The 72089-nt window shown below is 45.7% G+C and overlaps 1 long non-coding RNA gene across 1 annotated transcript; it reads right to left on the reverse strand.

The window, feature by feature from the left end:
* Window positions 1-9872: 9872 nt before the first annotated feature.
* Window positions 9873-50907, reverse strand: LOC128582122 (uncharacterized). The gene is made up of 6 exons (XR_008378993.1): window positions 50864-50907; window positions 42446-42578; window positions 41815-41895; window positions 16608-16684; window positions 15664-15786; window positions 9873-14004 (listed from the first exon to the last, which is right to left on the reverse strand). It is a non-coding gene; the product is annotated as an uncharacterized LOC128582122 (long non-coding RNA).
* Between the last annotated feature and the right edge of the window lie 21182 nt (window positions 50908-72089).

The raw sequence follows: 72089 nt of genomic DNA on the forward strand, positions 1-72089 counted from the left end.
AGATTATGGATATCTATAATATTAGAAGCCACAGTTTAATCATAAAACACTTCCTCTGTAACTTTTACTTTTCAGAAGAAAGAGGGGGGCACGTTGTGTCATTGTTTTCAAATGTTTCTAGACTAACTGCACCAGGGTTTTCATTAGTTTTCTGTGAAAATCTTAGTCTGATTTCCTTCCTCACCCACTGCCTGCAGCACCTTTGTCTGAAAGAAAATTCCTATTGATTTTCATTGTTTTATATCTTTTAGGTATAGATGGTCACCTGATTAATTAGCTATTAATTAGCTATAAAGCCACATTAGAAAATATAAAATGGATGCCCATTGCATCTTGCATGTAAGGTATTATTCATTCCATCCAGCACAATTGTATTATTTGCAGGAGCTTTTGTGCTGAGTATTTCTGGCAAGGTGTTGCTTAGCAATGTATTTGGTGGCAATATGGACAATGTAAAATTATGCTGAATGCTGTTTCCTAAAATTTTCCTTTTGGCTAAAAGGAAGGAAGGAAGGAGTGTAATGAAGTAAGCCATTCCTGACTGGGAAGAGTAGGTGTCCAGCCTCCTGCCCTGAGAGTGGCAAACCCATCAGCTGACCACTTGGCCAGAGGCTTAGGCCATGTTCTGTGTCCTCCACCTCCACAGGCCATGGGAGCGTCTCCCCATCATATAGTGCAGTTGAACTGTGGCTGAATGGAGGATGACGGTTGTGCTCGAGAGAATCCAGAAATATTTACTGAGTACCTGCCATTTGCCAAGACTTTGCCAAGAGTCTACGAGGAAGGAGTTCCACGAGGAAAAGTCTGACACGTGTTCCCATTTCTGGAGGACCCACGGGGTTTGAGGAGGCCACAGACACAGCAGAGGTTGGAGGTTTCGCAGGGGCGGCTCATCAGGCTTTGGGATCTTCGGGCAACAGCCTGAGCTCCCTGCTGACCATATAACCCACAAGTGGGCTGAAGTGCCATGGGGCAGGGAGGAGCGTCCGAGACAGCTCTGCTGGGTCCATAGCTACTGTGACCAGAAGGCTTTTCCTTTTGAAAACCACCAGACAGACCCAGAAGGGTAGGGCCACAGAAGCAGAAAGATGCTGTTTTGCTGTCATTGAAGGAAGAAGGGAACAACTGGGCACCAGCAAACAGTGCACCTGGGGCAGCCACCCTGCAGGGCGTCCCTCCCTTCTCCTGTGCCAGGAGGGGTCTCCTGGAAGGCCACCATGCCTTCCGGAAGACCCTTCAGGAGTTTTTCTAAGGGAAGCCTTATTTTAAAGGCAACATGCACATTGTCCCTCACTGACCCTCTGGGGAACATGGTGTCTGCCGGCCGCCTGTTGGGATGCAGCTCAGAAAGGACCTGACGGTCAATAACAATCAATAGTGTCACGCATGGTGATGTATGGGGAGGAATCACATCTCTTGCCTGAAAATCCATTTTGATAGAAGGGCAACATGGAGTTGTTTACGACATGGAGATGATGGGCACGCGCTCTGCCTTCTTCCTGACGCAGTGGGAGAGGCCCACGTGGGCTCGTGGCGAGCCCTGATCACCCCAGATGCTGGGTGCCATGTCCATGTCAACACCCCATAAAGGGCCTGCCGTGTTCCGGTGGGAGCGCAGACCCCTGTGTGGAGACTCTTTTGACCACAACTCTTTTGACGGGAGAGTTCAGGTCACATCTGAGTAAACCCAGTTTTCATGATCTATCCAGTCTGCCCAATGAGGAGACTCGCCATCTGGTTATCTGCCCAGTTCCCTTTAAGTTAAATGTCATAGTTCACAAAAGCATCAAAAACGCAGCTTACTGGTGCACTTGGCAGGAGAAAGCCTAGAGATGTGTGTGTTTTAATACAAAACTAGCACAAAGGCACCATTTTGTTAGATTGGCTGAGTAGCTAGGATTGTAGAATTTCTGTTCTTGCACTTAAATGACATGTGTGTAAATATGACAACAGTGAGCTGTGGTTTTATATTTTTCCACAAATGCAATGCATGCAGTCCTCCCAGCCTAGAGGGGAGCACGTCCTGCACCAGTGATCTGGCTTCTCCGCCTCCCAATCCCTTGAACTGCTTCTGTACAATGCTGGTTGAGTGATTGACAAAACCATTCTTATTGAACAGTTGATAAAGCTTTAAGAGTTGTAGTTTACAAAGTGCCTCAAAAACATCTGCTCCTGTCTTAAGACGTATGGGACTAGACCCTTCAGACTTTTGGGGCAGAGAGGTTAAGTGACTTGTCCTAGGTCACGCAGTGGGCAGTGCAATAGAGACACACAGCTCCATTGTAATTCTCCCGTTCACACCACACTACCTGCTTCCTGCTTCTGCCCAAATGTGTTTGGTCTTAGGACTTCAGAGCTCTGCATGCCATATGAGTTTTAGAACTCGTTGTTTTTTTTTTTTTTTTTTATGAGATGTCTTTCCAAATTACAAAATTCGAGTTTAAAATAAATTGCTATCTAGATTCAGATTCCTACTGGTCTTTCATGGCGCGCCCAGCACCCACCCAGATCCCCATGCGGGAACTGGGGCCCCAGCATCAGGGCACCTCCATCTCTGGTTCTGTGAGCAGGGAGGTGGCATGTTGCCTTGCCCAGCTCCAGGGCCCCAGGCTGCTCTGACAGACTATGGAGGCAATGTGCAAACAAATTCAGGATGAGCCTGGCTGGTGGAATAGAATCTTCCAAACACACAATCTTTGGTGGCCATTCATGCACATGGACATGAGCTGTGTGATAAAATACACCCACCATCCTTGCGACAGCCCATGGGCGTGCGATGTTTCTGAAGTTCGCGTTGCTTCTGTAGCTCTGCTGCCTTCACCCCACACAGCCAAACAAGGGGTGGCTTAGATCTGGTTCCCTCTGGAGAAATTCCCTCTGGAGAAACACCAGCCACCTTTCTCTACGTGACCTCTGCATCCCAGACATGGACCCTCCGCCACCTGTGTTGGCCACACCCACAGCTGCTTCCTGTCCTGCAGGGGCCAAATAGGATGGGCCAGGCCAATCCCAACTCTGAGACAAAGGCTGCGCTGCCAGCATGCCTTGCCTGGAGGTCTCAGTCTACTCTAGCGGGAAGACACCTGCTCAACAAGCTAACGCCTAGCATCAAGGAGCTCTGATAACTCCAAGGAGGGAAGCAGCCCACATCTGCAAGGGAAAAAGCTGAGTGGCAGCCTCAGTGACAGGGAGCCCAGGCTTCCTCTACACAGCCCGTATGGTCTCCTCTCTTCCCTACCACTCTCCCATGGCGCATGGTAGGGTGCCAGCTGCAAAGCCCCCTTCCACTGGCTCTCTTACTGCAAGGCAGCCTGTGACACTGATTCCAGCATGTCCGGCTTTAGTGAGAAAAGATCACTGAAACAGCAGGTGTCTGTCACTGTCAGCAAACAGTGATGTTCGAATGGCGGGTCGCACTTTCCAGAGCACTTAGGAAACATTGACAAATCAAAAATTTTTTGAAGGCTTTGAACTTCTTTATGAAAACTCATTTTAGACTTAACAGCTTATTCAATAGTGGAGAAAGGTAACAGCCCTAGCACAATCATTTGTTGGGTCAATACAATTAAATTAACATGCATTTGAAATTGCAAAACCTGGGAGATAGAAAAATCATACAAGTTCTCCTTGTTTTTAGAAAAAGAAAATCATTTCTTGCATTAATGAAAGAAACCTTGGTAAGTGGTAGATACCAGTTTGTATGCAGGGCAAGGGACAGCAGCAATGCCCCAGTGGGTTCCCTTTCAGAATTACAATAACCAAACCAAGCTCTCCTTCCTTTTTTACAGGGACAGAAGACCCAGGGGGATTATACTAGTAAGTTGCAAATAACTCCGGGCAGGGTGGAACCCTGTTCCCGTGCACCCCTGATTGTGTAACGTGGGCTGCAGCGCATACAAGGACGTATTCATGCTGCTGTGATCATCGTATTCTGTTGTCAGACACATTAAAAACAAAGTCCATTAAAAACACTTCCAGATCAAAAAGGGAATGAAAGTTTGTGGACAGTTTGTAAGGCTTCTGATTTTCACATTTCCATTCCTCTCTGCTCAGGATGAACTGTGAGAGGGGATTTCAGGGAGGGTAGCTCTTCCTCTTATGTACTTTTGCTTTCAGGGAAAAAGGCCCCTTCAATCTTCCAACTATTTTCAAAACCAAGTTTTTATATTTTGTGCTGGTAGTAGGCAATGAGAGGGTTTGAGAGAAGGAGGCTTGAGCCTTGGTGTAAGAAGGGCCCCTGTGACGCCCCATCCTGGGGTTGTCCTGAGTCAGAGGACCGTCATATTGATGGATGGCCGTGCTCTTTCCAGGGAAGGAGGCCTTCTTAAAGCAGAGAAGCCAGGCAGGGTGGAGTGGAGTTAGTGGAGACACAGCACACCCAGCTGGGGTCCCTCCATCCCAGGCAGGTTCGGCAGGAGTTTGTCTTTGCAGGTGCAGTGATACTGGTTGAGGAGACCAGTGCACAGGCCCTCACTTCACTCAGCAGTTTGTACCTCCAGCTTCCCAACAGGAGCCACCACGGGTAAGCTAAACTGAAGTAGGGATTTCAGAATTTCTACCATCTCTCTCCAGGGCCTTAAGTAATGGAGGGCATGGCTGCAAATGGGTGAAGCCACAGGCAAAATCCAGGCCCTGCTTTCACTTCTTTATCAGCCTCACCACCTTCAGGGCACTCAGGAGTCTTCCACCAGCCTAGGGACTCACGGGGACTGCCTGGAAATGACTACCTCTTCAGGGCTGAGGTCCCAAGTCACCCCACATGCTGTTTAGCTTTAAAAATCATGAGAAAAGGAGCTGTATTTCTGTGATCAAATGAAACCAATTCTTATTGAAAAGTCAAAAAGGAAACTATGTAAGGATTCTGACTATTTCGTACACAAGGATTCTGATTATTTCCTACACAAGGATTCTATTCCCTATGCAAGGATTCTGACTATTTCCTACACAACGATTCTGATGATTTCTTACACAGGATTCTGACTACTTCCTTTCCTTTTGTGTGTTTGTGGTCTCCTGGGGAGGGAAGATACTAGAATTGAAAGTAAGCTGGAATTAAATCCAAAAGTTTGAATTCCAGCTTCCTTGGTGGCAACTGTATGATCTTGGGTAAATCCACAAACATTCTTAATAAAATTTCCTAATTTATTAAAAAAATGAACCCTAAAACATATAAAAATGAAATGATAGCCAATATGATAAGTCAAGAAAAAGAATTAAAAGTCACAAATATGGGGGGGGGGAGAAACTATCCTATGTGCAGACAATATGATTGTGTAGAAAAATCCACAAAATCAACACAAAAATCTTCTAGAACAAATAGGTATAAGGTAAAAGTGCCACACACAAAAATAAGTCATACATCTACATACCAGCAAATCGGTAACTAAAGGCAAATTTTAAAAAGTACAATAGCTTCAAAAACTAAAATATTTAAGTGTAAATACAAGAAAATATCTAAGGGGTTTGTTGATGAAAACTACACAATACTGATACAGAAACCAAAGGCAATCCAAATAAATGGAGATGTACACCATATTCATAATTGGAAGACTCAATATAGTTACCATTTCAATGATCCCCAAACTGCTCTCTAGACTTTACATACTTCCAGTTAAACTCCAGCAGAACATTTTGTAGATATTGACAAGTTAACTGTAAAATGTCTATGCAAAGGCAAAGGGATTAGAATAGCCCCCAAAAAAAATTCTGAAAAAGGAAAACAAAAAAGGGCTTATACTACACAATTATAAGACTTTGTACAAATCTACAGTAATCAAGCCAGGCGTAGTTGCACACACCTGTAATTCTAGCACTCTGGGAGTCTGAGGCAGGTGGACTGCTTGAGCTCAGGTGTTTGAAACCAGCTTGAGCAAGATTGAGACTTGTCTCTACTAAAAATAGAAAAAACTGGGCAGTGCCTGTGGCTCAAAGGAGTAGGGCGCTGGCCCCATATGCTGGTTCAAACCCAGCCCAGGCCAGAAACTGAAAAAAAAAAAAAAAAAAGAAAGAAAAGAAAAGAAAAAACCAGCTGGGCATTTTGGCAGGCACCTGTAGTCCCAGCTACTCAGGAGGTTAAGGCAGGAGGATCTCTTGAGTCCAAGAGTTTGTGGTTGCTGTGAGCTATGATGATGCTACAGAACTCTACTGAGGGTGACAGAATGAGACTGTCTCAAGAAAATAAATAAATGAAACTACAGTAATCAAAACAGTGTGATTAATACTGGTGAAACAAACACATTGGTCAATGGAATAGAGTCCAGAAGTAGATGTCAATTAATTTTGACCAACATGCAAAGGCAATTCAATCATAAAGGATAATCTTTTCACTAGACATTCACATACAAAGCTATTAGTTTTAAGCTATATCTCAGACTTTACACAAAAACTAACTTAAAATATATCACAAATCTAAATTTAAAGCTTAAACCCAAACATTTTTTAGAAGAAAACATAGGCTACTAAAAGATTTTCATGTGGGATTCCAAAAATCAGAATTAAAAGACAAGCTATATATTGGGAAACATATTTGCAAATATCTGAAAAATGAATTCTATTCAAAATATACAAAGAACTTGCAAAACTCGATGATAAAGGGGAAAAAAAACAATTCAATTAAAAAATTAGGCAGACGAGTCAGATGTTTCACTAAAGAAGATTTACTAATGGGAAGTAAACCCATGGAAAGATGGTCACCATCATTAGTCAGGAGGGAAATGAGACTCTAAAGCACAACTACACAGCTATTAGAATGGCAGAAAAACAAAGAAACACAAGCACACAGAAACTTGGACAGTGCCAGAGCTGGCGTAATTCAAACCACCTAGAACTCCATCGATGGTTTCAATGCAAAGTGGCAGACATGCCCTGGAAAAGCTTGGCAGTTTCTTATAAAGTGAAACACAAACTTGCCATTTAAGTTATCCATCCAGTTCCTAGATGTTTACCCAAGAGAAGTGAAAACATACACTCACACAAACTCCAGCCCACAACATGTACGGCAGATTTTTTCTTAATACCCAAAGCTATAAGCAACACAATTACCCTTCAGTGGGTAAGGGGAAACTACTCAGCAGTGTCATGAGATTAACTGTCAACACAGCCAACACCAAAGCACCTCCAAGGCATTGTGCCAGGTCACAGAGGAGACTGTCCGTTCAGACACATTGTCTGATTCTATCAATGTGATGTTCCCACAAAAGGGTGAACTATAAGACAGAGGTCAGACCACTGGTTGCCACAGGGCAGGGATGTGAGTGGAGGGTGGAATCACGATGGGGCAGCAGGAGGGAAGTCTGGGAGGTGACGGACGGTTGTGGATCCTGACTGTGTTAGTGGTCACATAAATCTGCACACAGGTTAAAATCATGGATGTATACACCAAAATTCCAGAACAAGCTAATTCTGCTGTGAGTTCATTTCAGTGCTTTTTAAATTAAAAATAAAAAAAAGTAATACACTTCACCCATCTTACTCCTGGATTTGCTCTATAAATATTTTAAAGCCCAAATAAGTGGAAAGTGTTATAAAAGTAAGTCCCATAGTCTTATATTGGATTTTCAACTTCCACTTTCAAGGTGTCCAAGAAATAACTCAGCGGCTCAGCCCTTCTTCCTCATAGTTAGAAATACAGTTTCTCCGGCTCGAGTCCCCTGTCACCTTGTGTGGCTGGCTCCATCAAAAACAGAGATCCCCTCCAGAAAATTCTACCTTCATGTTACTTGTTCCCATTGGACTCCTGTTCACCTAACAGGGTAGTGAGACATTGTTATAGGCTGAACCAGGTCCCCTCAAAATCCCTATGCTGAAGTCCTAACTCCCCGTATCCCAGAACGTTAGTGTATTTGGAGAGAGGGTGATTGTGGAGGTAATTAAGGTAGACCGAGGTCATGAGAATCGGCCCCAATTCAACATGGCTGATGTTTTTACAAAAAGAGTAAAAACTCTTTTTGTCTGTATATGTCTGTATTTGGACACAGACATATATACAGAGGAAAGGCCCTGGGAAAATGCAGCCATCCACAGGTCCAGGACAGAGGCCTCAGGAGAGGCCAGCCCTGCCAACACCTTCATCTCAGGCTGCAGCCTCCAGAACCGGGAGACAGTGAATTCCTGTTGTCACTCCAGGTCAGTGGTGCTTTGTCATGGCAGCCCAAGCGGACAGATACCTGCCAGGCACCTGGGCCAGGGAAATCGCCCCTCATGATTTCATATCGTAGCTACAGGCACAGAAGGGGTTAAGAGAAACATTGTAAAATCAGATCAGGTCTCCACCGTCTTCTTAAAAGTTGTATCTCTAGATTTTACACGAACTTTTAATTTTAGATGACACCTTTGACTAGAAGTGACAGTGGAGCAGATCATTTGTGTAATTACAGCAACAATCACCAAGGAAAGAAAGCTGCTCTCCAAAGAACAGAAAACTCGGCACGGATTTGATGGTGACAAGGCTGTGGCTTGAGTCGCAGGAGCCTCCCCGGCTCCTAATGACCACGCTGCCTTGCAAAACAGGAGGCCATTTAGTCCTCGTTTTAGGCAATGGATGCTGTAAATTCTTAGGGAAAAGCAGAATTGGCTTCAAAAACACGTCTTTTCAAGGACTAGTAACGAACAAACAAAAGAATGATAGCTCCAGCACAAAGGTATCAGATAAATAAAACTCAGACAGTAAATAACACCAAATCGCAGCTCAAGTGCCTGTGTGAGCTGTGTGTTTTAAGTGATCAGGGCCTGCTTTGGCTCTCCCCCCTCAGATCTGATATCCAAGGCATATTAGTGACTAGAAGGCAGGCTAATTAAGCTGACAATCTGTCCATGCGGTAGAGGCATGAAAAAAAGCCTCAAAATGACTCGGTTTAGAAAACACAGGAGTGGAGATGTTTTCCAGTTTCCACAGCACATGGTAACCTGAAGCGTGGTTCTGTGAAGGAGCAGGAAGCAAGCTGGGGCTGATTCACCAGCAGGCAGACAGTCTGAGGCAGAATTTCTCTATTTCTGCAAACCAAATAAAGACCTGCCTCCACCTTGCACCACTCTGGAGGGAGGGGACACTTGTCTGCTGTGGATTTTTGAGGTTCAGATAACACCACCGAAAGTTTTAGGAAAAAGATTTCCACTGAGTAGCTGAGGTTTGAGAACAAATGGCATGTTTTTGTTGCTTCCAGGAAGGTCACAGCTAATTAGTCTCAGTAAGTAAAGCTCGTCCTTCACAGCTACTTGGCCTTATGAAGAATTGCCAGTATTCCCACACTACTGATAGGAACATCTTGTGGTCTCTTTACCTGTGACTTGGCCTTGTCACTAGGGAACCAGCCAAATGCACCTCTCGTTAGAATAATGGTTTTATGGAGGGAAAAAAAATTCAACAGGTGGAAATAACCAGGGGTCTCTTTGCCAGGTTTTGGTGGTTATTACCTAAATTTGGTTTCCAATGGGAAGGTTTGGAATTTAAATCTTTCTTGCATACTCTGAATGATGCTGCTAGAACCATGATCCTGAAAGAATCAGTGGGTTGTTAACTTAGGAAGATGGTACGGGTGTCGGGATGTTTCAAAGATGGGCAATTCTTCCTGGCCCCAGAGGCAGGAAAGGTCACCGGGGCCTATGGATTGCCCTTTTCTGCAGGATCACATTGGGAAGGAAGGCAAGGGTCCACCAGTGCCCAGTGCCTGGAGGTGCTCTTTCTCCTTATGCTGTTGATTTTAAACTCCTTGTGTTTTTCCAGATTTATTATGTCTTGAATGGAAATTAAAAACACCTTTTTTTGGTTTCTAGAAATATATCTTTGGCTCAAAAAAAGTTGAGTACCTGGAAGGTGATGACAAGTGATCTCTGGCATCGGAAACGGATGTTCCCTGTTACTGAAAGAGGTGCTGCTGAGTGTGGAGGTTGCTTTCACTGTGAGTCTCATTTCCCCTTGGCAGAGATGATTCTTTTAAGGCAAAATATTCATTTAAAGTGCACACATTTTGGTAGGAAGTAGATAACCAGTTGAAGAGTTCCAGGCTTGCATTTGGGTGTCGAGTGGGGAGACTGAGGCACCATGTCATCAAGGCCGTGTCTTCATGCGTCAAGAGAAACCACAGTTACTCTCCAGACTGCACTTCCAGGTAGAAGGTGTTCAGACAAAGAAGCACATTTCCCCAGTGGTGTATTGGAGGGTTGACGGAACACAGCCACGTTAAAAGAGGAGAAAGACCCCAGATTGGAATTCCAGCCACCACTGAGCGCCCGACTGCAAATGCACTTGCTGTGTGTGTGTGTGTCCATGCATGTGCACTGTGCTTCCCTGGTTTTCTGTCTGGACTGCAACAGGTCACAAAAGGAAGCTCAGCTCTGTGGGGGGAAAAGGCTGCCCAAAGGGTGTCACTTTGTGTGTGTGGCTGGTTCATCCAGGACTCCAGCAGCAGGAGAACTGCCAGATTGAGAACTGCGCTCGGACCAAAGTGAACAAAAGGTGGGTCTGAGTATTATAACAGAAAGGCCAAAAACAAGCAAGGTGTCACAGGACTAGTTAAAGTTAAATATTAGTTAAACAGTATGTAATCATTCATAAGGTGATTATTCATTCAATAATGAATTTTTTTAGAGGATTGCTCTTGAAAGGAAAGACCCTGACAGATTGAAGAATCGCGAAGTCCGGTCTTTAAGAAAGGGAGCAGATGACAAGCAGCAAGCGGGAGACAGTCTGTCTGACCCCATGTGGCAAAGTCCTCGAGACATTAATAAGAGATGAGATCACAAAACATCTGGAGAAATAAGCCGGTCAGCGTGGTTCAGAAAGGCAGGGGCTGCCTAGGAGTCACAGAGAATTGTGCTGGGAGATAAGGCAGAAGGCAGAGCTTGCCCAGGACGCGGCCCTGTTCTGATCAGCTCGAGTCACCCACCCTGATTCTGACTGATGTTTAGTACAGGTGCAACGAGCAAAATGACTTTAGAGGAGTCAAGGGTGGTGTTTGAAGGCAGTTTTCTGAGTTGGAGGAAGCCAGCGTACTGAATTTCTCTTATCCAGATGAACCAATGATGGGGAGGTGGGACTGGCCCAGTGCTTGGCATCTCCGAAACACAGAAAGATCCAAGCTTTCACAAAACATGAATAACAATTGCCATTAGTGAGAGCTATTCTCATTTCAGGTGACTGACACCCATGTCAAATGACTTATGCAAAATATGGATTTATTAGTTCTCCTGGCAGAGAAGGAAGACAGGATTAGTTTACAGATTGAAAAAACTGTAGCAAGCAGGGACCCCAGGACCAGAACAAGGGAGTCTGGGCCTCCAGGATTCCTCTCTCTCCCCCTTTCTTTCTCTCTCTGTCTCGTCACATCTGTTTTCCATTTCTTCTTCTGTGTCCATTTGACTTTGTTCTGTAGACAGACAGACTCCACATGGCAGGAGAGCTGGCCAAGAACAGCCTTGAATGTGCAGCCTCAGAGTTCAGCCGAGAGACAGGTTCTCCTGCCCATCAGCTGCCACAGGGCCTGGGCCGGGCCCCGCTGGGTCTCACATTCACTGTTCAGACCATTGCTTTACTCAGAGGGTGGGGGCTGGGGGTGGTGTTCCCAGGAGAGCAGCCCCCAGAGAGAGGCAGGGTGGGCTGGATGCTGAGTCTACAGGAAACAATACAAGTTCACCGTCACACTCAAACCTGCATCTGTCTCCACGAATTCTGAAGGTTCGGCGAAGCTTCTGAAGAGGGCTGGGGTCATAAACACTCCAACCGTCACTGTATACTGCTCTCAGCATAAAGCAATTTCTTGCTATGATGACTTTGGGTTGACTTTCCTGGCTAAGAGAAAGTCACTGCAATGTTTTTGCTGTCATTTACAGCTGTGCTGGCATCTTAGGAGCAAAGTCCTCTGCTTCACAGAGAGCGGGTTCCTTTCCGCGGTAGGAAGGCTTCACCCCGTGTCTTCCAGCTTGCTGCTGCGGACACGGCGCGCCCTGCATGACAGACACCGAGCCTGCCCCTCCTCTGCAACTGGCACGTGCCTTCTCCTGGGCCCCGCGAGGTGGTCACAGCTTTTTGGACTGACCGACCACACCACGGGCTGAGGGTCGGTGGGGACTTTGTGTAAGCAAGCAGAGGATGTCGTTAGCTAAGAGCTCAGTAGAGGGTCAGTAGGAAATTTCAACTGCAAATGTAGCTGGATCTTCTGAAGGCTCTTCCTGCTTTTCCTTGCCCCCCCAGTATGCACTCTCTCCTCTAGAAGGAACTTTTAGCACCTTAAACTAGCCATACTAGTCTCCCACTTAAAACCCTCCACTGACTTTCTATCATCATTTAAAAAACACAAATGCTTTCCCAAGTCTCTGCTGTCTCGTCTGCTGGCCCCGGGGAGCCAGGGGCCTCTTACGCTCCATCCTCCGTTCTTTACTCACTGGGTGCTCTTGCTTATGTTTCTGCAAAGCTGGTTCTTCATCCTCATTTGATTTTAGCTTCAAAGTCACATCTAGAGAGGGATCTTCTTTGACCCTCCAAGCTAAAGTAGGCCCCTAAACTAAATTTTCATCACAGAGTTTCATCCTGCTGTTGCTCCTCTGCCTTGCAGACCAGGTGGAAGGGACTTTTCTCACTCGCCACGGACCCCTGGTGCCCATAGCCCCCGCACACAGGGGGCCTCTCTATTCAGCAGGGGAAACACAGGGTGGGGGAGGAGGCTGCAGCTCCCAGGACACTGAGCAGCATGCTCCTGCTAGCAGCAGGGACATTCATGGTCTTCAATTCAGTTTCACTGTTAGCAAGGCCAGCAGACACTCGTCAATTCTGGAAGCTAAAATCGGCATCCTCCCCTCTCTGAGGCTGGTGAGTGGGTGTCATTTAGCTGGAGAACGTGCCGCACTGAAGCCTCAGCACACATGTGTGCTGGGTTTGCTGTCTGACGGGCAGTAGCACTCTTCAAGGGCTGGGAAGGACACTTTTTTTTTTTTTTCTAAAGAGGTTCAGAAAGCTCTCCAGACAGAGCTCTCTCAACTATTTGTTGAATGAATGAATGAAGCTTTGAGGGTTATTGTTCAGATGAGATTCTCAACAAACTGTTTTAAACTGAATAAGTAATTTAAAATATGAATAGATACCTTTCTAGATTAAGAGTTAAAAATGCAGAAATGTAAATCAAACATAGGAGAACACTTCATAAAACCCCAACACGTCTCACCTTTTTCACCCACATTATTGAACTCGTTCCACTCAGGAAACAGCTCGCCGTGAGGCTGTAGGAAGCACAGTGACAGGTGAGGGCCTCGCTGGGGGCAGCTTCAGACGAAATCCACCAGCACCAATACGGATGACCAGGCTGAGTCATCATTACCAACTGTTTACACAAACAGAACAATTAGGTCAAATTTAATTTTTATGTAAATGAGACTCAAGCAATTGGCTTAGTTTTTTGCCTTTATAAGGCAAAGCAATCAGTTGGAGCATGTTTATTTTCCTTACCATTTTATTACACATTATATAGACAGAATCACAGGTGTAGACTAAATCACGGGAAGTAAGCCGATGGTACAGATAGATGTAGAGATGAGGGTCACACTCACAGCTGTTCTTGCAGGTCAGAGTGGCTCCTACCCAGAGAGGCTCAGCATGCCTGCACGCGGGAGCACACGTGTGCACGTTCACGCACACAGGCCACAGATAATCAGCGTCTGAGATGGCACCAGAGTCAACAGAGAAAGCCCGAGTGGGGATTAACACACAAACTGCAATTAGCCTGGCATGGAACTGTTCATCACACAGAGTGCCGTGAAGAGGCTGGCTGGGGTCAAGGTCCCACAAGTGGGGTATTAGCCATGGATGTGACATGGGGTGGTTTTCCGACCTGCTCATTCAGGAACTAATTGGTAGGTCAAGAAATTGCAGACACTCATCTGAACAAGCCAGGAAAGGGGCATGAGGAAAGGGCAGAGCTTCGTCCTGAATAGAGGAATCCTTGTGCTTTAAATGCCATATTCCTTGTTGCTTGACATATTCGCATTATCCCAGAGGCCATGTTAGTTGGTCTCCAGCTGTGAAAAAGACAACATCACATCTGTGGTGTCAGGTGGAGGCAAACACAACAGGAAAAAATTAATTGAAAAATCTTGTTCAGATACTTTGTGAAGAAATTAATAATGCACCTACCTTGTGGAGAGATGGCCCATTTCCGGGTCTAGTGCTTGTGTGAATGTTTTTAGTTGGATTTACTGATACTGCAAAGATCGTTCATAAAGATGTGAAAATACAGGTATCATTCAGTGGCTTTACTGGAAGGTCAATGTACTACCTTTATCTAGTTTTATGTGCCAGAATATCTGTACTGATTGTCCAACAGACCCGTGGATTTGTTGTTGTTGCATTTTTATTTAATTTAAGTGAAAAATTTCCTGACCAGCAAATATGTCTGCATGGGAATGAGGCACAGAACCACGTGGTGGGTGGGAGGAGTCACCACCTTGCCCTTGACCCCAGAGCTGAGTTCTTCCCCACCGCTCACTCAATGCGTCCTGACCCTACACTCAAATAGACAGGCACCTCTGCTGCCCAACGCGTGGCTGACGTGGGGCAGCCAGAAGAGGCAGGCAGAGAGCTCCCCTGGAGATGATTAAAACAATCAATTTTCTGTCAGATCATGTGAATATCACATCAATTACTATCACATTTTCAATGTGACTCCAAGCTGCTTGTGATACACTATTTACCAGTCTTTTAATTGTATCAGTAAAAGTGAATTTCCACCTGATATGGTAATTCAACTATGTGATAATGCATTTGATTAGGAATGGGAGAACATAGGAGAATGTCAAAATGAGAGGACACCAGTGAGTCTTTGGGTCATGTGATCCCCTTCCCTTCCCACCAGTGGCTTCTTCCCCAGAGGTCCTCAGCCCTCTTGTTCTGAAACCCAGTCTCCATTGCTTTGCAGCTCTGTGCCCAGTGCTGCTGGACACGGAATCTGACCCATGAGATGTGTCACAGACACTTTGCCAGTTTCTCAGGAGACAGGACGGAAGAAGCCCCTACTGTGACTTGCTCTGGGGTGACTTCAGGGAATTCTGGGGATCCCCAGCTGCCAGAGGCAGGCAGGTGAGGACGCCTCATCACTCTGGAGAACCTCCCCTGGCACCCCTTACTGTGGTGACCTCTGCATCTGCTTTCCTCTTCATGGAGCTAACGATGTCCTCTCTTCCTGGGAGGACAAGTGAAGCAGGTGCGGCAGAGTGTGAGGCAGTAGATACCAGTTCAAATTTTAGCTCTGCTGCTACGTACCAGGGCCAAACACTGAGCTCTCCAGAGCCTCGTGTTTCCCAAGCTCACAGGCTTCCCGACACTGCAAAGTCTGTTTCATCCTGAATTTGGATCCTTTGCAGAGTCAGGAAAATCTCTGCCAACAAAGTCACCTCCCAAACACATAGAATTGGAGATCCTTTTCCCAGCTCCTCAGGAGACAGGGTGGCTGCTATGGATGAAATGTGGCTGTTCAAAGGCTCCAGGAGCTGCATTTTCCAGCACAGCTCTAGGTGAAGCTGGTGCACACCGGGGAGAGTGAGGACCCTACACACACACTCCCACACATTTCAGTGTATGTATAATGCAACCTTAAATGTATTTTTGCATATATACATATTTAGTCATTTTTTAGTAATATTTTTATTAGGTGACTCCTGCCCTAGGAGTCTTTCCCTTACCCCTGGAATTTGGTGGCTACCCTCCTTCAAGCCGGAGCTGTGCAGCAGATCACACGGCTTCATTAATAAACTAGGATGAACAACCTGGAGTACCAAATCCAAAGCACTGGCCTGGATTGTGTCCTGGAACAGAAAAAGGACATTAGTAGAAAAATCAGTGAAATCGGAACTATCTTTGTAGTTTAATTAATCTTGTACTGATGTTAACTCCCCATGGTGACCTATGATGCTCACTTCAGAAGAAACTGGATGCTGAGTGTGTGTTGCACTCTTAACGGAATTTCAAAATAAAAAGTGTAAAATGCTCATGGGAGAGAAGAGGTCCTTGGTTAACATGCTCAGGATGGACTGCATTTTGAAGAATAAATGAGGGAATGTTGATGGAGAGGTCACCACGTACCCAAGCTAGTGGAGCCCCCAGTAGAGGAAATTGTTGCATCTTCCATCAGACATAGACAACTCAGCCCTTCCTGAGGCATGCGGGGCCCTCCTCGCTGGCCCCTGACGCCCTCCTGCCTTTCTTACCTTCTAAACCCATCATGAAGCCACTACTTAGAGCCATGGTTCTCAACCTTCCTAATGCCGCGGCCCTTTAATACAGTTTCTGTGGGTCGCGACGGGAGAGCCACTGACTTAGAGGCTTTGGAATGCATCGTGCCCTCCCAGACTCCAGGCCCCATGCCCCACTCCCAACACCTGTTTCTACTCTCCTGACCTGGCCTCACTCAGCATGGATGCCATTTCTTCTAAGTCATTCCTGATCCCCATAAACCCGACCCTGGAGCCCCATCACCTATCTATTGGGCCATTGTCTTAATGCTTTCTAGGCTCCATCTTAACTCCTGCTTCTTTCTTGATCACCCACTAGACTCACAGCCCAGCCATGTGCTGGATCATGCTCCACAATGGATAAATATTTGCTGAGTAAATGCATGAATACTAACCACATGCCTCCAGGTAGTTGGCTGCAATTGCCTTATGAGTAGTGCTCTTAGGTCCTGCATCTTCTCAGAGTCTCTCTCTGTGAAGTTGAGGACAAAGTAGGTCACCAAAGAATTCATCATCACTCATCATCACTTGATGGAAGAGAAAAAGCTCAAGAAAAAGGAATTGAATAAAATACAACATGAGATAATGAAGAAAAGAATCAAGCCTTGCTTCTCTGAAAGAGTGTGCTATTTGGGGTGGTGAGTTTGGTGTAGTCCCTCATCAGTCACTTACATCTTGACAGTCCACCATGGCTGTGCACCAAGCAGGGTGACGCTGGCACCTGGCTGCACTCCGGCTGCTCACCCTGGGCTGGCTGGAGCCTCCTGGGCAATCGAGCTAACAGATTTCCCTTCTACTTCATCACATACACACATCGTTGTCCTCCCACAGAGTAGATTCTTCTTTGTGTCAATGACACCCACCTAAGGGATACCCGGCTCAGTGATAGTGTGAATATCAGATTTGTTCCTGCCTTCAAGGAGGCACAATCTCCTTTGAGAAAACAGATGTGTAACGAGATACCCACCATCAAGCATCCACGGGGAAGTAAATGGCAGGGCCCATCTGAGTCAGGAAAAGCTTTGCATTGAAAGTGACCCTTGAGTTTCTAGGAATATCCTATGTCTTGGGTTCATGTAATGCTAAGACTTCATTAGACGTAAAATGTCCTACCTAAGGGTATGAAAATGTGTTAAAAGAATGGGGAAGGCAGATCCACAGTGATGGTCAAACTAACTTGCAAAATCCATACAAAATGAAAACATGACCCCTTCTTAAAAAGTTGTTAAGAATTTCAAGAGGGTGACAATAAATAAGTGAAATGTGTAGCCTCTCTTAGCATGGGACCCCGTGAGACTTCATAGGTTGCATGCCCATGAAACCAGCCTTACCTATCACTCAAAAACCAGGGTCTGATCATTGAGGCCTTCATCTTCGCGTGGCAGCAGAGCAACCAACTGGAAGGTGTACAGTTAAAACATGGCCCATTTTCTGACTGGGTCCTGCAACCTAACCTTCCCTACAGGAGTCTCCAGCCATTTAAGCACTAACCCTATTCCTTTCTAAGAATGAGCCATGGGGCTCATTCTTAGAAAGGAATAGGGTTAGCCATGGGGTTCCACGACCTTTTTTAACTATGTAAGGCATTTGTCCTACTCTCAAGATACTTAATAGTGAGAGAAAATAAATGAATAAATAAAGTACAATTATATTTAGGGGGAAAAATCCACACAAAGGAAAAAGTAATGCCCAGAATAATTTTAAAAATGCAAAATGAGCCCTTAACAAAACAGTTGGAAAAGATAAATTTGAAAAAGCAACCAGAAAGGCAGCAACACCTCATGTTCAAGAAGCACCTCATGTTCACATCCGTGTTAGTAGGTATAAATTAAGCCAAAAGTGTAGGCAGGGTGTTTTAGCCCTAGCCATCATGAGATGTTGCTGATCAACATAGAGTCCAACGCAAAGCATGTGCAGAGAAAGTCCTTTACATGTGAGCTTTGTGAGATGTTTAGAGCAAATTATAATATTAAAATACTTATCTTAGTCATTGTGCTGGCAAAAATATGGGATTTATGCACGGATGGGAATGTTTAGAAATTGATCCAAATGTCCTTTATTTGGTAACTTTTAATGTGCAAATGAATATAAGATAAATCATTCTAGAAAAAATGCTGTTTCAGATAAGTTATGAAAAATTAGCTCAGGAGAAGAAACCATATCTCAAATTATCTGATTGCTTGGTAAAATAGTCAGAGTAAGGCAGAGAAAGAGCTCACAGCTCTCCCACCCCTTATGTGAGGATAGAAAAGCTGGGGTAAGCCACCATCTATTACCAGTAACGCTGAGCCCAGCTTTGTGGTAAGAAAAAACCAGGTGCAGTGTCTACTTCCTGCTTCCAGAGCTTTCTACTTCCTGTTTCTAGAGCTGCCCACTTCTTGGTTCAAGACCTGCCCACTTCTTCCTGCCAGAACTGCTCACTTCCTGTTCCCAAAGCTACTCTGTTCCCGTGTCCAAAGCTGCCCATTTCCTCCTTCCAGAGTTGCTTACTTCCTACTTCCAGAGCTGCCTGCTTTTTCCTTCCACCTTCCCACTTCCTCCTTCCAGAGCTTTCCACTTCCTGTTTCCATAGCTGCCCATTTCCTCCTTCCAGAGATACTCAGTTCCTGCTTTTGGAGCTGTCCACTTCCTACTTCCAGAGCTGCTTAGTTCCTACTTCCAGAGCTACCTACTTCCTCCTTCCAGAGCTACATATTTCCTCCTTCCAGAGCTGCTTAGTTCCTACTTTCAGAGCTACATACTTCCTCCTTCCAGAGCTACCTCCTTCCTCCTTCCAGAACTGCTTAGTTCCTACTTCCAGAGCTACCTACTTCCTCCTTCCAGAGCTGCTTAGTTCCTCCTTCCAGAGCTACCTATTTCCTCCTTCCAGAGCTGCTTAGTTCCTACTTTCAAAGCTACCTATTTCCTCCTTCCAGAGCTGCTTAGTTCCTACTTCCAGAGCTACCCACTTCCTCCTTCCAGAGCTGCTCATTTCCTACTTCCAGAACTATCTACTTCCTGTTTCCAGAGCTGCTCTCTTCCTGCTCCCAGAGCTGCCTCCTTCCTCCTTCCAGAGATGCTCATTTCCTGCTTATAGAGCTGAGAGTGGAAGTACTAGGAGGACAACCAGGGTCTCTGAGTCTGGAGTGTTTTTTTGATGTTTCCAGAAGGAGTTGTGGATAGTAGTATTTTATAACAAATATATGTAACTTTGTTTTCATTTTATAGAAAACAATGCATGAATAGTACTATAGGTGGAGAAATCAGCACATTTTTCTCAGAGTAGCTTTGGTTTCACATAATTTGGGGGCTACACATCTTTATTCTGTTGTCGTTTGTATTATTACTTTAAAAATACGATCCCTCTCTGGTGCAGAAGAATTCTGGTTGAATCAGAAGCTTAACTTAACAGAACAGCCTTTTCCCTTTTAAGGGCGTTAGGGTAAGAATTGGCTACCATTTTCCAGCTCAGTCCCTTGAGGTTTCTTAGCTATGTCTTGATTTTTTTTTTTTTTTTTGTTATTTGACATTGTCCTTAATTGAGACATAGGAGGCCCAGCAGAGAGCTGTGTGTGTCCTGGTTGGCCACCTCAGCCATCACTAGACTCTCTGTTGGCCACAGAAATCTCCTTCCAATGGGTTAATAAGACTCTGCCTTTGTTGCCTGTCATGGAAATCACCCTACAGGGGCTGTTTCCAGCTTCTCTCTCAAGTGACTTCTTATTCACATTATATTAAATTAATATGCACATTATACCAATGAACATTTTATATTTCTTCAATTAAAATTCCCTACCCAAATATACTGCTTTAATAGCTGGGAACACCAGTATTATGTCAACATCTCTGTCTAGCACAGAGGTGTTTTTCACTCTCATCCATTACAACCACATCTTTTCACATATCCTTCCAGAGTGAGAACTAACTGAGCAACTGTGCAAGTGATGCAAGGCAATTGAACTCTGGGACTCATTAGTCCTTAAAAAAAGACACTAAAAAATTCCAATTCTCAAAATTTTCAGGCTTTAGCTTTGTATCATAGATGTTGATTGTCTTCAGAGAAAAAACAAAACACAAAGTTCCCTCTAACCAAGATTGACGTGCCTGGTGCAGGCCCAACAGGTGGTCACTTGCCAAATATGACCCAGATGACCAGTAGCAGCAGCCAGGTGACTGTTCTCTCTTCCCTAACCATCCTGCACGTCCTAATGTTCAACTGCCTTCCCATCTGCTGCCTTGTCTGTCAGGGGAGCTGCCTTCTCCTCTCTACCTGGGGAGCTCTTCTTCTATTCCTGAGGCCAGGCTTGGCAAGCCATCCACCTGTATCCACAGCTGTGTCTTACTCACCTGCTCTGTTCCAGCTTTGTTTTAAATGCCAGTGGGAAGGGGAGAGTGGTCCCAAAGTCACTGCCCTTGAAGAGCTTAAGGGACCCTTGATCTACTTGGTAAGAGGCTTACTAAGGTGTGGACAGCCCATGTGGATGGACTTTGCTTGAGGGAACAAGCAAAGATCCCCTCAGTTGAATAAATGAAGAAATGAAAAGAAAAAAAGCCAAAATAAAAGAAAGGAACCAGAACACCAGACCCCACTACATTTGCTAGTACACCCTGCATTGACAAATGGATATTCGTAAAATCAATTTCATCAGCAAAGTGAAGACCAAAAGGTCAAAAAGTATAAACAATGGTGGAAAATGTGTTTTCTTCAATGCAACATACCCAGAACTACACCAACGCTACACTTGCCCATCTTACGTTTTCAGCTCTTTCTTACATGTAATTTAAACACATCCTCATTTCTTCTTACATTTTCCCATAGAATATTAAACTTCATATAATGCAAAATCCTGCTCTCCCACCACATATGCAACATAGAAAATAAAAATTCATAGCCTGATAAGGCAGAGATACATTCTGAAAAGTGAATTCTGTGCCACTGCAGAGTGACAGTCCCCAGGAGAAGTGGCCTGCAGTGGACAGGCTCCCAGTCTGGGAAGGGGAAGCTGACAGAGGGCCAGCCAGGTCCACTGTGTCCTCCTCATGTTCGGTGCTCTGGGACACCCCACCCTACCACCACCTCCCCCAGATTCAAGCATAATCAATTTACTCTGGCCTCAAAAATCTTCAAATTCACGCACCCATTTCCCCTTTGTTTTCTTTTTCATGGGCCCTACAAACACTATGAGCTTTACCAGAACTTGCAACAGGAACAAGTGCTGGGATCTTTCTGTGCCCTTGGAAACTGGGATCAGCTGTGTGGGAGTTTCTCTTACTCAGTGGGGTAAAGAGCCCCAGCCCATCCCTGGCACATGCAGACACTCCCAGGAATGGGCCTCCTGCACTGTCAGGCCAGACAGAGCAGAGCAAGGTCCACCCCATTCCCAGGCAGCCTACGAGCCCCTCAGTCTGCAGAGCTTGGCTGAAGACTGTAAAGGGTAGTAGAACAGTGAAATTAAGGGGTAGAACACCCACCCTCAGCTCAGCTGGGTGGCTTGACAGAGGTCCAGGCCCAAAGAGGATCACAGATTAATGACTCTCAGTCAAGACATCAATTCCAGGCTGGGCAGAGGCAGGAAAGCAAAGAACTGGCCAAAGAAAAAAACAGAGCCACCGTCAAGACCTGACAAGGTCCATAGGAGGTGGGATGGGGGCCATGGCAAGAGAGGTGGTTGTGCCAAGAGGGCCTGAAATGTGGTCATGGCATTTTCACCCAAGAACGCATGTACATGGCATTGTTGAGGGTCTGCTCTGTGCCAGGTACCTTGCTGGTCCCTTATGATATGGATCTGAATGAGATATGGGCTCCGAGCTCTCACCCTAGCTGGCTGAGCCATGGTGGGAATAGGTCATCATAACCCAGTTCAGTTAATGGTGCATCTGCTGAATTGTCAACACCCAGTCACAACTCCTGCAGGGCTGGGCTGAAGACACATTTGTGAATGAGGTAATGGTGAGTGAGTGAGTGAGTCATGCAAGGGTAATTGAGAAGTCAGGAATAGAAGCAGGTAGAGAAATAGTACCGAAGGAAACAGGTAAATCATACGGCCTTAAAGCGGGGGTTCTCAGCCTTCCTAATGCCACAACCCTTCAATACAGTTCCTGTGGGTTGCAACCCACAGGTTGAGAACCGCAGCCTTAAAGCATTTGTAGACTCGAAAATGCATAATTTTACCTATTTCCTAATGAATTACAAATTATTATCATCAAATCTAATGCATTATGGACACTTTTATTCTTCTGGCCTATGATGGGGAGAAAGGACAGTTCATTAGAATTTACCAAAATGGCACGGCCATGGCTATGCTCACAGCAGACAGATTACCTGAAAGGCTTGGAGCAGGGAAGTTCTTGACCTGGCCAAGAACTCGAGAGAGATAAAAGGAGAACGGGATTTGTCAAAGGGCCTGGGAGCCTGTTCTTCAGGAGTGGTGCGAGGCAGGTATGGCGCTGGCTCCAGGACCAGTCTCAGGTGGTGCTGGATACAAACTGCCCTCCTTTCTGTGTTTCTAGGGGTCCGGCTCCTCCATCTGGAAATTCCTACGATACTCTGGCTGGATTTCTGAGACTCCTGAACTGAAGCTAAACTCCCACCAGGTAGTGAGGGGTAACAATATGGGAGACCATAGAATGACTTAGGCCAGAGGTTCCCCTCTGCTCAGCTCCTCCATAAAGAGGGTGAACCATCCCCAGCCTGGGCAGGGGATTTGACTGTGACACTCAGGGGAAAATGCTTTGAAGTTAAATGTTTGCTAAAATGAGATATCATCATTATAAAGAATAAAGAAATAACTCTTTACTGGGAAAGACTGGAACCTTCTTGCAAAAATTAAAGGATCTAGGAAAGTCCTTATAGAATATGTAGTGGCAAACAGAATAATAGGTGTCTGACCAAGGTGAAACGGTTAGGGCCAGGGTGGGCTGAACTCAGGCAGTGCTACAGAGCCCTGTCTGGCCTCGGAGCCCTCTGAGAGCAGCTGCTGGCTCACCTTCTCCCCCCATGGTCTAGACCCGGCCACCCAGGAGTACACCCGCCAGTGCACAGAGAATACTTTCTGCATTCATGAAACAATCATGGTTTTCTTCTTGGCTGTTTTATTAAAGGCATATTTTCCTCCCCAAATAAAGGTTGAGAACATGCAGAGTGTTACCTTCCCCAGAATCTCCCAAAGCACCCACATTGGTCCTGGGTGAGCACAGTGGGTGCTTGTAAGCTCTCGTAAGTCCCATCCCAGGGGCAGAGCCCCCAGGTGGTGCGCAGGGCACATGGCTGCAGAACACAGGCTGCTGGATAGCACTGGTGATTCTAGACGTCCCCAAGATGTCCTGGAGCAGGCTGTGCTGTAAACAGCATTTCCTCAATTTTAAATTCTCCCTAGGACAACCCACATTTTAACATCCTTCAAATAAGGGTGGTGCTTATGATGGATATACACACTTCATGTGAAATTATTTATTTTTTATACTGTTGAGAACTGAGAAAAATGGACTCAAGATCATGAGATTGTAACAATATGTGCTTGATAAATAGAGAGATCTTTGGGTTCCCTGGGGTACTTGTGAGCTGCCCTATGACTCTCTGTGCCTTCATTCAGAACGTTTCCTCTGCTGGAATTACCTGCGCACCAACTTGTCTGCTTGGAAAATCCACTTATTTTTCCCAGCTTCAGCTCAAGTGTGAACTTTTCTGTACAGCCTTCCTTCCCCATGGCCCCTACTGACAAAATGCTCCACAGCTAAGTTGACTGACTATCCTGTTTTGTCTGAGACAGGAGGCCATGACTGGACAACTGGGCATTGTGTCCTTAACACGCAGGGCTTCCTTTCCTTGGCACCCTCCTCAGACTCCATCTTCAGCAACTGGCAGCTCCTTCATGAGCCCTCTGTGCAACACTGATCTCGGTCATTCATAGTCGTTCACCCATTGGATCCTCTCAGCACCGCGTCCAGAAAGTGCTTCTTATTATTCTCACTTTACAGGTATGAAAACTGAAATGTAGTGGTTTCAGTGACTTGGCCAAGGTCACACAGCTCTGCAGTAGCAGCCTGAGATAGAAGGTGGGCAGGGTTTCTTTTCCAGCTCAGTACCCGCAATGGCCTGTAAGCTGTGGGGACAGAGGTTTGGGTTTTGCTGCTTCTGGATCTGCTGTGCCCCCCTGGGTTCTGCCGTCTCCTGCACAAACAAGCCACCCCTCAGGAGGGTGTCCATCATGAGTAAGGGAACACATCACAGCAGGGGCCTTCACTACTCAGCAGCCCCCTCTGTGCTGTCTTTAAGTGCCAGTTTGTCATGAAAATAGCAGATCCTTCTATTTAATAAAGACTTGGTTCTTTGATTCTTAAGGGTTTACCATACTAAAAGGCTCAGCTGTATGTGAATATTTCATGAAGCAAAATAATCCACATAACACGGCCAGCGTCACTGGGGCACTGTGACCATCAGCGCCACACTCTGATCATCAGAGCCACCCCCTGACCATCAGTGCCACCCCCCGACCATCAGTGCTAAACCCTGGCAAAATGCAAAACAAAACAGGACAATTTTAAAGGTCACACCCTGACCATCAGGGCCACGTCCTGCCTCAGGGGCAGGACCTGGCTCCTTCCGGGACAGGTCAGCTTCCCAGGTTATGATTTCCTGTCTGTTTGGTTGACCAATTCCTCTCCCTTCTTTCACATTTTCAGGGAACACATTAATTTCTTTTCTTTGTTTTTTTTTTTTTCTTTTTTGCAGTTTTTGGCTGGGGCTGGGTTTGAACCTGCCACCTCTGGCATATGGGGCTGGCGACCTACTCCTTTGAGCCACAGGCGCTGGAGGAACACATTAATTTCTTCACCCAATATCTGAACGAGGCCTTTCAGAAGGTAAATGTCCTTCCAGTTTTGTTCTGATTTCCTGGCTGAGACAGGCCCCCATGGGAAGCAGCAGCCAACGTGCCCGTGGAGACACTTCACGTGGGGGAGGTGGCTGCTGGTGACGTTCTGCCTGCTCTCGCTAAAGAACTGTAGGTGCCAGGAAGACACTGAACAATCAAAGATCAGCTTTCATTCAGACAAACAGATGGAGTCCCAGGATTTGTGGAGGGAGATAGAGGATGGCAAGTATTCTGAGAGATTTTAAAAATAAATCCCCTGTGTGCGAAGAGACATGTCCCTTTTTCTCATTTACATGGAGAGGGAGCCCAAACAGGGACCCTCGCTTCCTGGGACTGCGTCCTGAGACGATGCCAGTGATAAGATGCAACCGTGTGGCAAATTTATCAAAGTAATTGCTGCAGACAGATGATCTGACAGGCTCTGTTCAGACTTTCCAAACAACCTACCCCACTGTGGTCCGTTTTGGAATCTTCTCAGCTTGCGTCTATTGCAGGTCCCCTCTGATTATATTTTTTCATCCTAAAAGTGCCCCCTTGGGAAGCAGGGCTACCTTGGCCAATAAAGCCTGGTTCACACCACAGTAGACGCGGCCATAGGTTGACAGGCTAAACAGTCGAATATCCCGGTGTAATCGCTCAGGTCATTTGGTGTCATAGCTTCAATATTTCCTGCAAATGTCTTCATGCCCAGCTTTAGGAGTTACTTTTATTTTTGGCAAAATGCAAAACAAAACAGCTCAATTTTAAAGATCCATTGTGTCATAAAAAGTGGTTTATGTGCTACTGATCTGCTGATTTTTGTGTTTTATTTCAGTCAAGTAATTCAAAAGAATTAGAAATGACAATGTTAATAGCTAGTTGATTTCTATTTGTTCTAGGAACAGACACTAATTGTTTGTGTCAGTTTACCTGAACCCAGCGCTAACTTTTGTGGCAGGCAAAGCCAGCGTCTCCAAGCCTGTCCCCCTCCCCACCTGGTATGCGGGGAAGAGAACAAAAGCCAGAGATAAGGAGAGAGGGGCTGAGGCGGTATTAATTAGCTCCCTGTACTACACTGTATTTTAATTAATCTGACAGATTTTTCAGAAATGGAATTGACTTTTCCCTATTCTTGTACCGTGTGAACACTTTACCCCGTCACTGAGCAGGTCAATTGTACTCATGCTCTGAGCTGTTTCCACTATCGATTGCACGCCCACACAATGTCTGCTGTGTTCAGCACACGGGAGAGCAGGGACTGCGTTCCTGGGCCCCACTCCCCTGCCAGAGCCTTCTATCCAGAGGCCATTCACTTATAAATTACCACACTGAACCAAGGCCTTCATACAGTAATTCAGCCCACCTAAAGAGCTTTTAGGAAAATGTCTCTTGAACGCATGGCTTAAGTTAAAGATGGATATCCCCCTGTAGTCCCAGCACTCTGGGAGGCTGAGACCGGTGGATCGCCTGAGCTCAGAGGTTCAAGACCAGCCTGAGCAAGAGCAAGACCCCATCTCTAAAAATAGCCGGGCATTATGGCAGGTGCCTGTGGTCCCAGCTACTCGGGAGGCTGAGGCAAGAGGATCACTTGAGCCCAAGAGTTTGAGGTTGCTGTGAACTATGACACCACAGAACTCTATCAAGGGCTATCAAGTAAGACTCAGTTTCAAAAAAAAAAACAAAAAGATGGGTATCACTTGAAACATTGAACAAAGAACTACTATATGACCCAGTAATACCTCCTCTGGGTATTATCCCCAGAAAATGGAAGTAAAATGTTGGAAAGATGGCAGCACTCCCCCGCCCACTACAGCTTTACTCACAAGACAACCAAAGTGTCCTCTGTCTGTGAATGGATAATGAATACGGTATATACATACACAATGAAATATTATTTGCCATTAAAAAAGAAGGAAATTGTCCCATTTGTGACAATGTGGACAGACTTGGAGAACACTTTGCTAAGAGAAAGAAGTCTCACAAAGAAAAGAAAACAACTCCACGATCCCACCTATGTGTGGAATTAAAAAAAAAAAAATACAGGGTAATAGAAGTAAGAACAGTCGCCACATGGGGGGAGGAGTGAGAAGATGAAGATAAAGGTCAAAGGGTACAAACGTGCAGTGACACAAGATGACTACGTCTGGAGACTACAGTCCACAGTATCGTGTCCTAGAGATTTGCTAGGAGAGTAAATTTCAGGTGCTTATAACACGCACAGACACTCACCAAGGTAACTATGTGAAGAAACGGCATTGCCAGTCTGTTAATTGGCCTAACTGTACTAATTACTTCAGTTTGCGTGCGTACATCAAAACATCCTATTTTAAATGCAGACAATCCAAAGACACTCGTTTACATTTTGGATATTCTCAGAGAACCCCAAATGTTAGTGCTTCTTGTCGTGACCAAGGTTTCCATGTTACCCACAGACCAAAATCTTCCCTCCACGTCTCGTCACGTGTCCAACTCCTCCTCTGTGGCTGACGTTCCTGAGTGTGCAGAGGGGTGCGGGCATTGAGGAGCACAGCTGGACAGGAGCAGGTGCCGCTGGACCATACACTCCCCTGGGGCCAGCCCTCCAGGAGCAAGTCTTTGACACAAAGTCCTTACAAACCTTCCATGAGATTGGCTTTCCTCCCCGTCCTCTCCCTCTGGGCCAAGAGCCATGATTCAGCCGTGAGGCCTGTTCCTGACAGAGGCATGGCCATGAAGGAGCTGGGCCTGCTCACTCCTCACCCCCAGGGGCGCTGACATGGGCCCAGATGTGAGCTCAGCAGGGGGCCTGAGGTGAGGCCCAGTGTGCACAGCTGCTGTGCTTTAGTGCGCATCCCAAGTAATGGACTTTTGCTGTTTCTTCATTTCCATCTTGCAAGTGGGCTTGGACCCTCACTTCAGGAAGGATCTATGTCTCAGTCTGTACTTACGCCCAGAGAGGCCTCAGCTGCCTTCTTCTGACTAGAGTTAATGAGCCTGTCCTAGAGCACATCCCGTCCCACAAGTAACCACAGAGCAGACACACCAGGGCCTTTCTCCATGACGTGCTGGCAGCTGCTACCCTATCTTGTTCAGGCTGCAGGGAAGGGAGTCAGATGCTTGGAATGCAGAACCCAAGGCTTGTTGCCTCCCTCACCCACTCCCAGCAACTGCAGGGCACAGAGGTGGCCCCAGCGAGGGCTCCTGATAGACCCGATCCCTCTGCAGCTTCTCCCGCACCACTCACTCCTCGAGGCCCAACTTATGTTTAATACCCCTCTTAGAAAAGAGTCCAAGTCTCTTAACTTCTCTGGTTTCTGTTTCAGAGTTGATATAAAGTAATATAACACTCCGGATCACTTCATCTTACCCAAAGCAAGAACATCTTAAAGGATTTAGATACTAAGGAAAAAATGTGCATGATATAGTTACTCTCAGAAATGCGCACAATAGATTTTGAAGTCTCCGAGGATTCAGTGAGGACACAGGCCCCGGTGTGTTGGCTCATGCTTGAAAGGATGGCTGCCTCTACGAGATTGCCAATTTGAGCACAGGCCAAACTGCAACCCGACCCCAGGAAAGGTAAAATAGATTAAAATGTATCGCGTGGTGCTCAGACGCAGTCTTCTGTCCAGGAGATTATTTTTCTCAAACACACACGCACTCACACACAGACACACACCATGGCCCCAATGCAGCCGTGTGCCAGGCCTGACCCCTGGGCTCGTGGGAGCCAGTTGTTAAATTTTCAGGAATTTTGTGAACCAGTTGTTAAACACAGCCGTTATTGTATATTAAGTTATATAAATTTAACATTAAGTAAATTATATGTTTAAAAAGGCAATACATGCCTCAAACAAATCACTTTCTAATTATTTTAATGCGTTTTCTACAGTCTATGCTCTTGAGGCTATTAAGGCCAAATTTACCTATGTGGCGAAAATACCATATTTTGGTGTGCTAGTTGGTGGGAGTATTTACACCTCAGAAATTGGCAAATGCTAATAAACCAGGGCTTGTCCCCTTGGAGGACTGATGGTTAAACAGTTACTAGCACAGCACCCCTGCCCTGCACCTCAGCAGTGGCTCCCACTGCGTCCATTGGGAAAGCACTCAGAAGCCTCGCTCTCCCCACGAGCCTGCTGCCAGCCCCATCTGCCAGCCCGCGTGCACTCACTCCCCTGTGTGGGAAGCAGCAGTCTCATCCTTTTTTTCTTTAAAAACACTCAGGCGCATACAGAGTTGTCCCGTGTAATGGACTTCATCTCCATACTGCAATTATTAATAGTGGGCAGAGGTCATGTGCTTCTTGGCAAAGCTCACGTTCTCACATATAAATCATGATAAAGTAGGCTAGCACTGGAGGGTGGACTGATGTTTTTAATTTGGCCAGTGTAGAAATGAAGTTGCATTTAAACAAGAGCTTCTTAAAAAAAAAAGCCCATTTGTACAGACATGATTGAAATAACTTGGATACATTTATTTGCAAACTACACGGCCAGTGGAAATCAGCCCAGGGACAGACTGTAGCCGCTGTGCCAGAGTCAGGCCTCACTCACAGCTTGGATAGCAGTGAGGCTGCATGGTACATCCTTTTATGGCCAATTATGAAGATGCTTCCTTTGCTCATTAGAGGGGAGCTTGCTGTCCCCAAGTCAAGTCCACGAGCCTGAGCAGCCACGTCCTGTGAGGTGTGTCCTCAGAAGTGCGGCACGGGGATTGCCTTGGCAATAGAGCTTTCTGGTTTCTCTGATTAACATTCAAAAGAAGGAACATGACCTGAAGAAAATACATGATCCTCTCAGCCGCAGACTCTGCACTACATGCACCATACTGTGCACTCTAGTTTCCAGCAAATGGGTCACGGTCCCCACAGATGTTGGGTCCCACCCTCCTGCCCTCATCCTCCTGCACTTGCTCCTTGGGGCCAGTCACAGTTTGCATCTCCACATCTCCTTGACAGTTTAGGGCGCGTACAAAAAAAAAAAAAAAATATATATATATATATACACATACATATATATATCAGATGGTACGTGTCCTCTGTCGCCTGGGGAGTGGCCCCGCAGGGATGGCCATGCCTGCAGAGCCCAGCTCCGGAGCCCGTGCTCTCTCTGCATGCTTCCTGCAGCCCCGCAGCTCCTTCTCCGCATCTCAGCTTCCTTCATGACTATTCTCAAGTCAGCACTGATGGAGAACCAGGACAAGCAAGAAAGACACACACAGGCGTGGAGGGCACTCCGTGAAATGCGGCGTCGGGGAAGGAGTCGCTGTGGGGAATCCCAGCCAGCGGGTGAGGATGGGAAAATGTGCAGGCCTTCAGGGAACCTTGCACACACTGGAGCAATTTTCTTTCATAGGGGGAGACTGCAGACAGCGTTAATTTGGGGCGTATATCCCCAAATGTGGGCCATGCACACAGGTGCATGAGAAGTTCCAGCCCCTGCAGTCTTCTCTGCTGCCAGGTGGCTGCACTCCTAACCAGATTATCTCATTTAGCATAATTGCCCTTCAGGTTCGTTTGTGCTGCTGCAAACGCCAGCTTCCTTCTTAGAGACAGTGTACTATTCCAGCGTGTGCACGCCTCACCTCCAGCCACTCATCCATCAGTGGACCTTCAGGTTGGTTCCATGTCTTGGCTGCTGTGAATAATGCCATGATGAGGGTGGGAGTAGACTTGTTTTTGACGTACTATGTCACAGTCGTGGCATTGCTGGGTCCCGTGGTAGTTCTGTGTTAATGTTCCGATGGCCTCTATTTGTCCTCCATATGGTTATGTGGCTTACACCTCCCCACCAGCAGTGTGGCTGCTCCCATCTTTTTGTCATGGCCTTGACTGTGCTGCTGTCAGTGTCTTGTGGACAGTAACCCTTCTAACAGCTGTGAGGTGACAGCTCGCTGGGGTTAAATTCACATTCTCCTGAAAATAAGTGATGCTGAGTATTTCTTCCCACACTGCATATGGTGCCTGTTGGACGCGGGTGTATTTCAGAAATGCCTCCTCAGATCTTATTCCTGTATTTTAGCTGAATTTTTGTTTTGCTATTGAGTTATTTGAGGTGGTTATCATCCCTTTATTGGATATGTGGTTTCTGGATACTTTTTCTGGTTTCCACTGTTACTGTTTGCACCACAGTTTATGCGATGACCACCCTGTTGATGAGAATTTGAGCTGGTTCTGCTTCTTATAAACAAAACGGCAACGACTTCCTGGGTGTTTGCAGCTTCGGGCTAGTATTTCCACAGGGTAATTTCCTGGAAGTGGCTCGTCATTAAGAGAACACATGCTGTGAATTTCAGTGTTGCTGCTTTACCGACCTACAAAAATGCTCCAGCAAAACACATTTGAGAAACCCCAGTTGGTGTGTGTCCACTCCTTCCCGCCATTGCTGTCACTCACTACGGAACTAATCTGAATTAGTAAAACACAGCGTCCCTCGTTGCCATAATTTACGATATGCCTCCTGACTTGAGAGTATGTTCACATGTTTATGGGTATTTGTATTTTTTTCTCCTTGAAAATACGACTCCTTTCTTTTTTCTTTCCTATCCTTTTTCATTTTTAATACCTTTTGCTGAAATTATTTGCAACACAGTTATTTTTCCACATTCTCATCTTTCAATTTTTCTGTGTCATAGTCCTTTGCACACATTTCTTACCCATTACACAGCACACAGTTCCCCTTTTTATCCAACCTCCCCCTCATGGCCCTTTAATGTTCACAATAAATGCACGCACATGTATTGGGCTAATTGCTATGCTTGATTTTTCTGACTGTTTCTTGTCCTTCATACTTTAGCTAGATGGGTCAAGCTTACATTTTTTTAACTTATTTGTTCTCATGTTTTAGGGATTCCGTACACTATTTCTATTCTACAAATATTACCTTTACATATACTTGATATAAATGTGGATAATTCTTAACTAATTTACCCATTTTCCTGAAACAAGACGAAAGATTCTGCACACATCTTTTCTTCCCTTTTTCTCAAGTTTAAATCAAATGGCTTATCTGTTTTCTTTTCAAAATTATCTTCAATCTACTATGAATAATTGCTTACAAGTTTTTCATGTCATCAAAAATTCATTCAAACTCATTAAGATTGCTTTACAGTGTTTTTGTTCATTATGATTTCTTTGGCCACCTACATTCTTCATTATATTCTTGCTTTTATTTTACTAGAGTATATCCCTGAAGATTGTTTCAAAAAGCGTGGTCCACGTTCTGAGTGCTTGCAAGAGAGAATAAATGCATTTACGTTGTTCTCACTTTTAAATAATAATTTAGATAGGCTACAGGTCTTGATTCAGAATCTTTGAAGTTTTTAATTATTTCACTGATTTCTAGCAAGCTAGATTTCTAATCTCAGTCCCACCTGATTTTGTGTTGATAACGATTCTTTCTTGTTAGTGTTTAGTACCCTCTCTTTACCTCTCTTTTGTACGTTAAGTAGGGTTATGTTAGAAAACCAGCTTCTTTTCTGAGTTTTCTCGTAGGAAAGGGTTTGATCCAGAAGACTGAAAGTTCTCGAGCCACTCAGAGAGCAGGGACATGGGGCTGCTGGCTTCAGGTGCTCAGGAAGGACCATGTCCTGGCACTGCCACATGGCCACAGGTCCCCACAGCATCAAAGTGGTTGTTTCCAGGACTCCACATCTGCTGTTGCTAGCACTCACGTTCCAGCTCGGGGCTGTCACTGGAGAAAGTTTCTCCTTCTCTTCAGCACTCTCAAACTGGCCTGTCTGGTGTCTAACAGGAATTTTCTGATGAAGAAATGTGCCAAGCATTATTTCAAGAATTTCAGTCTATTTGGTACAAGGGAGAACAGAGAAAAGCAGGGATGATACTGAGAATTAAAAAATAATACCTGACACAGGTCGCAATTCAGAAGTTTCACTAGGGCATCTGGTGAGGTGTATTTTATCATTTCAGTTTGGCACATATATGATATCTAACCCATTTCTCAGTTTAGTGTTTGCTCATTTTCTCTTTCTTTTCCTTCTTAGAATACCTGCTGCACAGATGTTGAATTCTGGAACTAGAAACCTAATTTGTAGCATGTAACTTTGTCCTCACATCCTCCAACTGTTTGGCAGGTTGCAGTGCATGAAGGGAAAATCCCTTACCTGGATCTTCCAGCTCACTAATTTTATCTGTGCCCATCTCTATTTTATTATTCAGTCAAATTTATTGAGGATTTTCTTTGTTTACTTGTGAACCTTACCTTTTTTTGTATTGACTTGCATTGGTAATAATATTTTCATTTCTAAAATTCCAGTTTTTCTTTTATGTTAACAGATCTTTAATTTTATGGTTACAAATTTTCTAAAATAAAAATAATGAGGACCCTTATAGGACAGTTTTCAAATATCAATGTATCAATATGCCAGTTTTGTTTTCTTTGCGTTTTCTGTAGTTACTTTGGTGCCTCTATTTAATATCTGGAAATCTCTTTATCCCCTGTTTAGAACTCTGTTCACTCTTAGATACGGAGATCTAAACTGATCAGTAGTGGTAGCTGGAATTTCTTCCTCGGTCCAAATAAAAATTCCTGTTCTTTGTGTAGTTGATGGGGATTTTGATTACAGCAGCCTTGGTTCCCGAGCATATGTGAAGGGAAGGACATTCTCCTTTAGAATGTTCACGTAGCTGCTTTTTTGGAATGGATCCTTCCAGCCCGATTGACCGATGCCAATCTCCTGGAGCATCACCTATTCTTCACCACCCAGACCCTGTCCATTGTGTGCAGTGCTGCCCTCAGGGGTCTCATCCCTCCACAGAGGGCAGCGGTGAGACCCGGGATGACTGCAGCTTTCCTACACCCTCAAAGCTGATCCCTTAGCAGGGAGCCTGGGCCCAGCTCTACTGCACAGGCCAGTGGGAATAGTTCTTGCATTCTTGGTGGAAGGAACACTTTTTAGGAGGTACTGCCTTCTCCTCTCTGAGACATTTCTCTCTCTGTTTCTGATGTCCATCTGTCTTCTGCTTTACATTTTCCAGAATTTTCTCCATGCCTTTGTCTATTGCTGACCTTTCAAATGTTGTATTGGATTTGTCTGGCCTGGGTATTTCTTACATCATTTCAATGACAGTGAGTTTGGAGGAGGGTAAAGAAATAATCAGAATAGCAGAGTAGACTGGAAGAGCTCCTCTTTGTTTGATGCTTTAAAAAACCTTATCTTCCATACAAAGCATTACACTCACACATTGCCATTGTATTCACTGATAATGTTCAGAGCTGGACCTACCTCTAAAGGGTGTGGAAGTGGCTTATACATTCTGACATCTCTTAGAACCAAGAATAAAATAACTTCAGACTGGCATTCGGCTTCTGGCAGGGGCTGGAGAAAGGAACAGACCCAGGACAAGGTTGAGATGGCGGCCGAGTAACAGCTTCCTTGCATCTGGGCACCGTGAGTTTGGGGAGATAGTACTCCAGGCATCTCTGGCTGGTGGGATCTGCCCATCATCACCCCTGAGAGGATACAGGGAGTCAGCGAGAGACTTCTGGACCCCAAGAGGAGGACTAAAACAGTGGAAAACCGGCAAGTGGTCGCATGTGTTCAATCTGTCTAAACCTGCCCGCAACTGTAAGTTCAGTAGCAGCGAGACTGAAAACCAGAAAGGCCTTACCTGTGAACTGTTTTGGTGTCTTTGGACTTGGCACTCAGTTGAACTGCCTTGGGGAGAGCCTGAGCGGGAGTGCGGAGAACTTTGGCCGTTGTCTGGGGCCCCAGTCTGAGCCGCTGAGCCAGATGGCGCTAATAGTGTTTGGCTGTGGGCCACGGGGAGCCATTGTCAGCCATCTGCCCCAGCAAGCTTGGCCCTCAGGGTTGCAGAGCTAGAATAGGGTGGGAGCTGGTAACCCAGCAACCGAGTAGCCTAAGGGTGAGGTCTGAGCCACGCTGCAGCCCTAACCCTCAGGGGCAGAGTGAGACCGGTTTTGGCACACTGGGTAAGTGGATAGCCACTTCAGCAGTGATTCCAACGACAAGCACTTTCCTGGGAAAGCTTCTGCTCAGCAAGTTTACAAGTTCAAAGTGCCTTTTAAGTGGGCAGAAGAGAGATTTAGGGTGTCTACCTGCTGGGGTTTGAGAAATCAGCAGCCTTCAGTTGTATCAGAACCACAGTTCATAACCCCAGAAGACCATGTGTTGCCCAGACAATATTCAACGACATATACATACTGCTTTTTTTTTTTTTGGTTTGGTTGTTTTTTTGTTTATTTTGATGTTGTTGATGTTGTTTTGTTTTTTAATTTCAACCTTTTCTGTACAGATCTTTTTTCTTTCTCAATTTTTCTAGTTTAATTATAATTTGCCATTGCTACCTTTTTAAATAACTAGAACTTCATTTTTGCTACTGTTTCTACCACTATTATTTGGTTTTTCACCCAATTTTATCCTGTAAAGTTTTCTGTTTGCTTGTTTTGGTTTGATTTATAGCATTTTTGTCTTTCCTCTCTACTTGGTGGAGGTGGGGTACTGTGTCTGATCAGGTTGGTAAAGAGCTGCTGACCTCAAGGGAACCACCCAACTGGGCACCTCCAGAAGGTGTTTTTTTTTTTTTTTTTTAAGGTTGTGTCAAAGTACCATACTGTACACCTATATTGCTCTGTCTCCCTATTTGTGGGCCTCTCTTCTTTTTGTCAATATTCCTTTTACCCATCCCCTCTCTTTTCTCTATTTTTTTTTCTTTTCACTCGGTCCTCCTTTCTTTCATCCCTTTCTTACTCTTCAACCTTCTCACCCTTCTGGTCCTGTATCAAAAGGACTCATCTAACCCTTAGTCCACAGGCACGAGAACTTAAAGAGCAAGAGGAAGTGAAAGGAAAATTAGGGCAAGGAAACAGATAAAAGAAATCACTCATGAGGAAGAATCAGCAGAAAACTCCAGGCAACATGAAGAACCAGTCCAGAACAACCCCGCCAAGGGACCATGAGGTAGCTACTGCAGATGATTCCATCTATAAAGAAATGTTAGGAATGACAGAAAGGGAATTTAGAATACACATGTTAAAAACAATGAAAGAAATGATGGAAACAATGAAGGAAACTGCTAATAAAGTGGAAAATAACCAAAAGGAAATCCAAAAACAGAATCAAATAAGAGATGAACGATATGAAGAATATAAAAAGGATATAGCAGAGCTGAAGGAACTGAAACAGTCAATTAGGGAACTTAAAGATGCAATGGAAAGTATCAGCAACAGGTTAGACCATGCAGAAGAAAGAATTTCAGAGGTAGAAGACAAAGTTCTTGAGATAACTCAGACTGTAAAAGAGGCAGAAAAGAAGAGAGAGAAAGCAGAACGTTCACTGTCAGAATTATGGGACTTTATGAAACATTCCAACATACGAGTTATAGGAATTCCAGAAGGGGAAGAAGAATGCCCCAGAGGAATGGAAGCCATACTAGAGAATATTATAAAAGAAAATTTCCCAAATATCACCAAAGATTCTGACACACTGCTTTCAGAGGGATATCGGACCCCAGGTCGCCTCAACTCTAACCGAGCTTCTCCAAGACACATTGTGATGAACCTGTCCAAAGTCAAGACAAAAGAAAAGATTCTGCAAGCTGCCAGGAGTAAGCGCCAGTTGACCTACAGGGGCAAATCCATCAGAGTGACCGCAGACTTCTCTAATGAAACTTTCCAAGCAAGAAGACAATGGTCATCCACCTTTAATCTACTTAAACAGAACAATTTCCAGCCCAGAATTCTGTACCCTGCTAAGCTAAGCTTAAAAATTGACGGAGAAATCAAATCATTTACGGATATACAAACATTGAGGAAATTCGCCACAACAAGACCAGCTCTACAGGAAATACTTCAACCTGTTCTGCACACTGACCACCACAATGGATCAGCAGCAAAGTAAGAACTCAGAAATCAAAGGACAGAACCTAATCTCCACACTGATGCAAAAGATAAAACTAAGCAATGGACTCTCACCAAATAAGACGAATAGAATACTACCACACTTATCAATTATCTCAATAAATGTTAATGGCTTGAATTCCCCACTGAAGAGACATAGATTGGCTGACTGGATTAAAAAACACAAGCCATCCATTTGCTGTCTGCAAGAAACACACCTGGCTTCAAAAGACAAATTAAAGCTCCGAGTCAAGGGTTGGAAGACAATTTTTCAGGCAAATGGAATTCAGAAGAAAAGAGGAGTTGCAATCTTATTTTCAGATATATGTGGATTTAAAGCAACTAAAGTCAAAAAAGACAAAGATGGTCACTTTATATTGGTCAAGGGAAAAATACAACAAGAAGACATTTGAATTCTAAATATTTATGCACCTAATTTAAATGCTCCCAGATTCTTGAAGCAGACCTTACTCAGTCTGAGCAATATGATATCTGATAATACCATAATAACAGGGGACCTTAACACTCCTCTTACAGAGCTGGACAGATCCTCTAAACAGAAATTAAACAAAGATATAAGAGATTTAAATGAGACCCTAGAACAACTGTGCTTGATAGACGCATATAGAACACCCACCCCAAAGATAAAGAAGATACATTCTTCTCATCACCCCATGGAACATTCTCCAAAATTGATCATATCCTGGGACACAAAACAAATATCAACAGAATCAAAAGAATTGAAATTTTACCTTGTATCTTCTCAGACCATAAGGCACTAAAGGTGGAACTCAACTCTAACAAAAATGTTCGACCCCACCCAAAGGCATGGAAATTAAACAATCTTCTGTTGAATAACAGATGGGTGCAGGAAGAAATAAAACAGGAAATCATTAACTTCCTTGAGCATAACAACAATGAAGACACAAGCTACCAAAACCTGTGGGATACTGCAAAAGCAGTTTTGAGAGGAAAATTCATCGCTTTAGATGCCTACATTCGAAAAACAGAAAGAGAGCGCATCAACAGTCTCACAAGAGATCTTATGGAATTGGAAAAAGAAGAACAATCTAAGCCTAAACTCAGTAGAAGAGAAGAAATATCCAAAATCAAATCAGAGATCAATGAAATTGAAAACAAAAGAATCATTCAGAAAATTAATGAAACAAGAAGTTGTTTTTTTGAAAAAATAAATAAAATAGATAAACCATTGGCCAGACTAACGAGGAATAGAAAAGTAAAATCTCTAGTAACCTCAATCAGAAATGATAAAGGGGAAATAACAACTGATCCCACAGAGATACAAGAGATCATCTCTGAAGACTACCAGAAACTCTATGCCCAGAAATTTGACAATGTGAAGGAAATGGATAAATATTTGGAATCACACCCTCTCCCTAGACTCAGCCAGGAAGAAATAGAGCTCCTGAACAGACCAATTTCAAGCACTGAGATCAAAGAAACAATAAAAATCTTCCAACCAAAAAATGCCCTGGTCCAGATGGCTTCACTCCAGAATTCTATCAAACCTTCAAGGAAGAGCTTATTCCTGTACTGCAGAAATTATTCCAAAAAATTGAGGAAGAAGGAATCTTCCCCAACACATTCTATGAAGCAAACATCAACCTGATACCAAAACCAGGAAAAGACCCAAACAAAAAGGAGAATTTCAGACCAATCTCATTCATGAATATAGATGGAAAAATTCTCAACAAAATCCTAGCCAATAGATTACAGCTTATCATCAAAAAAGTCATTCATCATGATCAAGTAGGCTTCATCCCAGGGATGCAAGGCTGGTTTAACATACGCAAGTCCATAAACATTATCCACCATATTAACAGAGGCAAAAATAAAGATCACATGATCCTCTCAATAGACGCAGAAAAAGCATTTGATAAAATCCAGCATCCTTTTCTAATTAGAACACTGAAGAGTATAGGCATAGGTGGCACATTTCTAAAACTGACTGAAGCTATCTATGACAAACCCACAGCCAATATTTTACTGAATGGAGTAAAACTGAAAGCTTTTCCTCTTAGAACCGGAACCAGACAAGGTTGTCCTCTGTCACCTTTACTATTCAACATAGTGCTGGAAGTTCTAGCCAATACAATTAGGCAAGACAAGGAAATAAAGGGAATCCAAATGGGAGCAGAGGAGGTCAAACTCTCCCTCTTTGCTGATGACATGATCTTATACTTAGAGAACCCCAAAGACTCAACCACAAGACTCCTAGAAGTCATCAAAAAATACAGTAATGTTTCAGGATATAAAATCAATGTCCACAAGTCAGTAGCTTTTGTGTACACCAATAACAATCAAGATGAGAAGCTAATTAAGGACACAACTCCCTTCACCATAGTTTCAAAGAAAATGAAATACCTAGGAATATATCTAACAAAGGAGGTGAAGGACCTCTATAAAGAAAACTATGGGGCGGAGCCTGTGGCTCACTCAGTAAGGCGCCGGCCCCATATACCGAGGGTGGCAGGTTCAAACCCGGCCCTGGCTGAACTGCAACAAAAAAATAGCCAGGCATTGTGGCAGGCACCTGTAGTCCCAGCTACTTGGGAGGCTGAGGCAAGAGAATCGCTTAAGCCCAGGAGTTGGAGGTTGCTGTGAGCTGTGTGATGCCACGGCACTCTACCGAGGGCCATAAAATGAGACTCTGTCTCTACAAAAAAAAAGAAAACTATGAAATCCTCAGAAAGGAAATAGCAGAGGATATTAACAAATGGAAGAACATACCATGCTCATGGACAGGAAGAATCAACATTGTTAAAATGTCTATACTTCCCAAAGCAATCTACCTATTCAGTGCCATTCCTATCAAAATACCAACATCGTACTTTCAAGATTTGGAGAAAATGATTCTGCGTTTTGTATGGAACCGGAAAAAAACCCGTATAGCTAAGGCAGTTCTTAGTAATAAAAATAAAGCTGGGAGCATCAGCATACCAGATTTTAGTCTGTACTACAAAGCCATAGTGGTTAAGACAGCATGGTACTGGCACAAAAACAGAGACATAGACACTTGGAATCGAATTGAAAACCAAGAAATGAAACTAACATCTTACAACCACCTAATCTTCGAAACCAAACAAGAACATACCTTGGGGGAAAGACTCCCTATTCAATAAATGGTGTCGGGAGAACTGGATGTCTACATGTAAAAGACTGAAACTGGACCCACACCTTTCCCCACTCACAAAAATTGATTCAAGATGGATAAAGGACTTAAACTTAAGGCATGAAACAATAAAAATTCTCAAAGAAAGCATAAGAAAAACACTGAAAGATATTAGCCTGGGGAAAGACTTCATGAAGAAGACTGCCATGGCAATTGCAACAACAACAAAAATAAACAAATGGGACTTCATTAAACTGAAAAGCTTCTGTACAGCTAAGGAGACAATAACGAAACCAAAGAGACAACCTACACAATGGGAAAGGATATTTGCATATTTTGAATCAGACAAAAGCTTGACATCTAGGATCTATAGAGAACTCAAATTAATCCACATGAAAAAAGCCAACAATCCCATATATCAATGGGCAAGAGACATGAATAGAACTTTCTCTAAAGATGACAGACGAATGGCTAACAAACACATGAAAAAATGTTCATCTCTATATATTAGACAAATGCAAATCAAAACAACCCTGAGATATCATCTAACCCCAGTGAGAATGGCCCACATCACAAAATCTCAAAACTGCAGATGCTGGCGTGGATGTGGAGAGAAGGGAACAAGCTAGTATAACCTTTCTGGAAGGAAGTATGGAGATACCTCAAAGCACTCAAGCTAGACCTCCCATTTGATCCTGCAATCCCATTACTGGGCATCTACCCAGAAGGAAAGAAATCCTTTTATCATAAGGACACTTGTACTAGACTGTTTATTGCAGCTCAATTTACAATCACCAAAATGTGGAAACAGCCTAAATGCCCACCAACCCAGGAATGGATTAACAAGCTGTGGTATATGTATACCATGGAATACTATTCAGCCATTAAAAAAAAAAATGGAGACTTTACATCCTTCGTATTAACCTGGATGGAAGTGGAAGACATTATTCTTAGTAAAGCATCACAAGAATGGAGAAGCATGAATTCTATGTACTCAATTTTGATATGAGGACAATTAATGACAATTAAGGTTATGGCGGGGAGGAAAAGCAGAAAGAGGGAAGGAGGGAGGGGGGTGGGGCTTTGGTGTGTGTCACACTTTATGGGGGCAAGACATGATTGCAAGAGGGACATTGCCTAACAATTGCAATCAATGTAACCTGGCTTATTGTACCCTCAATGAATCCCCAACAATAAAAAAAAAAATTAAAAAAAAATAAATAACTTGAGACCACTTCAAGGAAACAGGATTGGACGCTTTGGAAAACAAGTAATTAAATCTCTTGATCAATACATTTTGCTGTCATTTTTCTAAAGATAAGATGTAAATTGGGTTTCTTGCTTTAAATCCTTTGTATGCAATTAGAAAATGTTAATATCACATTGTAAAAGCCTCTTTTGATTTCCATGTGTGTGTTCTTTATAAAAAGCTTTATTATATTTTTATTTGACAAATTACAATGTACACGTGTCTGTGTGCTTTAGCTAGCCAAATCAAGTTTTCATTAACTGCAATAACTTGACTCAAGTGATTATATGTCAGTGCTAATCTGGTCACGGTTATTCTCAGAATATTTACCTTTCCTATGGCCATGTTCAAACAATGGCATCCACTTATACTATGTACAAGTTAATTTTTTAGGAAAAATGGCTGTGAAATGTCTACTGTGTATTTGGTTCCTTGACAGTCCTTTTCAAGTACAATCCCACTCAGTATAGCCAACAGCCCAGGAGACCAGACTACTGTGCCCATTTTACAGATGAGGAAGTTGAGGCTTACCTGGTAGCACAATTGGAGTGGCTTGTAGATCTTCGGACATGGATCACTTTTTCCTTGTGGCTACTACATTCATTAAACAACCTAAGCAAGGAAATAAAAGCCTTTAAACAAGCATTTTGTTCAAATATATTGATATCTGGTAATTATTGGTGCTAGGCTTCCCACAGCAATCCTGCCATCTCTAGGCCCCAAAGGAAGTCAAGCTGATCACTTGTAACCACATGTTCCCCTCAGTTAAATTCTACAAGCTGCTCTACCCACGTGTCCTGAGGCTGCTAGATGGGAAATGATCTAGTGAAAGGCTCACTGGCGTGAACCACCGAGGTCAGATGCATTCAGGACCGCAGTCTGGCTTCACCTCTCCGTTGTCCTGTCAGTGATCCTGAGCCGTGGACTGCTGATACTGTCTTTCAGCAAACTGGGGTGACTCCCCCCTGATGCTTACTTTACTAACACTGTTCATGTGGCTTTCATTAAAAACGCACAGAATTTCCCAGTAGTTACACGGTGGACATGGGCCAGACCCAGAGCATGTTTCCCTGGCCCACGTGTGTGCCACGAGCTCTGTGGGCATCTTGCCCTGTGCTTGCCTTGTCGGCAGAGCATTGGAAAGAGGCGAAACTGAACTCACACTCGGAGGGGCCCAGGGACAGCTGGAGGCTGTTGGCCATGACATCACTCTCCAGCATGGCCAGAGGGCTTCTGTGTGGCGGGGCCAACCCTGGTCCCTGGAAGCACTTTGTGGTGGAGCCAGCCTTGGTCCCCTGGAAAACACTTTATTGAGGCATTTAACCAAAAGGATTAAAATTTAGTTTTATTACCACATAGAGAACAAGACAAAAGGATGAGGACAGTCACAAAGCCAAAGCGTGTTAGTGACGATAACAACTGTGACTCACTCCAGTGTTCCTATTAAAAGGTTTGCAGATGAGTAAATGTAAATTACACACAGTTCAGCTTTGCTTATACACACACATTAGACCAAATGATTTAGACATTGTTCAGGCAGAGAGTCTGACGGTCAGATGCTCATAAAATGAAGAGCCAATGCAGCACTATTCACAGCAGAGCAGGTCGGATTCTAGGACGGAGTACAGAACAAGAAGTGTACATTTTATATTGATGAAAAAACTAGAATAGGCTGTGGGGAATGACAGTCATCATTCTGTGTACCGTGACCAGCACAGGAGAACTTTAACAGGGAAAAATAATTAAGACTAAAAATACGAATTAATGAATCCAAAGTCATAGAGAGGGAATTTAATTTACTATCTCCAGCATTTAAAAATCAAATAGACCAAAAAATGTGAGCCTGCAGAGGAAATAATTAACAAAATGAGCAAGTTCAATCCCATACAAACACATGCATTGGGTCACGAGGGGTGAGAGTGGGCTCTTTATAGCCATGGTTTGTGAGAAGGTATGTACACACAGACAGCACAAACACGTCTGTAGGCAACAAATAAAGATTTTACTTTTCTTCAAATATCCATTAAAGATGTACAAAATTATCCACACGACAGGCAATACACAAGTCACAGAAAATCTAAATAAACTCTAATAGATTTCAGAGCATAGAAATTTTAAGCAGAGCTTTAATAACATTAGAAATTAATAACAAAATGATAAAATAACAAATTGATAACAAAATGATAAAAGAATAAAATCACTTAAAAATAAGCTTCTCCAAGTAACACAGCATTAAAAGATAAAACTATTCAAAACAAAAGGCCAACATGCCAACATGCATATTTGCTAAACATATTATATCAACTTAGAAAACCCAAAAGAATCAATGAGGAAAGATAATACAAGTTTAGGAGCATGTAAGGCAAACATTATATAAGGCACCCACACACAGACCCTGTAGGTATCAGCACAGACCGTTAGAAGCGGTTTAGAAATTTGCATCCCTCTTACATTAGAAAACCAAACCACACAAAGCACTTAGGGACACACCTATAAGCATGACGGGTCCCTGGAGAATCCAGTATTCTATTATTTCTAAAATGACATAAATAGGCAGAGCACTTTTACTTCTGCTTGTAAAGGTGGACCAAGGGCAACCCCAACCCAAATCCCAGGGGACCTTTATTGAATTTGGAAAATATTACCCCCAAATCATCTGGAAGACAAAGTTACAAAGAGCTGTGCACAAATGTCCACCATTCCCATTTCTTTTTGAGATTGCACAGAAAGTTCTCCCTGGTGCAGATGGCAAGACAGTCACAGAAAAGCTGAAAGAACCGATTGGAAAGGAAGAACCAAAGCTGTCATTTTTGAACATGATAAAAATAAATAAACAAGTGCGCGTCTCAGTAGCCCCCAATGATTTTCAGTTTAATTAAGTACTAGGTAATTTTAAAATTTCTCTAGGGATACCAAGGTAATATGCAAAAGCCATTCTTTGACATAGTAGTATAAAACAAAAAAGAGGTAAATTTAAAATATATCATTTTCAGTATGACAAAAACCAGAGTAAGCATTACATAAAGCCTGGGCAAGGCTTTCACATAGGAAACCATAGAATTCATCAAATCAAGTTGAAGACGATGTAAGTAATGAAGACATAAAGCCATGTGCATGAATTAGAGGAGGTAATAGCATAAAATTTTCAACTCTCCTAAGCTGATCCGTATATTTTGAGTGGGAATATAGCAGATCTAAGAGGGTCTCTGTGTGAGAGCTGATTCCAAAGCTGATTTAAAAACTCACATGAAAACCCAAAGTGCCAAGAAAAGGTCTGGTCATCTTAAAAGAAAAGAACAAGTAGGAAGAATTGCTTTATAAGAAATTAAAGCTGATTACGTTATAGTAATTAAGACAGTGAGTATTAGCAAAATGATATTTAAGTAGGTCAATGGAACTGAATTAAAAGGTCTGACACCAAACCATGCAGATATGTCAATTGATTAATGACAAAGGTGCAATTGCAAAACGTTGGAGAAAAGTATAGTTTCTCAAAAACAGTGTGGGGAAACTTCGAAAGCCCGTACAAGGAAATAAATTAAATCACACCTCATGGTACACGCCAAATTCTAGTTCAAGAAATTAAAAGTGAAAAATGAAAGGATGCTGTGTTTAGAAGAAAAATGTCTTTATGTCTTCAGAATAGAAAAATATTTTTTAAACAGTACATAAAGGGCCAAGGAAGGGCAAGGGAGGGGGGAGGTTTTGGTGGAGGGAGGGTAACGGGTGGGGCCACATCTATGGTGCATCTTAGAATGGGTACAGGCGATTGCACTAATGTACACAGCTATGATTTAACAATAAAAAAAAATCATATGTATATGCCAGGAGAAGTAAACCCATTTCAGCTAACACGATATTGTCTTGAAATATGTGTAATATGATTTTTTTATGAGAAAAGAAGCATCAAGTAATATCATATTCTACTTTTTAGCAGCATGGTTCAAAGTAGGTAATTTCCTTTTTTTTTTTTTTTTTTTTTTTGTAGAGACAGAGTCTCACTTTATTGCCCTTGGTAGAGTGCCGTGGCGTCACACGGCTCACAGCAACCTCCAACTCCTGGGCTTAGGCGATTCTCCTGCCTCAGCCTCCCGAGTAGCTGGGACCACAGGCGCCTGCCACAAGGCCCAGCTATTTTTTTGTTGCAGTTTGGCCGGGGCTGGGTTTGAACCCGCCACCCTCAGTATATGGGGCCAGTGCCCCGCTCACAGAGCCACAGGCGCCACCTTTTTTTCACGTGTACTCTTATGCTGTGTCTGACTAAAGAAATTAAAGAATTCTGTTCCACTCAAATGTTCCTGTTGAATTTCTGTGTCAATGTAAATGAAATTTATTTAAAGTTTTGATGTGTTTATTCCAGCTTTAGGAAACTAAATTTTCTATAAAAAGAGTATACTTCTGCAAAAAAAAAAAAAAAAACATTAAAGGTAGCCATAAAGGAATTGGTTAACATGTTTGAACATCTCAAAATAAGAGCAACTTGTCATCTATAGTCACCAGGAATAAAAGGACAATCCACAGAATGGGAGAAGATGTTTGTAATTCATGTACCAACAAAAGTCTCAAACCTGGAGTGTCTGAAAGATCTCTATAAAACAACAGGAAAAAGAAAAACAACTCCAGTCAAAATGGGCAAAAGGTATGAACAGACACTTCACAAAGGATAGAATCCAAATAACTAATACTACATTGACCTATAGAAAGGCATTCAACTTCATCAGGCATCAAGGAACTGTAAATTAAATGCACAGTCAGGTTTGTCCCAGGTTACAAACATCTGAGGTACATCCAACTTGCACCTCTGAAGGGAGGCTATTACAGTCAGTCCCAGAGTTACAGACATCCAGATGAATGGAGCTTATACGGGTAATAGGCAAATGTACCTGTTCCTGCTTACATGCAAATTCAACTTAAGGGCAAACTTACTCCACCTCTCTCATTTGCAATCCAGGGGCTGAAGATAATAAAATGAAGTGTCATGTCATACTCACTTGAAAGGCTAAAATGAAAAAGATAATCAATACAAGAAAAGTAGTGAGGATGCCCTGTAAAGAATGTTTATGCTGTGCTGGTGGGAGTGTAGATTTGATATGCGAGAAGGGCTGTGGCATCGTCTACCAGTCGGAAACACATGCAGGCTCTGAAGCATGGCAGTCTTTGTGCTCTGGAAGACATACACAAGAACCCACAGCAGCATTGTTTATCAGTGTCAGGCGGGAAGCAATCCACATTTTTAGCAACAGTAGAACAGATACACACATTGTAGGATATTAGTTCTGTGGACTGTGTCGTGTTAATGAACATGATTGAACTAAAATCATACATGACAACGTGGGTGAGTTTCAAAAACAGAATGAAAGAAGCTGGATACAGAAGAATATTGAAGCCCTTTTCTAGAAAGTCTATTTATACGTTAGTTCACTTATACGAAGTTCAACAATGTGCAAAATTATATGGGTGTTTTAGGATGCATACTCAGGATACAATAAATAAAGGAAGGGCTACGATAGTCCTACAAGCCAGGCTGATGGCTCCTTCTGTGGGGACCAGTGTATCGGATCCTTGGGACCCGGGACACGAGCCCTCTCCAGGCCCCCAATATTCCATTTCCTGATCTGAGTGCTATTTTAGGTGAGGGTTCATGTTTTAAACAATTTGCCATGTTCTGCATTTACATTTTACGAATTTTTCATACATGCATTATATTTCATAATAAAATGATCTAAGAAAGTGAGAATGTTTAGAAAAGAATAAATTAGTCAAAATGAGAATAGTGAGCAAGCTCTTGGCCTCCTGTGTATTAATGGACATGATAAACCTGCAATAATGGAAGTGGTGTCCAGGAGCAGATGGCCTCACCAGTGGCACAGAACGGGTCACCCTGTGCCCTGCCTCAAATGTGCAAGTGCTTAGGACCTTCTTCACACTCCCGAGGGACAGGTTGACTACTTAATAAATGGTACCAGGACAGATCGCTGGCTAAGTACAAGAGAATATTGAACCTGCCCACTCCTCTCCCATCATACAGCAACACAAACACTGGATAAAATGCTAGGCTAAATATAAAAATCACTCTGAAATCCCAAAACCAGAAAAAATAAAAAAAATTAAAAAATATAAAAATTACATAATAAATCATATTAGTTAACCTTTGGGTAAAGGATGGCATTCTAAATAAAAAGAAAGAAGAAGAAGAAAAGAAAACTAAGGGGGGAAAACAACATAGTAAAAACACCAATAAAATAAACATTTAAAATGTCTAATGACAAAAAGTTCAAATTTAAAAATTAAAAAAAAAATGTGTCCAACTGGTCCAATCATATTTCAAACCAGTATGACATAGAAGGGTGAACATCCTTCGCAGACTGAATGTGCGTGTGTGGTCTGTGTGCGTGTGTGTGTGTGTGTGTGTGTGTGTGTGTGTGTGCGCGCTGATGAAAAAGTGCTCACCCTTGAGGTGGGGCCAGGTAGTTATGAATTGGGTAGATATGAGCGGGTCGTGGTGAGTAACAAGCTTCAACCTTGCAAGTAATCAAGTAATTAAAGGTTAGAATAAGATGATCCTATTTGTCACCTATCAATTTGTCACGAAACTTTAGGTGCTTATTTTTAAATACTGGCCAGAATACTGGGGTAGTCTTCTCAACATGCTGATGAGTTGTCCATCTGGGACCAATTTGCCAATGAGTCTCAAGAACCACAAATCTGTTTCTTCTCTCGTACCAGTAATTCTCTTCCTGGAAGCCTCTTTCAGGGAAATAATGAGAAATATGGACAAAATGTAATGCATAAACGTGTTGCTTCGCTGCATTACTTATAATAGCAAAACACTGGCTGATCTGAGGTCTAACGCAAAGAGTGCAAACTCTGGCTCACCTACAGCAAGTCTCTCTGCAAACTCCAGAATCATATTTGTAAACGGGTTTAATACTGTTGGGAAAGTATTAAACAGGGGCAGGGACAGATCCAGATTTGGGGGGCCTTGAAGACATATTATACAACTTGTGTGGCCTCTAAGAGAGAGAATAAAAACCACCAGTCCAGGACAGAGCCGCAAGTAGGTCAGAACCCTGAGGTTTCAGCTTCATTTGCTTCTTAGAAATCCCTGACTGAATACTAAATAATAAAGTTTTCTTTTTTTAAATACAAAAATACATGTGTAATAAAAAAGGGACTGAAATAAAGGTACAGCATATTCACTTTGGGTATTAGAATAATGTTCAATATACATCTTATTTTTATAACTCATTAATTTTTTTAAAAAACAAAACAAATTTTCAGTAAGGAAGCAAAGGGAGGAGAGAGAGGGAAATAAAAATGCCAGGCTTTAGTAAGGGATGGGGTGAGTGAAGGCAGAGAGCCGGGCTCGACCCCAGGGTGACAGTGGCTGGAAGGTGAGAACGTCCTGCTCTCAGGGATCAGCTGCTTTCTTTCCGTCACTAGAGATTTGGGCTTTTGTAGAGTAGAGAGTTGGTGGAGTGTTAGCGCCCCGAGGACCTGGCGGTCAGTACCTCAATTTGCTATTAAATCTATGAGGGTATTATAATACCAACACCTGATTATATATTGTTATAGTTTGTCGGAATTTCCAGCCCTAAGTAGTCCTTGAATACAGAAATATTTTCCTGCTTGACAAGTCAACAGGGGGAGGTGTTCCCCAGGGAAAGTGAACTGGGAAGCCAGCAAGAGAGGAAACCGTCAGGAGGAGGTGGGATGGACCCAGCGGGCCTGAGAGGGATTCAGGCTGGGGCAGGGGCTCCGAGCAGCAGGCCCCTGGGTTCTTAGCAGAGAGACCCTCAGACGAGAGGAAGACCCTCCCCTGCGGCCAGGACCTTCTGGCTGGACCTTCTCACCTTCCCCGCCCCCGTACTGCCACCCTAGTCACAGAGAGTGCCACAGAGAGCTGTGCCTGATGGGGGAGGGAGCGGCTGAAAGGGATCACATCAAACGCCTGAGCAAGCTGGAAGGCCATGCCTGGCCACGGAGAAGCCAGATGAGTGTCCCCATGTGCTTTGTGACTGAGTTACTGATTCGGAGATGAGAGCATGTGAGGGTGGGGGGCTCCCAGCAAAGGTAGCTCTGGCTTGTAAAATAAGGGAGCCCCTTTCCTCAGCGATAAACCAAGAGATCAGGACATTCCTGGAAGGTTATTCAAGTTCTAAAATCCTAGAAGTCATCAAAGAAGCATTGGGCAGGTCCACCTCCTTCTGTCCCAGGGTCAGTTGGGCAGGTCTACCTCCTTCTGTCCCAGGGTCAGTTGGGCAGGTCTACCTCCTTCTGTCCCAGAGTCAGTTGGAGGCAGGTGAGACACCCACAGAGATGCCAGGAATTAGGAGAGAAGGGGAACAGGAAGCCTTACAGGGAAGTAAATCTCTCCCCATTCCTTACTCCAAAGAGATCTAATTATTACTTCTCCATAATCTTAACTGTTCAAAAGGTAAGATAGAAAAAAAATTAATTTTATTAGCAAAATTTACAAGATTAATATTACTGAGAATTCCATGTTAAATGTTAGCATTAAATATTAAAACATATTAATAAAATACTAGATTATTAAAGCCTAATATTTAATGTAACACATTAATTGGGGGAATTGCATCAGTTTAAACATAAAAGAGAAGATAGAAGATTCTAGTGACCTTTACAAAGCGGGGTGACAATGGCCACCAGCTGGAGGCTGAGCTCAGTGGAAATCAGACATGGGTTTCCACAGTCAGGTCCCCAGGGACTGGGCTAGCACAGGCGGAGGCTCAGATAAAGGGCTGCTTAGCAGGAGGTGGGTGGCTTGAGGGAGTGAACAGGGAGGGCTCAGGGATTCATAGCCATAGCCTATACAGGGTCTCAGGCCCAGGAGGCCTCTGCCCAGAGAAGGGCTGTGGGGGCTGTGGGGCAGGGAGTAGCCTCTGCCCAGCCCACTGTCCCTCCAAGGTGAGAATACTAGGAGAGTGCACACGGGGCCTCTCTCCTCTCCTCTCCTCTGGGTCTCCCGCTCTGGCACTTGTGACTGGGACCCAGAGGGCAGGACAGGCCAAGGAGGCCCAAGGTTTCAGGCTCCCGAGCACAGCCAGTGAGGGGCCACCCCTGCTGCCCGCAGCACCAGCCCTCACTTACTGACTGGTCACAAAGGGCCCATCTTTGCTGTCACTGGGGCCATGTGTACACTCCCTGCATCAGCGCTGGCGGCTTTGCAAACCACACAACACCACAAGACGAGCCTCCAAGTGTGGGCAGCGTAGGTGCTGCTGGCTCCCCCGTGGTTGCAGCTCTTCCTTAGACACTGCTCTGCCCTCCGGTCTCTACCCACACAGAAAGCAGAGGCAAAGCCTTGGTGCCCTGCATAGAGGGAGGGCTGAAATTACATCCTGGGGCTGCTCCATCACCCAGTGGCCTTCAGCAGGGCACCCTCCTGCAGGGTCTGTGACTTTATGGATCTGGTCTAGGTGATTCCTGAAGTCCCCTCCACTCTCAGTCCTTCTTTTCCTGACGTGTGCACAGAATGCCCAGCACATGGCAAGGCACACCCAGTGTGTGTGTCCCCACCGCAGGAGACCCTCTACCCGTCTTAGCCCCACAGACTCACAGTTTCCAGACTGAGCAGCCCTCAGTTGTGGAAATACAGCTTGGTTTCCATTTCTTTAAAACCCTTAAAACAAGAGTGATATCATTTTTACATTAAAAATTGAGACTCATGGCTCAGCAAATGCATGAGTCTGTTTGGGCTGCCACAACAGAACAGCACACGCTGGGTCACAGAAACAGTGGAAACTCATTTTCCCACAGGTCTGGAAGCTGGAGTCCAAGGTCCAGGCGTAACCAGTGCTGTTTCCCCCGGGGCTACACACCTGGGCTTGTAAACAGCCGTCCTCTTCTCTGTGCGCACAGGGTCTCCTTCCACGCATCTGACATCAGCCAGACTGGATTAGGACAAATGCTTAATGACCTTATTTTACCTTAATTACCTCTTCATAGACTCTGTCACCAAACACAGTCACATTCTGAGGCACTGGGGAGAGCACAATCCAGCCCATAATAGCAAGTGACACTGGGAAAACAGATAAGAAGAGGTGACACTCAGGACAGCAGGCCAGAGAGCAGCAGGGACTTCTCCCACTCGGCAACATGAAGGTCATGGACAAATGGTGGATCAAGAGAGGGATGGACGGAGCAGCGGCTAGGTGGGTGCGTAGACGAATACCAGGCCCAGCAGGTGCCAGCAGAGAGAACTAGGAATATCTGTCCCCTGGAGAACTTTGTACCATGACATGTTTTCTACGATTAACAAGGGATATGGCGAAGCTCCCCTCTGGGTATTTTTTCGTGTACGTGCATCCTTCTTCAGGGGATCCCACGGGATGAAAAACTGTCTTACAAACATGTGCTTAACAAGTATTATTGTTTTACAAAGCACTCATCATGGACAGTTCGTCTATGGGAAATGCAGTCAATTTACGGCATTGATCTTTTCACCAGACATATACGAATAGCACAAGATACATATCTATTGAGTTTATGCACTTGAACTCTACATGGTAAAACTTAATGTAACTCTCAGAGAATCAAATGAAAGATTTAAAAATTAAAAAAAAGCAGGCTGTGAATTCCAAATGTATTTCATATAAGACCTTGCCATTATTTTAAAACTATATTTCAAAATATGTTTTAAAATATGTTTTTCTGTAAAAGATACATTTGAATGTTCTACAGTGATTAAACAAATATTTCAGATGGCAACCTACATACTAATACGGCTTTAATAACAAAATAAGGAACCACACACCTTAAAGGTTGTGCCATCCACAAACGTTGTTTCACAGGCGGAATATCACAGTACGTTTTTAACACATTTGCCCTTAGTACACAAAAACAATAATGTGTGTTTTAATGTTGCCAGCCCAACATTTATGGCAGATGTGAAAAATTGTATTTAAATTAGAAATGCTAAAATTAATATTTATTGACTTGGTGTTTCATTATCATTAGAAATTAGTTTTTTCTTGGGTAAACAGTTTATAGCAAGATATAAATACATTCCATTGACCTATTAACTGGCCCAATATATTATGAGGCTATTGACGGCTGCAGTAAAATTTACTAACAGCTATTAAACCTTTTAACACACTCGATATGCCTCTGTCCCTGAAATACCCAGGAATTAAGGGCGGGTGTTATTTTTTAGGATAATCTGCTGCTGACATTAAATTCTTCCAAGATTTTAATATATTGTCTAAGTTTATGGGTCGTAAAATAAACCTAGAGCTTGCAAAAATTTACATGACAATTTTTTTTTTAAAAAAGGGCATGTAAATTTTAGTACAGTAGGGATGATGATATAAAACCACCAGAACTCATAAAAAAAAGTTCCCCCAACTGCATTAAAGGAGTATTTAGGGTCTCGTTCCAACACACAAAACCCACAGATTGGCTGGATAAAGAACCGGGAATATCTCAAAGTAAACAGACCCATGTGAAGACTGAAGCTGGCATCCAGGCTGGGTGACCAGGGGCACACCAGGGTCCATAATGCATAACTAGAGGCCTTCCTGGGGGAAGGTGCAAATTTCTGTAGATTGTCCTTGTCAATGGTGCCCTGGCTGAGCCAAGGTCTTTGTTCTTAAACCACAAGGACGATGGTCCATTGTGGAATCCACAGATGCCAAGAAGTGGGCCAGCAGATCCCACCATCCAATGTGGAGCCAGTCTGAGCCCCCACGGCCCTCAACCTGCCTTGGGGCAGCCATCAGCAGAGGCATTTCCCAGGCCACGAGCCTGAAAACCTGCCCAGTCTCATCAGTGTTGCTGTTGTCCCTGCAAAGCCAAAGCCAAGGTCCTCTCTGGTCCTGTGGAGAAGACCACAAACTGGGTGGCTTAAAATAACAGAAGTTCATTCTTTCACAGTTCTGGAGGCCACATGTTCAAAAACAAAGTGTTGGCAGGGGTGTGCTCTCTCGGAAGTCTCTGGAGTAAGGACCTTCTCTGCCTCTCTCACCCTGGCTTCCTTGGCCTGCACTTACATTAGCCCAGGCCCTGGCCCTGTGTGCAGAGCTCTCCTGCCCTCCGCCTGTGCCAGCCTCCCTCTGCTCCTCACTATGATTGTGCTTTTTGGATTTAGGACCCACCTAGACAGTCCACAATAATTGTGATAATTAATTTTATAAGTCAGTTTGGTTGGAACCCAGAACCCAGATATTTGGTCAAATGCTAGCCTAGAGTCATTGTGAAGCTACCTGTGATAATTCTATGTGTCAACTGGATTGGGCTATGGGATGCCCAGATAGCTGGTCAAAGATTATTTCTGGGTTGTCTGTGAGGGAATTTCTAGAAGAGACTGGTATTGGAATTGGTGAAGGGAGTGGAGCAGAGACCCCTCTTCCCCCTAGGGGGCTCACACATCACTGGATCCGCTGTAGGCGCAAATAAAGCAAAGTGGTGGGGGAAGGGCAGATTCTCCTTTTGCTTAGCTTGGATGTCCATCCTCTCCTGTCCTTAGACATCAGCACTCCAGGTTTTTAGGCTCTTTTTGGACCCAGACTGGGAGTTACACCATCAGTCTCCAAACAGACCACTGAATTAAGTTACATTGGTTTTCCTAGGTTCTCAGCTTGCAGACAGCACACAGTGGGCCTTCTCATGCTCCATAACCACCCAACCCAACTCCTTTAATAAATATTAGTTCTGTTTCTCTGCAGAACCCTGACTAATGTGGTGGGGTTTTTTGGAAAAGTTTAATATTTAGGTCAGTAAATGTTGAGTAACACAGATTACCCTCCATAATGTAGGTGGGTCTCATCTAAGCAGTTGAAGGCCTTAAGAGCAAAATACTTTATCCCTAAAGGAGAGGGGATCTGGATACAGGCCACCTTGGAGCTGAGCTGCAATGTCAACTTTCCTCTGGGCCTCCAGGATGCTGGCCAAACCTTCAGATCTGGTAATTTTCAACCCTCATAACTATGTGAGCCAATTCCTTAAAAAAATCTCAAAATCTCTCTCTCTCTACGCATACACATGCTGTATTGGTTGACTTTCTCTGGAAATGCCTGCTGTGTACAAAAATCCTATCTCAAATGAGCTATTTTAATCACATCCTCAAAGACCCCCTTTCCACATAAGGGGGCACTCACGGTTCCAGGGATCTGTTTACAGAGGTGTCAACCCACCCACGGCACTGTGCTCATGTGCAGCTGGAGCTAGAGTGGGGAGAGTCACAGAAACCTCAGATGTTACCGGGAAAGGTCTACTTCTCTGTGTTTTATTTTATATTCTTGTCACCAATAACCTTGGGACATGTGGTAACGTCCAGCTAAACAAAGATTCCACACGGCTGGGGCACAGCAGCCACTCCTCTCAGAAGGGAGAGTTGGAGAGACAAGGGCCCCAGAGACAAGGGCCCCAGCAGGGCAGCCAGCTCCCATCTGACACGTGGTCCTGCCACTGCCCCCTGGAAAGCAGTGGCCTTTGCTTCCTGTCCTGTAAGACGGTCACAGCCTCTGCAAAGAATGAGGCCTCCTGTCCTGCAGGGATTGCATCTGTGGCCAGAATAGCAACATGGTGCAGCCAGGTGGGGCCTGGATAGCAGGGAGGGAACCTAGACCAGGGGCCTAGACCATGAGCTCATAGCAGGGAGGGGAACTGCTCCAAGAACTAGTATACAGTTAGGAGTTTGCTGAGTAAGTGAGCAGTAGCTGGTAAGGCACAGAAGGACAAGGGGCAGTAGACAGCCTTGTCGAGGCCATCCAGGGCCTCAGTGTTCCCACCACACAGCAAGTGTCAGAGGCACAGAGTCTGGTCCCCAAAGGAATCTAAGCTGTAACTGGAGAAGCCAGTTGAAATATACAACATTCATATAGTTTACCTGGGTGTATAAAACAGACATCTGTCAAATTAAGTGTGTGTATGTATATATATGTGTGTGTGTGTGTGTGTATACGCTACTTTTATAGATGACATTTTAAAGGTACATGCATACATGTGTGTGTACACCGTGGTAGGCAGAATAACGGCTATCCCCAAAATATGAGGTCCTAATCCCTGGAGCCTGAGAATGTTACTTTATATAGCAAAGATTTTGCAAATGTGATTAAGTTAAGGGTCTTGAGATAGGAAGATTATTCCAGATTACCTGTGTGGACTGTGAATCACGTGGGCCTTTATAAGAGGGTGGCAGAGGGAGATTTGACACAGACAGAAGAGGAGGTGTTGTGTGACCACAGAGAGAGAGACTGACGTGATGTCCCCGCAAACCGAGGAGCACCGGGAGCCTCCAGGACCTGGAGGAGGTGAGGAAGGGTCATCCCGCAGGGCCCTTGGAGTGAGCGCAGCCCTGCAGACACCTTGATTTTGGCCTGGTAACACTATTTTCACAATTCTAGCCTTCAGCATTTAATAGAATAAACTAATATTGTCTAGAAGCACCCCAGTCGGTTGTAATTTGTTACTACAGTCACACTACATGTGTGTGTCTGTATGTAAGCATGTGTTATTTTAGTGTTTCCTTCCTTAGGTGACATTCCAGCTGGGCCCACCCTGTCCCACCTGCAGAAGGAAGGCAGGAGTAAAGTTCCCCAGGATCATGCAGGCTTGGTCCACAGAGCGTGGGGTTTAAGAAAGGAACGTATTTCTCCAGTGGCCCGAGGCCACTGCCCTGGGCAAGGTGAGGAGAGGTGTGAGCCAGGAGCTACCCCTGCCCGCAGCTTTGGGGGCCATGAGGTCACCCAACCATTGTCTTCATAAGCCTGATCTTCTGAGGCACTCTGGACAGACTTCCTGGAGGTGATGACATTGGGCCTGGCTGTTGACCCTGTGGCCTTCACTCTCCTGGTCTTTGTCCTTCACTGGCAATGATCTTGGCATAGGGCTCTGAGATTTTTAGTGCCAGAATGTAAAAGCTGCTTTGATTTAGGACCTGAACGTCTTTGGTTTTGGTGACCCTTGGCTTCTGACAGTTGCTCCAGAAAATGCTTTTCTGCTCTGTGTGTGTTCACACACTTTGGAAAATGAAATCTGCTGAATTGTCCTACACAAGGACTCAGCAGGGTTAGGGTAAGATAAGTGACCATAAGGCAGTGGCCTGTCCTGCAAGGACTTTGGAGGATAAAGTTCAGGCCAGCACGTCTCCAGAGCTCAGACAGAGCTTTGCCCATATGAGCCCCACATCATACGGATTTATTTCAAAGAGCGCACTGATTCTCGTTTTCGCTGCAGTCAACCCAGCCTGCTCTCTGTGGACCGTGGCTGACTTCCTCAGCAATGGACTTAGACCTCCTATTACTAATGCCCAACCCTGATCCATTTTCTAGTTAAAAAAAAAAAAAAAAAAAAAAAACAAGAAAAACAGAAGACTTCATACATTTAAAAAAAAAGAAATCCCAGCTGGGAATCAGTCAGGTCCCCAGCAGGAAACAGATGGCATGCTCAGGGAGGGTGATTCAAGGAGGGTTTATTTACAAAGGATCTAATTACAGGGATGTGCATGGGGTGACCGGAAACCACAAGGGACATTGCCAGGGCTCATCCCAACAGAGCTGTCACCATCCCTGGGCTCAGAGGAGGGTCAGGAGAAGGGCTGGCGGCCAGACCAGGAGGGAGACTAGAGCAGGACAGACCCTGCCCTGAGGGCTGCAGGGAGGGCCTGTCCAGGGGCCCAGCCAGCCCAAGGCATCAGAGGGAGAATGAATACCCTGATTCTACTTTCTTACAACCCTCTGGTCCCCCACTCGGGGGTCCAGGTGTGCTCAACCCATGGATGATAAATAATTCCACTCTGAGAACAAGGTGGACCTGGGGTGGTGAGCAGAGGGCACTAACATCTTGTCACAAGGCTATTCCTTTCTGCCTCGCCTCCTCAGAATGACGTCTAGCCACTTAGAGGCAGAAAATAGGATAGGGAAGGTAATCATGACACAGGAGAGAGGAGATGGCACTGGGGAGAGAGAAAACGGGTGGATGAGAAAGTTACTAGGAACTCTGTCATCCCCCGCTGGCGCTCTGGAGGAACACTGCAAAAGGGACACAGATTTATATGCCCCGTTCCTGAAAAGAGTTGGAATACTTTTTTCTTTCTCTGGAGGTGTCCTTAGAAGAAGACAGTGAGCAAGAAAGTTTGCTGTCAGTAGCAGCTGGTTACAATGAATCCAAAGTGCTGCTATTATGGCTATTTCATTGTTGATGATGGCTAGAAGGGTGGCCCTGGATTGTTGCCGGAGAAGCTGAAATATACAGCTTTTTCTTGGACTCCTGGGCCGTTGGGTAGATGTCCTAATGACCACATCCATGCTGTTCTTCTTATTAGATGTCATCTTGCTCTTACTGGGTTTGGCGAGGAGATGGTATTAGTCAGAATTTTCCAGAGAAACAGAACCAATAGGAAATATATCTAGAAATAGAGAAAAAGGAAAGGGACTGGCTCACAACTGTGGAGGCTGCTAAGTCCAAATGCAGAGCCGCAGGCTAACAGGCCAGAGGCCCAGGACAGCGATGGTGGTGGTGCAGTCCCACGGGAGGAGCTCTGCTGGACATTCCCTCTTGCCCGGGGAGGATAGTCTTTGTCCTGCTCAGGATAACAGAGGAAGCCCCCTGCACTACTGAAGGAAATCTGCTTTACTCAGCACTCATGGACGTGGGCGGGTGTCAGTCTCATCCATAAACACTGTCCAAGTTGACTTCTACACGGAGCCGCCTCGCACCCGAGCAGACGCGTCAGGAGTGTCGGGTGGCTGCCCCCCAAGCAGTCTCCTCTGCTCTCCTCTCTACTGCTTTGAGAACTCAGACGGGACCACAAGCTTTCAACACCAGAAGACGTGGTGTGCTTGACAATCTAACATGAAATCTAGGCAGCATCAAGCTGTCACTGACTCTCCTCTTAGAGGTGACCAACAGCCATCCCACCCCTGGTCACGGCCACACTGAGTTCTTGCATTCTATCTAGCTACCAGTTTGCACAAATGGACTGGAAACTTGATCACATTAAGTTCACCCCTTGATCTTTAAGTCATAGCAACATGACTATGGAGGGACAGAAGGCCGGATAATATTGCTGAAGAAGTGTCAGTGTCACCACTAACCCAGACACGTCACCTGCCAACCCACAGTCCTCCAGGTGAGCACCTAGAGGGATATCTGGTGTTGTTCACTTTATTTACTCAACCGCTTGTGACAGGTAAAAATACTTCCTGGAAATCATTCAATATTGTTGTGGTAAGATTTCTACAGAGACTGTGAAATAGGACGATTTTCATCGATGTTGGCTCTGAATTTTCCTGGAGACGAGCAGCTTCTGAACTTGACACAGTCCATTCCCCTCTCAAGGACTCCAGAGCCCCCAGGCCCAGGTGGGTGTTCTGAGAATAGGAAGGTGAGGCCTGCATGGGACCACGTTTACAAACGTGATGGCGGTTTCTCAGTAAATGTTGGTATGGAGAGTCAATGGGACCTCTTAGGTCAAAATACAGCTAATTCCAAACACCTTTGCTCTTTGCCCATTCTTAGGGTGGCTACTCTTTGCTCCCCAACGGGGCATGGAAGAAGAGCGCCAACCAGTCCCTCAGCAGAGGGGCAGGGGCTGGCCTCCCTGTAATACACGGTTTGTTCAGGATGAAAGCAGCTTTGGTCTCCTTCTGTGCGCGTGCACCCAGTTACCGGCGTGACGCTATGGTTTCCTCTCTGGGCTTTGAAATATAGTAAACTCACAAAAGCTACTGTCGAGTTCAGAACAAACACAGGGGGTATGTTTAGTTATTTGTTTTTGTAGTAAAATAAAATATTTATTATCCGCAGACACCCACTGTGAACAGAGGGGGAGGCCACTGCGTTTCATCCTGCTGGTGTCATGTTTGACTTCCATTAGGGATGGATTACAGACCTGTGGGTTTTCATGAATTCAGAAAGTCCACTTTGAACACTGATTTCAAAGCCTACAGGGGGTGTGAGGAATGTGAGAACACAGCTTCGGAGGAAGGGACCTGTTGCATCTTGCAGGCACCTTGTGTTTGATAAGGCAGAAGGGAGGTTCCCTGAGAGAGAGTGAGGGCAGGGCGCTTTCCCTTAATAAGACGACTTTAAAGGAAGCCTTCCTATTGTTTCCTGCACTCTCTCCTCAAGGTGTACACAATTAATTCAGTCTTGGAATCCTGAGAAAATAACCACCGCACCAGTCCGCCAAGCCTCCTCCGTCTCTCTGACTTATCACAGGGAATCTGAAAGTATTCTAAATCTTCGGGGGGCTCCCGTCTCAGCACTTGCAGGTCTGCAGGGAGCTGTCTTGTGCTCGTGTGCACGCGTGTGCTGCACCCTCACGTGAGGCTGGTGAGCCTACAGAGGAGGGGCCAGCACCTAAGAGACGACCACTCTGGCCGTGTGTCTCGAGCCCAGTCATGCCCAGGTCTGATTCCCAGTTCCACAGGTCAGAACTCTTCGGCACACTGGAGTCTGTCTGCATGGGGCATCCTAGATGTGAGAGGGGGCTGCCCATCCCTCGGAGGAAACATGAAAAGAACCCTGGAGAAGGAAAGGGTAGACATACGTCCAGTTGACACCTGCAAGAATGTGAAAGTCTGTCTGAGTAAGAAAGCCTGAGTGGGTGCTGAACGGTCAGACCTGAAGCAAGCCCCGGGGAGGGGATGTCTTAGAGTTGGGGGTTGTGTCTTCAGAAAGAAAGGTGTAACCGCACCCTCAAGGGGCAGGAGCCACAGATCACTACAAGACAGGGGGTTCTTCTGGGGGGGCAGGATGTGAAAGGTGAGAGGATTGAATTAACACGTGGGGACAACTAGGGGGCCAGGAGATCCCTTGGTCCAGTAGCTGAGAAGTCATCTCCAGGTCACCCCTATGTAGCAAATAGCACCCACGTAAATACGCAGAGGGACTCCTCTGCTCACGTCAGGAAGAAGACCCAGGGACACTGGCCCTTGCCTGGACAGCACCCAGGGGCAGATGTGGTTCCCTTCTCCTTCCCCCTGATCCACATATACCTGGAGACTCCTGTAAAGGTCCTAGCACGAGTCCTCCCTTTCCCCAAGACTCAGATGCAGAGAGCATCACCAGGAGCAGATAATTTCTCTTTTTCTGAGCAATACATACCATCTGAGTGAGAGTACAGGCCTAATTCCAGTTACTTTTCATAATAGCTTGTAAAGGACAAACATGGGTAAAGGTTCCCCCACACAGGAGCAATTCAGAGGACATTCAACTGGCGGTCAGCTGCCGCATGGGCAGGAAGGCTCTGGCTGGGGCTGGCACTGGCTGTGAGTGGCTTTCAAGCCACCTAGCACCGATGGCTTTCTCTGTCCAGTGAAGATGGTCTGTGAGATGTGTAATCTAGATTTTAGAAAAAGCACCCCCCTAAGATTTTAGGGTGCTCCGTTACTCTTCCTTTTTGCTTCCTGTCACTGTTTACCAGGCAGGTTCAGGGAGTCTGGCTCTGTCTGGGAATGTGTTTGCAGGTGGGAGGCGCCACCCTGGCAGCAGCAGAGAGCAGTGGGGATGACTCCTCCAAGGGGCATCTGGGCAGCTGTACCGGCTCCCTCTGTCCTTCTGCACTTGGGGACTTTTCACATTTGGGACTCCTTCACCTGCAACTCAGGAGCAAAACCAGCCTGTGGAGACACTTGAGTCCTCAACCTGAAGGAACGTCTATTCAACCAAGATGTGGATCTGGGTGTCTTGAAGGCAGGGGCTGAGACCTGTGGGTTCTCCTACCACAGACCATCAATGCTTTTTTGTTCAACTCTGCAATATTGCCAGGGGGCATGTTAAGCACTTTTGAACCTGAGAAAGTGATACACTGTGCTTTTGTTTACCTTTTTACCTTTTCAATTACTAAATTTCTTAGGCTAGTTGATGCCCTTAATCCTAGCACTATGGGAGGTCCAGGCGAGAAGATTTTTTGAGCTCAGGAGTTCAAGACCAGTCTGAGGCAAGAGTGAGACCCCACCTCTACTAAAAGTGAAAAAAAAATAGCTTAACATCTGGGGGGCACCTGCTGTCCCAGCTACTCAGGAGGCTGAGGCAGGAGGATCACTTCAGCCCAGGAGGTTTGAGCTAGGCTGATGTCATGGTACTCTTCCCAGGGTGACAGAGTTTCACTCTGTCTCAAAAAATATAAATAAATAAATAAATATCTTAGGCATTAATGGCAGCTTTTGTTTGTTTATTCAGACATTTGACAAACTCTGAGCACAGGCAAGGACCCTCGGCTCTTCCACATTAAAGGCTACAAGTCCTATCTGAATGTGGGTGTCTCCCTGGTTTCTCCTGGCACCTCATCCTCTGACCCTAAGCCTGTCCAATACTTGCCCATCTCCTTCCTGACCATCCGCCCACCTGCCATTGGAGTGCCAAGCAGCTGCACCCCATGGGTCACCTTTGTAACTGTTCCTTGTTAATGCCTATCCTCGAGGCCCCAGCCCATGTGCCCACCTCACAGCAGGGTGCTTGGCTGTGTCCCCAGATAGCCAGCCGGTGATAGGATTGTGCCCAAGGTGGCCCTTGAGCAAGTCAACTGTGCATGCACCTTGTGAGATGTCCACTCCTGGCTCCCGAGCATCCTGGAGCCCCTCTCTGGAGGCTATGGGTTACCTGGCAGCCGGGCCTGGCTTGGGTTCTGGAGCAGAATCCCCACAGCAGATAAATTATGAACTTTGGAGCAAGGGAACAGTTTGCGTGTGGCTCCCAACTGAGCTGCAGCTGGTTGGAAGTGTAAGATCACCACTGACAAGACTCAGCACACGGAAGGCCCGAGAGGCCACCCAGGGTCTGGGCCACTGCCCTGCACCAGCAGCAGCCGGACCACAGCCTGAGAGAACCATGGAAAGACGGGCCTAGAACTTGCTGGAATCATCTCCATCCGGAATCTTCACACTGGACCCTTAGAATACTTGGGCCAACTTCTAAAAGGCTGCACGTTTGGGAAGGCACGAGGAAGGAGAAAGGAAGTAGAGTGCAGCCTGGTTTGGGGGCTGAGTTCATCCTCCGAGGTTCACGCTCCGTCCTCAGAGTTGCTCAGAAGGGACTTGGGGACAAAGTGGCTGCCCCCTCCCTCCACCTGTACCTGCTTCTCCCTGTTCTTGATTTTCTCTCTCTTCCAAAAGCACATCTTGAAAACTTGTCAAGTTTGGACTGAGAGCCTCTCAGGGATGGGTTTGGTTCTGCTGTGACAGACAAGAAACCGGGTGGGGCTGAGCTCATCTGGGGCCCACCGAGGGGCGCGCGGGGCGCTTCTCCCCCGACAGCTGCCGGGAAAGGCGACTCACACAGCTCAACCCTGGAAGTCCAGGCACATGCGCTGTGGCGCTCGGGGAGCTGTTGGAACTTTGAATTCCCTGTTTTTCCTGGTTCGTGTATCAAACTGATGCTCTATGGTATAATATTAGAAAATCTTAGACAGTTTTTAAAAGTTTTGGGAGGATTTTTTTTTTTTTTTCACTTAGTGGAAGTGCTGTCTAAAATGGTGCTCCTTCCGTGCTTGGTAAGACAGCTATCTTCCCACAGCATTAAGTTTATGAATCAAGCTTAGAAATTTCTGGAAATTAAGAGTCAAAGTTCCCATGGTAACCTCCTTTGCTCCAGCACAGAACTCTGTCAGGACAGCTCCCATAATACAGACAATAAGACACACAGCTTGGCTGGTACTTTAGAGCCTGGCTCTAAATATCGTGGGGAGAGAGAAATGTCTGGTCACCTTGTCCCATCCAGACAACCCGGGGATTATAAGATGGGCCGCCTTGAGCAAAGGGAGAGATATACAACCTGAGCTTCCTCACTTTCATGTTGCCCCCCAGGACCTTGTGAGCATTCCCTCTACTGGGTAGACTGAGCTTCGGGCATTGGCCTATGAACCCACCACTGTGGCCTGAATAGAGTCCTATCCATGAAGGTCACTGTGCATGTGGCTTACTGAATCCTATCGTCCAAATGCATGTGGCTTACTGAATCCTATCCTCCAATTGCATGTGACTCCTCCCCTGAGTGACATCATAGCTGGGTATATCGTGTCACTTGCCTGCAGTTATCTGCAGTAGCTAGCCTGGCCTCCTGTCCCTGGGGGTCAGCAGAGAGCTTGTAGCAGCAGGCACACAACTGGGTCAGTCCCTGTGCCCCGCCTCCCCATGGCTGCCCTCAGCCTGCACACCCCGTCCTACCCAGGGCACACACACCTGTCTAAACCCTCCACCCCAGGAGGCCACAGGATGCCAAGATGAGCAAAGCACCTTGACCAGAGCAGCCACGCTAACCACGGGAGAAAAAGTATCTCATTAAAACAAACCCAAGGAAGTGATGTCATCAGGTGTGAAACGTGCGTGATGTTTCTTGACAAAATGCAAGACATCCATTCAGCAAGAACTCACGGAGCCCCTGCAATAGGCCAGGTGCTGGGTGAGGTTCCTTACGGCTAAAGTGTTTCAAACACACGCTCTGAACCAGCCCCTATATTCACGTGATTCCCACGACCACCTAAGACGTAGGAGCTTTCTTTTTCCTTTTATATTTTGCCATGATTCCAAAATTTCAGTAACAGTGATGTTGGAACTGTTGGCCTAAACTTCCTTGTGGACTGCTTGTCCTGGCCTGTCACCTGTCACCCCAACACCACCTTGCACCACGCTCCCTGGTGTCTTCCTCAGGCAAACCAGACTCCCCAGTGTCTGGAAGTCACCACTTTCCGACTTCTCTGAGACCCCGCATGCTGTTCCTGCCCATGTGGCGAGTGCCTTCCCTAAACAGGAGTCCTTCTCTGTACGCTCCTCTGATCTGCCAGAGTTCGGGGCTTCTGGAGTGATCCCACAGCCGCAGGTCTGGCCCATGTCTCTCAGGTGGCAGCCTCCCAGCCGCCCACACGGTCCTGCGGCTCTGCTCCCAGGCCTGTGCCTGCCCCCGGGCTCTATGCTCTTTGAAAGGGAACGTGGGTGTCCATTGCCGCCACGGCCTCAGAGCCCACCCCACACCTGCTACTCAGTGGCTGTGGGACGAGAGAGCGAGGGAACAAATTTAGTTAAGATATACTATTCCCTTGATATTTCATTTTGACATGTTGAGAAAAAACAAGAATGACAACTTGAATATCGCCTGCAGCCACACCAACAGAGGGAGGCCAAGGCTCATGTCTGGGGGAATTGAGGAAAAATCTGGTCTATGTCTTCAGACACTGCAAAACCCATTGGTCGCTGGACAAATTGGTCCTGGTCGGTTGGATATTATAAACAGGGCGGCAGTTGTGAAATGGATCAGTGACAAGGAAGGCAGGGAGTGTCTGCCAAGGAACCCCTCACCTGTGGCTGCCTCTCCAGGAGCAGCTGCTGGAGCCCCGCAGATCCTATTTCCTGGTCCCAGCTTCCCGAAACCTAGAGGGCTACACAGCCTTTTTCCCTCAGCCACAACCATGACAGACAGAAACAGGCACCAAGACCAGTTAGTTGTCTACGCACTCCAGGTCAGGCCAAGGCCAGGCTTGCTCACCTCTCCCGCTTCCTCCCCCTCCTGTAAACGTGTTTCCTGTCATCGTTTGCTCGCAGAGCCACACTGTCCAGATCCCGGCTTCAGGCTCTGCTTCCAGGAGCCCGACCTTGGTCAAAAGCCACGTGAGGGTTCCCCGGAGTCTGGGGAGTTGTACACAGGGTTCCAGAGTACAGAGGCACCCTCTGCCAGTGGGAACCCACCCCCTGAAACGAACCCACACCTGGGATCTTCAAAGCAAGTGGAAAACACGAGGAAGGAAGTATGACACTCGCGTAAAAGGTCCGCAGAGGTCCGGGAGCCAGACTACCCCTCCCCGCCCCGCACCAGCACCCTGGGGCTTCTGTGGCAAATCCATGCAAGCTTGGTCACATGAAACAACCACTGTTTATATTCTCTCGTTGTGTTGAGGCCCAGACATGCCCAATCCATTCCCCACAGGCTCCACGGGAGGGTCTGCTTCCTGCCTCCCTCCTCCTGCTGCCTCCCCCCACCCCCATCCTCGGTGACCCTGATTTTGGGGTGTCTTTCTCCAAAGGCCCTGCTCTCTGCATGTTGCTGTGTCTTCCCCTGTTCTTTTAAGGACCCCTGGTGTGGGGTTAAGGTCTTATTCTCAATCCAGTAAGAGCTCATTTCAAGATCTTCAACTTAACTAAATCTGCAAAGACGCTTTTCCAATAAGGTCACCTTCATAAGTTCTGAGTGAACACGTCTTTGGGGGCCACTGTTCAACCCGGTACAGACCTTGTAATCTGAGGTCCTTTGCCAGGATCCAAAAGGTCGGGGTCAACGTGCTCTGGGCAAGTAGGCTTCCTTCCCTGCACTCCCCCCAGGCCCTCCGGGACAGTGGACTGCTTCCAAAACCATTTATAGCACACTGCTCTCCACCGTCACCTGCCAAACGTAATAAAGGGCCAGGGCAGGTGCCCAGAGTCCAGAGGCTGTAAAGCAGCTGTCTCCAAAATGAGATTGCTCTCAAAATCCTTCCTCCGCAGCAGGCAATATACAGTTTGAAAGCTCAGAACCTTTGAATGGCTAAGAATTTGGCCCTGAGTTTATTCATAAACCTCAATAATAGCCAAGATAGATTTACATGAAATCATTAGAGTTTTAAAAAATCGAACATTATGCCTAGTATTTTCAGCTTATTATTCATTTCCCCCTCGCCTTTCACTTCTCAGGTTCATCAATCATGTGTGACACTCCAATGAAGCCATGATTTACCTTGAAAGCTGCTGGAGCAGGCGCCGCTGAGGTGACTGTCAGCCCACAGGGCCAGCAGCGTCCCTGAGAATCCAAAGTGAATGTGCAGCCGACATCTCTTCTCCAGCCTCCCTGTGGACCCAGTGTGGACCTGTCTTGGCCCCTGACAGTTCTGGTTGGATCTTGCTGTGGTTTGAGCACCCCTTCCAAACTCCTCACGGTGAAACTTACTCCATAATGTGGCGGTATCCGGAGGTGAGACCGTTGAGAGGTGACTGCATCCTGTGGGTAGAATCCTGGAGAATGGATTCATGCGTTCCTACATCAGGGGTTAATGGATCAGTGGGAGGGGAGCTGGCAGGTTCTAAGAAGAGGAAGAGAAACTCAGGGCAGCTTGCTCAGCTCCTCGCCACGTGATGTCCAGCACTGCTTCTGGGCCCTGCAGAGAGTCCCCACTGCAAAAAGGCTCTCATCAGAGTTAGCCCCTCATGCTTGTACTTCTCAGCCTCCAGAACTGTGAGAAATAAATGTCCTTTCCTTAAATATTACTGAGTTTCGGATATTCTTCTGACACAACAGAAGAAAGACCAATACTGGGCTCTCTTTGCATTTGCCCCTGCGAAGTTCCCTCCACTGCCTGAGGAAATGCACAGGCCTTGCCGTTGTGGGGTCTGGAGCACCGTGGAAGAGATGAGGTTTTCCAGCCACATGGCTGTGGCCATATTAGAACCATTACAGTGATTTATGGTCTGCGTCCAATGGTGCAGTCTGAGTGTGAAGACACAGAGGATGTTGGAATATACGCCAGCGCCTTGAGAGTCAGCACGGAGCTTAGCGAGATGTGGGTATGGGTCTTAACCATCGGCAAGGGCTCTGGTCCTGCCACACCAGTGGGGCTGGGAGGCCGCGAACAGAGAAGGAGACAGAATCTGTGGTGTCAAAATTAGGAGCTTCTGACATGCTGCTAGCCATGAAGGAAACATTCCCCAGCATACTGGTTTAGCTTTAAAATACTCTCTCCTATTTGATTAATTTGACCAATAAGTAGCCTAGTGATAGCCGTGTGGTGATTTGTTTCAAAATCAAATGATTTTATACAGGAAAATAGGAATTATGGCTCTGATTATGATATTATCATTATTATAATTATTTTTAATTAAGAATTTTTATTAGACCTCATCAACTGAAGTAATGGATGTGCTGTGAAATAGATTTGCTCCCCCTCCATGAAAGGAGGACAAGAAGCCAGGCAAAAATTATGCACTTTGATGACATTAAAGACGCCATAACTGTGTTCCTGCAGGGACAGAAATGTTGGGGGCTGCGGGGTCATCCTAGTGAGGCTTTTTCCTGAAATTTTCCACTGTCTCAGTTTCTGACCTGAACCACTGGGGGTTAGGCCAGAATCCTGGGCTGTGTCTGGCTGCTGTGTTCTCAGAGACGGCCTGGGGTTTTCATCCTTTCGAATGTTCTGGGTCCGGACTCAGAAATACAGGATAGCTCTGTAGATATTTACACCCAAGCATGGTGTCAGAAAGCTTTTTATTCTGTCCCATCGTGCCCCTAGGAGAGACTTGCCAGGTGGGTAAAGAGCCCCATCCTATTAACCAGGCAAGGTTATTTGCAGCCTATCATCGGGGGCTGAAAACGCCCCCACTACACAACATAAAACTCACTTTAATTAATGTCAATATATTTCTTTACATCCACAGCCTCTTGGAGGAGCTAATACAAAACAAACCAAAGGGGGAAAAAATCTCAATTGTTGGGGGATTTTAAAGGAATTCTTTAATATCAGATTAAGCCCATTTTGATTGTAAATCTATTTTCAGCTCAACATTACCAAAGAATATTACAAGAAAACTCTGTTTCATGAAGTTATTATGATTTAAACCGTTCTCTCGCTGACTTTCTCTCACACACACTCGCTCTCTGGAGGATCTAAAAATAAGCCTCGAGCTATCCTTGTCAGCGCTCCAGGTTCATCCCACAGTCTAAGGAGTTTTTCACAAAATACCTTTATTATTTTCTAGGGTTCCACTGCACTATCTGGAAACAAAGATTATTTTTGGTCTGAAACGTAAGGGAAACGGAGCTGCCTAATGGAAAGAATCGTCATCCTCCTCCTCGTGGTGATCAGAATAGGATGTTTAAAAAAAAATTCCAAGTCCAGGAACTCTGAGTCCTGATTTTAATGGGCATTTTTACCCCACAGGATTCCAAGCCCGTGAGAGGCCCTGTGTGGCTGCCCTGGTGCGTGACTTACTCTAGGCCTGTCCTTTTGAGCTGAGAGAGGCTACTGGGCCAGAGAGGGAGGAGGATGACACAGGCCCCGTGGGCAAAGATGTTGCAGAGTTTGGGGTTGGGTCTTCCGAGGGAAAGTTCTAACAGCGTCCAGGGGGAGGGGCAGGAGCCACATGGCTCTGCAAGGTGGGGAGGCTGTTGGTGAGCAGGATGTCAGGATGTGGAAGGCGGGGGACTGGATTAATGTGTGCGGATGGCTAGGGCCCGACACACCACTCCAGCTTTCTTCCCCAGATGGATGCCACACTGTTGCTGGTGTCAACCGTACCATTCCTCTCTAAGGCATGGGACAGAGGTGACTCTGGGTGCAGGCAGGGCGTGCTGTGCAAACACTTCAGCCTCTTCTCAGCATGGAGCTGCTGGGCTTCCAGCCTTGACTCACAGATTCTCAGGTCTATTCTGAGGCCCATTTGGCCCGGGAACACCAGGCTGCGCGGAATGGAAGCCATCTGGCAGCCACGGTGAGTTCCCGAGCCCTCTCCTGTCTGTGGACCTGCCAGCAGAGCGTACAGAGCGTGGCTGGGGGAACGGGATCCCAGAGATGGCCCCATGGCACAGATCCCATGTTCCAGAAACACTCCACCCCTCTCCAGCCTCTGTGAGGGTGTGCCTGGTGGCCAGCTTTCACTAATGGAAGGGAAAGGTAGTTCAGCCATTGTCACCTCACCACTGACAGACGTGCTGTTACATCATTGCAGCCCGTAGGAAATTCGTCTATGAAACAAATAAACGTTACAATCCAACAATTTCCTTTGAAAGCTTAGCTTTGGCTTGGGGACAACTTGAGGAGTCCCTGAAGTAAGCAACACAACTGTATAAATCCCTAAAATGTGACCCGACGGACAGTGATATCTTAGTCACCTCCCCCCTTCCTGACCCCATTGAGAACTCCAGAGACGGAGGCCTCCCTCCCAGGGAGTGCAGCCTGCCCGGCTCAGAGCAAAGCTCTTTGTAGCCCCGGGAACATTTAGGCCAAGGTAGGTGCTATGCAGTTCCTTCCTTTCTTAGTCAGGCTTTTTGTGACTGTTTCTAAAACCAGGATGTATTAATACGGATTTTGTCTGGCAAACACATACTACCACATGAGATGTGCACACCAATTTAAAAGCATGAGGCTAATTTAATTCAGTTTAAAGAGGGATAACATGGTGCTATAGTCCCCACCTGCAGCTGAGGCAAGTTAGAGACAGGGAAGCCTGCCCACCGGTGCAGGGCTGGTAAGGATAGGGTCAGCCCAGTTCCTCCTCCTGCGGGAACTTGGCTGTGACGCTTTGTGCCCTGAAAGTCTCGTGCTTCTAAAGGAAAGGCAGGGCTGTTTGGGGCACAACCCTAAACCTTGGAGGTCACTCTTACTGGGCAAAAATAGTGTTTTTGCCTCTGTGCACCTGGCGCCAGCACCGGGGAGTGAGGTGGCCTGGCTGTGGGGAGGGAGGTGGTGACAGGACAGGGATGGCGCTGAACAGCTTGACTTTCCCTCTCTCTTACCTCTTACTTTCTTCCACTAAGTTTCTGTATTTTCTTCTCCTTTTCTCCATTCTCCACCATCTTGAGAGTACAGGAAGCTGGGTGAGCTGCTGATCAGCTGCGTGAAAACCCAGGGAGGTCCCCGCCTCTCGCGCAGTCTGGAGTCGGCCTGAAGTCTACAGTTTGTAGTTTGTGTGTGTGACATGTGCTCACTTCAGCACGACTGTGTGGTCCAGGCAGAGCAGGCTGGGCAGGGCGTCTTTGTCAAATGATTCACAACGGCTTAGAAAGGCCAAGTCATCAGTGTTATTTTATGCCCATGGTAATAGCGTAAGTGACTGGACCGTGGGCCATAGGGAGGGTGAGAAAGTGATTGCTTTACGGAAGAGGAATCTTCTTTCCAGCTCTTTCAGTTTCCTAATGATCCAGCTCCCCAGATGTCTTTCAAGAGCATTTTATTGAAAGTCCAGGTGCTCAGGAGGGCCTGGGCCCCATCAATCGAGCCACCCACAAGCACTGCCTCCCCATTCCTCCCTGTGCACCAACTTCTCAGAATCCACACTGGCCGGGAGCCTGAGCTGGGGCCCCAGGGCACGGCCGGTGCAGTGACCCCACCAGACGCTGCTTAGCCTCTCCACGGGGTGGGATGTGCAGTCCAGCGTCTCCTCAGGGCATCAATATTAGTTCTGGGCCTGAAATCTGAGCAAGTAAGGATTGTTCCTGGGCAGAAAGCCGGGCAAGGACGCTGTGGAATGCCCATGCTTCCTAGAGGAATGTGCTTTCGTGAGGCCTGAGGGCAGGTGACAGACGTCACCTTTTCTCCAGGCGGGGGCTGCCCTCTGTTAGCCTTCAGGAGCTGTCCCAAGCAAGCTAAATAGCTCAGGTGCTTCTGCTGAAAAGTTCCAGCAAAAGTTCACTGGGCTTTTGGCTATTTTATGAAGAAATTACATTTAAAAGGTCAGTTTTTCTCTGCAAGGGAAAGCCTTTTCTACCCGACTCGTAAGCCCCACCCCCAGGATGCACTGTGTCACTCACGCAGAGCAGAGCCACTGTGGGGGGTCGGCTGTGGCCTGGGCACCTGCTCCTTGGGGCTCTGCCCACCCAGGCACTCAGCTCCTCACGGGGGAGTGGGAGGGCAGAGGGTGCCACCCGGAGATGGCAGAAGCGGGCTGCTCACAAGCATGTTGGCTGGTAAGCTCTCTGGCCTTTTGCTTCATCAAATGGCAAAGTTGCAACCGAGGAAAAGAAGCTTGGAGGGAGGGTGTTTGGGGGAGATTCATAATGACTGGGAAGGTCTTTGTGGGGAGGACGCCAACAGTTTACAGAAGTCAGTTGAGTCCTCGGCTGTCCTGTGAGTCCAATGGCCAGGCAGCACCCAGTGGCTGAGCCGGGTCCAGTTCCACTCAGTTATAGCCCCGGGACTCCATTCCTGGGTGTCTCATTTTACAGAGGGAATTGAACCTTTATATTATATTGCATAGCTGCATTATTTACAGAATACGTAAATCTAGAAAAATTCCAGATTTCCCTGGAAAAATTCCAGATTTCCCTAGAAAATGTTCTGGTGAGTTTTAAAACTAGAGAAATGTCCTAAAATAAAACTCAGGTAATGAAAGGCACAGGGACCCCGCCAACAAAATGCAGAGATCATTAAGTCTGTCTGTGAGAAAATCAGTCCTGCGCTGCCTCAACTGCAGAATAAAAAGTAGTTCTAGAGGCAGAGAGGAAGACCTGCTCTGCAAATCTCCCAGACTTACGAGTCATATGGTTGTATTTTCCTGAAATAAAAAGGGCTAGGGTCCCTGCTCTGCCTGCAGAGGACAGCGCCCCCGCCTGTTTGGAGGCTCCAGTGGGAGCATCTTAACAGGTGTATAGATACATGGTCCAGACAGGTGAATACAGATCCCAGAGGCCCAGATACACACAGGCACAGGTGTAGATAGAGATGGATGCAGTCTGGATGTAGACAGAGATGTGTACAGGTCACACGGGTGTAAATATTAGAGAGAGATTAGAGAGACCAGTGTAGGAATGGATGCAGGTGGATCATAGCACAGGTGTAGATGTGGGTAGCTGGAGAAAGCCAGAGACACACACTGATTTCACACATTCCACCTCCGAGGTGCCAAGTCTGGGGCTTTAGAAATGAAAGACACACTGCCTGCTCTCCAGCAGGCCCCACCTACCAGGCAAAGACCCTATCATGGTTATTTCAGTTCCAAGTGATGGTCCTATGACAAAAGTAAGGACAACTCAACCCAGGGAGGAGCACAGAGGACAGGTGCCCCTGGCACATCGGTTCTTCTGAAGCTTCCACAGTTCTCCACTCTACTCACCCTCAGTGACACATGTAGCCACCCACAGCCCAAAAGCCCTCAGCCCTGCAGGACCTG

The sequence above is a fragment of the Nycticebus coucang genome, chromosome 3 (assembly GCF_027406575.1).
Source record: "Nycticebus coucang isolate mNycCou1 chromosome 3, mNycCou1.pri, whole genome shotgun sequence".
Lineage (NCBI taxonomy): Eukaryota > Metazoa > Chordata > Mammalia > Primates > Lorisidae > Nycticebus > Nycticebus coucang.